The sequence below is a fragment of the Ascaphus truei genome, chromosome 1 (assembly GCF_040206685.1).
Source record: "Ascaphus truei isolate aAscTru1 chromosome 1, aAscTru1.hap1, whole genome shotgun sequence".
NCBI lineage: Eukaryota > Metazoa > Chordata > Amphibia > Anura > Ascaphidae > Ascaphus > Ascaphus truei.
Window position 1 is genome coordinate 90671934 of NC_134483.1, and position 72089 is coordinate 90744022.

A 72089-nucleotide genomic window follows, 5' to 3' on the forward strand; every position below is an offset into this window, starting at 1 on the left:
GGGATTAGGCCCGTAATATTGTGGGTGCGCGCCTGTGCGAACGCACGTGCACGTGACGCACACGTTTTGTGTGTACGGTCCATGCTGCTGTGAGCGACAGGCTTGGAAGGGTACTGAGTGTGTGTCGCTGGGTAGCTGTCTCTCTGTGTGTGTTTGTCTCTGGGAAGCATTCACTGTGTGTGTGTTACTTCAAATCTGTCAATGTGTCTGTGTGTCACTTGGCAGCTGTCCGTCTGTGTGTGTGTGTCACTGGGTAACTGTGTGTGTCACTGAAGTGCTGTGTGTGTTTGTTTGTCACTGGGTAACTGTGTGTGTCACTTTGAAGTGGTCTGTGTGTTTGTGTGTCACTGGGGAAGCTGTGTATGTGTATATGTGTGTATATTATATAATATTTACATTTTTAAAAAAAAAAAAAGACATGTGAGAATAAATTATTTATTAACATTGTGCAACATTGATAAATATATATATATATATACACACACACACACACATATATATATATATACACACACACACACACATACATACATACACACACATACATACATTACAACCTCACTCTGTGCCGCGGTAGCGGCGCAAAAACCTTATTTTCGCTGTCTTCTCCCTGATCGTCCGGCTCCACACTGTGCGCGTGCGCGGACGTAGTATATGGTGGCTGGTTATCCACAGCCAACTATATAAGTGCCACGCGCACGGTGGAGCAAGCTCGCCCACTATATTACGGGCCTAATATAAAGGTTCAAATAGTTTTTGTTAAGCCCAACCAGCCCCACCAGTTACTGAGGCTTCTAACCTTTATTCAGTGCATTTGTATTTTGTAGCTTCTTTCACTTGTGCAGTGGTTTGTGAGGCTTGCACCCACTCAGTTGCCGATTAAATAAATGTACCTGTGCACTGTTTGTGTGGGTAACATTCTCCTGTGAGGAAGTTTATTTATTTACCCACAAGCATGATGTTAAAGGGGTGAGACAATGAGGGACCACTTGGTTTATTTATTTTAATGAACTTTGAACCTTACAGCTACAATAATGTTATGTTTTGTTATTTATTTATTTTTAAAAATGTTTTAACAGGAAGTAATGCATTGAGAGTTACCTCAAGTTTTCAAGTATGTCCTGGGCACAGAGTTATGATGACAGATACATGGTTACAATTACAGCTCAACCCCGTTATAGTGCGATCCACTATAACGCGGATCCGCTTATAACGCGGTTTGAACGTGGACCTCGAATTTAAAATATAAATACATTTTTAAGTTTTTTTTTGCACACACACTGCTCACACTCACTGCACACTGCATACATTCACAGCACACTGAATACACTCACAGCACACTGCACACACTCACAGCACACTGCATGCATTCACAGCACACTGCACACACTCACAGCACATTGCACACACTCGCAGCACACTGCACACACTCACAGCACATTGCACATACACACACACACACACACACACACACACACACACACTCACAGCACACTGCACACACACACACACTGACACACACACAGCACACTGCATACACTCATAGCACACACTCTCAGCACACTGCATACATTCACAGCACACTGCATACACTCACAGCACACTGCACACACTCACAGCACACTGCACACACTCACAGCACACTGCACACTGTCTCTTTAAGGGAGCTTGCTCTCGCATGATGGAAGCAGAAGCAGGAAGCAGAGATAGGGAGAAGAGCTGCCAGATGCCGGGTAAGTGCTGTGTGCTGTTTCCGCTGCCCCACCGAGTCTGGGAATGCTGGGAGAGTTCTCAGCTTTCCCCCACTGGCTGATGCAGTACCACCACAAAAAATTTTTTTCGGCGGCCATTTTTTCCCGCGACCCCGTTTATAATGCGGTGGTCACGGGTGGCCCCCGAGGACCGCGCTATATCAGGGTTAAGCTGTACATAGTTACATTAAAGTGAGCAGGGTTATACATTATATACAAGACATTGCATGCACAGTGTGAGATAATACATATTATATAAGTGTATGTAACAGTTACAAACCATATTAAAATGTGAGACAGCTTTCGTTTTGAAAGAACTTAGACAGGTGGCGGCTGTGAGAGTCTCCGGTATGTTGTTCCAGGTGTGGGGGTTCCATGTTGTTGAAGATCTGTCTGGATGTAACCCACGTTTAGCTCCTACTTAACGATAAGTCCCTGTGCCATCCATAACGGACTTTTGACTATACAGTATGCAATTTTATGATAACACTTCATTTGTAAGTCATCACTAACATCATTTATAGTTTGGGGTTTTAAGTGTTTATTTTTCCACATGCAATAAATTTATTTTTCAGTGTTTAATATATAAATTATAAATTGCAAAAAAAAACAAAAACCCTGTGGATAGCATTTTGTGTTGTGTTTATTTATTTATTTATTTTTTACAATTTTTACCACACACATCAATGGGGATTGGCATAGATCTCAGCTGACATGGCACTATGAAACATAATATACTATTACCGTGTGCATTTACTATATGGAGTAGTGGATGTTATTTATGTTTATATAATGCAATCAGGGCAGCCAACAGCTTTCCTGGGGCTCAGGACTAGAGTTTAACCAGGACCCCCCTCCCTGTCAGCGGCAGCCCTGCGAGGCCCCCCTCTCTGTCACACCACCATGTATTTCTCTCCCTCACCTCCTCCCATTCTCTAGCTCATACACTCTCCCCCTCCTAACTCAATCCCACTCCCTCCGGAATCAGACATCTGGTCACAAGCTTTTTGCTAGCGGCGACGGGTGACGTCACCCATCGCGTCGCCGGTCGCGGGCACTATACGCGCGGCCTAAATTGACAAAACCTCCGGCGGTAAAATGCGAAACTTGCGATTTCATCAAGGCTACTAGAATAGGCGCCCTTGTCTGAGTCACCTTTGCCATTACTTTCTGCCTTACTCTCTGTTGAGGACACACTCCATAGTACTTTTGTCCAAGTTGCCTTGCATAATTAAACAAACAAACACAAAAAAAACCCAGAATGCATCATAAAATCAACAGGTCTTTTGAATACCTCACATGAACTCAAAGTATTTCTCAAATACCAACTAACAGGTGTCAAGGGTCACCTAAAGGGTCACCTAAAGGAAAAGCTTTGATGTCTGAGTTTCCTCAGCCATTTACTTAGTCTGCAAAAGTAAATAGGACAGCCACAGCAGGATCACCATGCTTTCCTGGGGTCTCATCAAGGGTGATTTCTAATGGCGATGATTCAATTACCTAAATATTGTGCTCACTAACAGTGGCAGAAATGAATGGTAGGGGCTTCTCATACATCTGACTGGTTTTTGGCAAAGTAAAAGAAATCAAGCCTTTACTTTTACAATTAATAGAACTCTTGACTTTAAAGAGGCAGTCCGAGCGGCACTTAAAGAAAAACAACATATATTTTTGTTTTAATATATGCAGCCTTTGATTACCTTTATTGAAAACTGATTACCTAAACTGCCAATCAATTAGTTCTCCCTTAATCGATCAGCAAAGATCCTGGTTCCCTGGGTTCACTAAATGGCCGCCTTACAGTTTCAATCAATCTTCAGTCGGTGTAACTCAGCAGCTACAATGTATTCTTAAATTACTAAAGTAACATTATCTATTGTTACAGTTTGCAGCTCAAAATGCTGGGAATATTGGCAACAAATTATCAAGCAGTGAAAGTGTTGCAAATATCTTGCACTGCTAGGGAAGTGTGTTGAAACCTGCTATAAAAAAAATCAAAGGATGCTTAGTATATTAAAACTAATTAATAAAGGCATTAAAAGTTGAATAAAAAAAACCCAGACTATGTAGGATATTGCATGGATTGCTCCTTTAAAGGGTGTTCTAGAATCTATTTCAGAGAATGTTTCTGTTTTTAGCACAAATCCACAGGCCAGGCAGTTGCGACACTTGGAACATCCAACATCTGCAGGTTTCTGTTCTAGCCAAAGTTGTTCATGCAGAGTCTTAGGCCGCGCTTATAGTGCCGGCGACGGCGATGTGACGTCACCTGAAAACAAATACATTGCCGCCGCCGCGTGCGCTTATAGTGAGCGCAACGGCGACAAAGTGACGGAGCGACGTCGCGGAAACTGGAGCCGACAAAATTTGATTTTTCAAGGGCTGTCGCGTCACGTGACGGCCCTTGAACAAATCAAATTGCCGGAATCCCGCGACCCCGCCGCCCGGCGAAACATAACTTTCGCCGGTGACGACGGGTGACGTCACCCGCCGTCGCCATCGACGGCACTATAGGCACGGCCTTAGGCTGCGGTTATAGTGCCGGCGATGCAACGCCACTCGAAAACAAATGCATTGTCGCGATCGCAAGCGCTTATAGTAAGCGCGACGCGACGGAGCGACGCTGGCGCCGCAAATTTTTGAAGCCGGTCAAATTTGATTTTTCAGAGGCTGTCGCCACCTGTGACAGCCTCTGAACCAATCAAAGACCTGGAGACACATACGCTCTCCTAAGCTTCGCGCTTGGGAAGACTAAGAAAATTGACTTTGAAGCGCGCTCTGCAGCAGTCAATGCGCACACACACACACACACACACACACACACACACACACACACACACACACACACACACACACACACACACACACACACACACACACACACACACACACACACACACACACACACACATTACACACACACACACACACACACATTACACACAGAAATAGACCCGATCCATGCCCCCCTGCTCGTGTTTGCAAAATTATGCAGGACAGCCTGCGCTCATGCTTGGAGAGTTGGTGACGTCACCGCTCTCAAGCAAACGGGCATTCAGCGGCACAGTGGACGCAGCCTTAGATTGGGCGACCTTCTAGCCACCATTTGGAGAAAATCACATGCTATTTCTTTTAAAACACTACCCTGTGTAAGCACATATCAGAATTGTTTCACAATATCTTTCACTGAACTCCAGTGGGAGCCAAATTCACTAACATCTACTAACATATATATTTTTTTTTATTTCGTGCCTATCACTCTCATAGAGTAAATCTTCTCTATTGCTTTCTTTTGCTCTAACATTCCCCGGCAGATATATTTTGGGAATGTCCCTAAATCTCCTAAATTGCTGCAGCATTGTCTTGGCACGAATTTGCCTCTTTAGTAGAACAGTTCCTTTTGGATTGCAGGATTGTCCATTAGGGACACCTTTAATAAGAGCTGGCATATGCAGGAGGCTGTTGGTTGCTGTAGGTTTCCGGTATGCGCCCGTCATTATCATGTCAGCCTGTTTAAGGATTAGTAAATATAAGAAGATAAGTCTAACCTGTCCTGACTGGTTGTATAAGTAAGCTTTACTTTTAAATCATTATTTAACACATCAAGACACAAAGAAAGTTAAGGGGAGTAAAAAAAAAAGTGACAAAAACCCTCCACGATACAATGTGCAGCAAATAAAAATAACACATGGGTACATTCACATGTCTCAGACTAATCTGCAACCCTGCCTTTCCCCATTATCTCTTAGCATACAATGTTGCCACTGCAGCAAGGAATGCTGGGTAATGGCATGCAAATTAGCATTCACGGTGTGTCACTTTTTGTTTCTTATCCATTTTAACATGGATCCCTATAAGCTTATGCCTGCCTTGTTACACAGTGATGTGTATTGCGGCAGACAAATGCTTACAGGGATCCATGTTAATATGGATAAGAAGCAAAAAGTGTTCACTGTTAGTGCTCATTTGCATGTCATTACCCAGAATCCCCCACTGCAGTGGAAGCATTGTATGCTAAGTGATAATGGGGAAAGGCAGATTTGTGGACCTGTCTGAGACACGTGAATGTGCTCATAAGAGGTACAGTAATTTTATTTTCATAACATATCAACAAATTCAAGCATCTCCAATGAACCGTCCAAAATCTGGGGGCTATCATCTTTATAGCGGATACATTTATTAGTACATACACTTACATTTGCAGATAAAAAATGGCATGTGTTACAGTGTCTTCATTAAAGGTTCTCCTGTGTCCCACATTGACAAAGGACATAAAGTGTGCCTATTTTCACCTGTCCATTGTTGGAGTGTTTTGGAGATGTGAAACTTGAGGGTGCTGCTTTCTACTAAGCCGCACATGTATCAAGTATGGGTTATCCCACCCGTTCAAGCATTACCTCCCATTGACTTGAGTAGGAGTTAACGCCACATTGGATGTGGTAACCCATACTGCCGGCACTTGATGGATGTGCCCCTAAGTGAGCGGGGTGGCTGTCTTTATTTTTTCTCCTTTGTGTTACAGTGGGAAAGAAGGGCAAATAATTTGGAAACCAGTAGATCTTGGAGCTAACTTTAATCCTCTCCATGGGAACCCCTGGTTGAGCTTTAGTAAAGAAAAAGGGATTTTCTTATGGTGGTTTTGCTGTTTCAAGCTTTATCTTTTATGTCTAGAGTGACATAAACCTTCCATATCACAAATTTACAACTTGCAAATAACTACTCAAATTTCTATTCATACTGATTCTCTCTTTAGCAGGGGATATTGAACGTAACCCGGGCTCTCTATTTTTAACGCTATACTATACGCCTGAGAATACCACCATCAAATTCCAAAAAGGTCTATCTGTCACCCATATAAATAACCGGAGCCTGCTGCCCAAACTGGATGAACTAAGGGCATGGTGCCTTATGCATAAACTCAAAGCCATTGTTCTCATAGAAACATGGCTAACCCCTAAAACCCCTGATGCACATATTGCCATTCAGGGATACTCCATTTCTAGGAGAGTTAGGTCAAAGAGAGGCGGAGGGGTATTATTTTATATTACAGACACCTTACAATTTACACTGTTAAATTGCCCCCCAAGACCACCCTCTTTTGAAATCCTAGTTGCCAAAATCTGCCTCTTCTTTTCTGAGCCCATCTTGATTGCTGGCATCTACCGCCCCCTTAAAGCCCCTCTACAATCCCTGACTAATATCACCCACTTTCTTGACTCAATTTCCTCTCTGACTGAGAAGAAAGAGTGAGCTGCTAGTTATTGGGGAATTCAACTACAATTGGCTGGATCCTAAAAACCACAAAATCCAGATACAACTCAAGTCACTTAACCTAACGCAACTCATTTCTCAACCCACACGGACAAACCATAACTCTCACAACCATTCCTCACTAGACTGGATTCTTTCCTCTAAACCCAGCAGAATTAAATCCTCTGGCATCCTACCTGACATTTTCAGTGACCAGGCAATAGTTTACTGTGTAAGGAAAATCAGATCACCCTAATCAAGCCCTAAAGTTCTCCTCACTAGAACATTTAGAAACTTTAACTCACAACAGTTTCTGTCTGATCTTACTAGCTGCCCATGGTACAGAATCATATTAATTCCCGACCCCGATTCTGCACTCAAATATTTCCAATCGGAGTTCTTAAAACTCTGCGATACCCATGCTCTACTGCGTAGATTAAGAGATCGCCCCCCCCCCCCTTTCGTGGGTTACAACTGACCTTATAGCACTCTACCAGTTCAGGGATGCCTTTTGGAAAAGCTACAAAGTAACTGGCGCTACCAAGGATCTTAATAACTACAGATGCCTGTGGAATATGTGCACAAGGCAAACAAGACATGCCAAAGCACAATATTACTCTGACAATCTTCACCAGAATACATCAAACCCAGCTAACTTCTGGAAGGTTATCAACAATATATTCCAACCTTCTAGCCATCAACAGCCAAGTAATATCACTGAAGGAGGATATTACTCTGACAAATCCCACTAACATTGCAAATCCATTCAATGATTACTTTGTGTGGTGTGCTACTAACTAATTAGCGAAACACAACCCAAACCACAAACATGAACCTCATTCTCAGAGTAACCCTATAGCCCCACCCTCTCCCAACACTGCTCACAATTGTCAATTTGTCCCAGTATCTGAAGAGGAGATTAAACAAGCATTTCCTCAAACTAAAACTAAGCCGCCAATGTAGACCTGATTTACTGCAATCTAAGTTCCTAAGACTTGGTGCCCCAGCCATTGCCAAACCATTTGCCCCATAGTCAACTCTATTCTGTCTGCAGGCCATATCCCTAACACCTGAAAAACTGCCAGAGTTGTCCCAATCTTTGTGGGGAAAGCGGGGAAAAAAACACTGTCTCAAACTACAGGCCAATCTCTCTTCTCCCAATACTATCCAAAGCCATGGAAACGTGTGTTCACTCCCAATTAAACTACCCTGCTAAAAGTTTCAATGAAATCCAGTGTGGAATGGAACAACTCACTGGTGCAATATTCCTAGATTTTGTAAAGGTTTTGATACTGTTGATCATGTTATCTTGCTTAACAAACTCAAGTACTCTGGGATAGGGAAACATGCTTTAAACTGGTTTCGTTCCTACCTATCAGGTAGAACCCAACATGTGTCTATCTCAGGCTCTAACTCCAACTCCTTGGATATCACCTGCGGTGTCCCGCAAAGCTCTGCTCTGGGGCCCCTACTCTTCTTGGTGTTCGTTAATGATATTCCTACAGTTTGTAAGGGAACTTATGCTGACATTATATCTACAATCTTAGGCAGATGACACAATCTTAATTGGATTTCCCAAAACAAACTGTTTTTAAACACTGACAAGACTGTAACTGGTATTTGGGACCACGGCTAAATTTTTTAAGCTTCCAAGGACTGAGCTCCAGATCAGAACCAATGCTAATACCACCCTAACTACTGTTACTAATTTTAAATACTTGGGCATATGTTTTGACTCCCATTTAACATTTGGGATGCACATTGATACCCTGACATCAAAAACCTATGCCAAACTAGGGGTACTTTACAGGAACAAATACTCCCTAAGTCTGCTGGTCAGAAAGCGTATCGAACAATAGATGCTAATGCCAATTACCGACTATGGAGACATAGTATACGGCTTGGCACCCCAAACCCACCTTAGAAAACTTGACACCCTCTACAATTCAATATGCCATTTTGTTCTCCAATGCAACTATAACACATATCACTGCGAAATGCTCAAAGAACTAGATTGGTCATCACTTGAGCCTAGGCGCAAAATTCATCTTTCCTGTCTTGCCTTCAAATACTTTCTGGGCAAGCTACCCACCTATCTGAACAAGCTCCTCACCCCTACCACATGTAGCACTTATCATCTGAGATCTGACGCCAAAAGACTCTTCATGGTCCCAAGGTTCAGCAAAGTTTCCGGCCGCTGCTCCCCGTGCACCCCTAAACTGGAACAATCTAATGGAGACTTTCACAGCCACCACCAGTCTAAGTTCTTTTAAGACTAAAGCTTTCTCACATTTTAATCTGGTCTGTAACTGTTATATACGCCTATAATATATATTATCTTTAACTGTGCATGCAATGTCTTGTATATAATGTATACCCTGTTCACTTATGTAACTATGTACTTGTAACCATGTATTATTTGTCATTATAACTCTGTGCCCAGGACATGCTTAAAAACGACAGGTAACTCTCAAAGTATCACTTCCTTGTAAAACATTTTATAAATAAATAAATATAATAATCTAACTTCCAGGTGTTTTTTACTTTCTTACAGCAACCACTTTGATCTAAGAATTTGCACACTCTTGAGATGAGAGCTTTGGACAGGGTTGAACAAAATAGGTCAGGCATTTCTAGAACCAATGTTAAGATTGTTGAGTTCCTTAATTTTCAGATTGCTGTCATTGTGGTAATGTAAGATGTTTAGAGAGTGAACAATTAGATCTGACTTGGCATGTTCAAAGTAAACACATTGGCTTCTATCTGATAAACTGAACTGAAGATAGGAACAAAGGCTCTTTGAGGATCATGTATTGGACAGTTTAAGGAAATTGAGAGGAAACAGACACATGACTCATGTTCATGGCCAGAGTATAGATGGGAAAGTGTACAGAAAAGCATGCTACAACAAAGGCCGTGTTCAAGGTGAAATCTGTTACAAACTATTTCAAAACAAAAACAAATTCTGCTGCTGTCAGAAAGTCTTTTTATGCTTTCTGCTGTGATTATGTTGTTGTACCCGTTAATATGAGGGCATTCTTTCCAGTCATAGGAAATAATGGCTTTACTTCCTAATGAATAGAAATAAATAATATTACTATTTTTATGTTATCCATTTAAAGAGAAATAAAGTAAAATATTTCAAACTAAACGCTTCATATTTTCTGAGACTTTTGAAAGCAGAACATAGTAGAGAGTAAAATACCACGCCGACTTTTCCATTCCTCCCAAGAGTAGCATATCAGATAATAAATCATTTAATCATAATCGGATATCAAATAAACGTTGCATTTATACTGGGTGCGTAGATATGTCCTCCTCTCATGGCCCGTACAATAAGGAGGAAACATCTGGCTATGCCTGGAAATGTTTTACACTCTTTTTTTACCACCAATCTAATTAACTGAAATCGGTAAGAAAAGTAAGCCGAGATTTTATTGTTTTTTTTCAGATGCAGCTGATTAATTATTTCTCTGAAAATATATTTTCTATGCTACATGTACATTTATTTTCATAGTGAGATTTTTAAGAACATTTCCCCCTTTCCTTTAGACTGTACGTTTGCATGTTTGCTGTATGGAAATAAGTGAAAACGAGCCAGGGATGGTATTGAAGTCCGGTGTCAGGGAGAAGAGAGCATAGAGCAGTGGCCCATGCCCGCAGAGTGGTTTATTTTCATCCTAGATTGCGTCCTACGTTCCATGGAGAGCCGGACGCGATATGAAGTGAAGTGGAAATGGTTGCGGAAGACTTCTCTTCGGTTTTCGGGTTAAGGGCCGCCACGATCAGGTGACCCCACCGTGCCTGAAGAAGGGTTAGTCATACCTAAAGGTGGCGTTACTCCCATCAGTGCCTGAAATATATACCTCCCGAAATACACCTATATAGAATACTTGGAGGCACAAAAAGGAACACACTTAAGATATATGCTCATTTTCATTATTTGCATATCCCAATTAGCATATTTCCCAGAGATATCAGGGGTGTTTAGTTTTGTTCACAGGTATCTCTCCACGTGTTGTATCAAAGAGTGTTTGGGGAGGTATTAAAGTCAAGTAAAATAGGACTCTCTCTTTCCTCTCTCTTTCCTCTCTCTTTCCTCTCTCTTTCCTCTCTCTTTCCTCTCTCTTTCCTCTCTCTCTCCTCTCTCTCTCCTCTCTCTCTCCTCTCTCTCTCCTCTCTCTCTCCTCTCTCTCTCCTCTCTCTTTCCTCTCTCTCTCCTCTCTCTCTCCTCTCTCTCTCCTCTCTCTCTCCTCTCTCTCTCCTCTCTCTTTCCTCTCTCTTTCCTCTCTCTTTCCTCTCACCCATAATTCAGGCACTGAGAGTAACCCCACCTTTAGGTAAGACCAGCATAACGCCATGTTATTTGAAGCTAATGCAATACAGTGCTAACTTAACATGGCATTAAGTCTATGCTAATGAGATAACCAAGGGCCATTGCTTTTGCATGTAATTAGATTTGTGGATATGCCTCATGGAAAATAATAGTCGATTTTGATAACACTATATTATGAGCCCTGAGTTTACAGACCTCTGTGGATCTGGGCCTAAGAATGTAGTGTGAGTTTGTAGAACCCCTTACAAATGTATTGTGAGTTTGCAAAGCCCCTGCCCACATATCTTATGTATGTAACAGATTATTACTGCTGCAGATAAATAAATCAACAGCTTTAACAGTATATCATATAGAATTTATAGCATCACATTATAACATTTCAAAATGATTTCTGTCATTAAAAAAAAATATAACAAAAAATAAAAGGATTAGGTCAAAGGTATAATCTCCATTATTGCCAAATATTTCTCCTTGAACTCACAGCTGCATCGTGTGCAATCCCAGGGCTCACAGAACTTTGATTCCACTAAAAACAGTTTAAATATGAAAAAAAAAAAAAACATTATAAAATAGGTAGCAAGTTCAAAACAGACCAGTCACTGCGCAAAGGGAGAGGAGATATTTCAGAAAGGTTTAGAAAATGTGTATATATTTATTTACATGACTTCAAAGTAATCTGCAGTGCTGTGCAAAACAATACAACATGGGGCACTACATACTTATTCATGCATACTAACACAAACATAATTACAGAGTGTCCTAAGATAATCCGATCCTGTAGGTGAGGTGCATGTATCTACTTGTTCACCAATGAGTTGGTCCTGAGGGCAGGAGATGGCTGTAATATTTAATAGCCAGGGCTAAATGAACTCAGCCATTTAAGGGTTAACTAACTTTGTGACCTTTTCTTCTAAGGCCATAACAGGCAACTATAAGCACTCCCAGGGATTTGGTACCAGGTATATCTTTGATAAGTGTGTTTATGATAGATATTGTTTTCGTCAAGCTGCTGCCTTACTATTTATGACACAATTGTAAGAGTATTAAATATGTGGGATTTATATGTGTAATTAATCTGTGTGCATCCTGATCAGGTACTACCGTATGTGAATACATGCATGGGCATTTCAATCCTGTTTGGTATGGCGAGTTCAATGCTTAGAAGGTTCTTAAAGTAGCAAACATGTAAAATTCTATATGTTTTTTTTTTTTTTAAATTAAAAAAAAATCCGTTCTGTAGTATTAGGTAATACTGTCTGCATTTTTTGACTCCTAATTCCATTTTTTATGTTTTTTTAAAATGTACTAATCATTCTTTGGTTGCTTTTACAACAATTTAGAAAGTCATATCCACTTCCTCTTTTGAAACAGGCTTTGACACACCTTTTGGAGCTCTGCCTTTTGGCAACAAAGTATCACAAACAGCTGTTGCTGTGTTCCAAACAGCAGACTGTCTATTACTCAGAATGCTGTAACATTAATGTGTTACACTTAGTTATACAATGTTTGATAGCACCTGCAACATTTCACAGACTGTAGCACAAAGTTACAAGGCAGCCATTTCATAAGGCACACAATCAGGATTTTTACAGATTTATAACAGAATAACAGAAGCACCAAACAATTTACAGTTTGTGTCAGAATGTAGAATTATACACTGTCACACGCTTTACATACAAAAATAAAAAATAAGGGGAAGTAGTATTGCTGCTTTAATCTATGGTCAATATTTTTCTTTCAAGCAATTAGCAGATCCCTTCTCAGAGAGTTTAGTTCATTTAAAGAGACCAGGAAACAGTGTTTTAGCTCTTATTGCTGCTAATGAGGCTTACGCCATATTACTTTCTTCAACAATTCTTGACCGGAAAAAAAAAAGAAAATGGGCACAATATGGTGCAGTACGTATTTCCACTGTGTAGTGTATGTGTGAATGTTTGTTCTTATACACGCACATTTTGTAGATATAATATCAGCCTATCCCTAAAAAGTGAATATAGTTTGAATGAGTTAAACACAGTAAGAGTCTAGATGGGTGTTAACCCCTCTATCATCCACTGTGTCCACCAGCGCTCTTACTAACAAAATTGATATATATATACATACATTTGTCGCATAAAATAGATGGGATTTACACAATAAAATAAACAATTACTACAAAAAGGAAAAATGAATACTTAAAGTTTGAAGAATTTCAAAAATCGTGTTCCCACATATAGAGTCCAGTCACGAAAATTATGGGTATGCAGCTTCTTTGCATCTGGAACCAACCTCGGAACCAGAAGAAACTAGAGACAGGGGAAACAAAAAAGAAAAAAGCGCAAGGCCCATAGAGTAGTATGATTCTGTTTATAAGCAATTTAAAACGGTTATAAACACTTACAACAATGTAGTTGGTACAGGCACTTCGGTACTGAGATTAGACCGCAGGAACAGAGGCACGTTGCTCGTCTGTTTATCAGGGTTTGTCTGAGTCCTTGCCCTCCTTCTCCTCTCGATCGGCGAACTCCTTCACTTCCGCGTCAGGTGACTTGTGACGTCAGTGTGTGTCATCGATCGGGGGTTGAGCTACGGGCGGTCATCAGCTCCCTCTCCCAACACGGAGGTCAGGAAACTCTGCAATCTGTGTCCTCCCAGCAACTTAGTGTAGGTTCCCAACACTCACTGGCAACCAGAGCAATGTCAGCCCTACGCGTTTCGAGAACTGTGTTCTTTTCGTCAGGGGCACTGTCATTGCTGGTTGCTCGCAATTGATATATATAGTAGTGCATTAATTAATTATATAACACATGAAATCAATTTAATATAATCAGTACCTATTGGTGTGTGTTTCCAGTATCCTCATAAGGATACATATTGGACAATGGACAAGAATTACTAATGGTTCTTTAATCTATTGATAATGAATAAGGAAAGGACAAAAATATATGTATAATAGAAAAATATATATATAAAGGGAAATAAAAATACTTAAAATTCATATTTTATTATATCAATTTGAAAAGAAAAATTGAAAATTGTTAAAATCTCTGCGAACACTAAAAACAAACACCATTACATCAAAGATACATTACATACTATACACATAAAATCCTACATTTAATTATAAAACTGTCTGTATTTAATTGTTTATTAATTTAGTCATAGGAATGCAGCCATATCTATCTCTTCATTAAGCCCATTGGGGGACAGGGTATGGAGCTGGTGTATCCAATAAGTGGTGTATCCAATATGTCTAGGAACACTATGTGTCATTAATCCTTTAATAATGTTATTCCTATGTTCTAAAAAACGGTTTTTGAGACTCCTCTTGGTACTACCTATGTACTGGAGGCCACACTCACACTCCAATAAATACACTATAAAAGTTGTTTTGCAATTAATTAAAGTTTTTATCGGATATAGTTTAGATGAATGTTTAGATTTAAAAGAAACAGCCCCAATGTTTATGTGCTTACAGGTAATGCACCTGCCCCCACAGGAATAACATTATTAAAGGATTAATGACACATAGTGTTCCTAGACATTTTTATTTTAAACACAACAAAGACCCAGCCAAATTAAAAGTCACAGGAATAGAATATATTGCACAAAATGAACATGGGGGGGACAGGGTGTTGAGATTGAGACAAAGAGAGACTTGTTGGATACACCAGCTCCCTACCCTGTCCCCCAATGGGCTTAATGAAGAGATACATATGTGCTCCCTTCGATTCGATTCCAATAAAGTCTTAACTTTGACACATCATGTACATTGTTTGGCCTTATAATTTGCTCCTAATATCGTTGTAGGGAGCTACGGTGGCTCAGTAAATCCAAAAATCTCTGAGGAAGCATTGGCAAAACATTAGGTTTTTGGATTTACTGAGGCACCATAGCTCCCTACAATGTGTGACGTGTGGTGAGGATTCCCCTCTGCTAAAGCTTTTGGCTGCTGGCCCTGCAGTTACTTGTATGCAAATACGAGTGTGAATGAGACAATGCTGCTGTAATATCTGCTCCCGGCACCCCTGACCGTGCGCAACGTACAGGTGAGTAGGAGAGGTGCAGTGTCCTCCCTCAAGGAAATCAGAGGTGATGGGTGAAGTGGACACACAGCAGAAGGGGACCATGGATTCTACAATATGTGAGCAACATTACCATCAAAGCAAAGAGTTACTACCACACGCTGGGAAGCTATCCAAAAACGAGAGTTGTGCGCTGTCTCATTTTTCTTTTCATGTCGGATAAGAAGTACACATGGACACTCAAAGAAATGTGTGAACTTTGCAGGCAGACAGTCTCAGGTCTGCAGTATTTTGGAAAGATTAGCTGGGCAGCTCACTGTGGCTACCTAAGCCCACAATAGGTGACCCACATTGTACATTGATTGCCACAGTAGATAAAAAGTATTACTTACCCTATCGGGATTTTCCTGCTTATCTAGAGTGCCTAAATGCCCTTTGAAGTTCCTTTGATCTCAGAATGAGGGAGAGACATCAGGAGCAAGAGCACGATTGTAACCTGTCCTGCTGACCACTTTGAGTAAGTCTGAGGAGGACGTGGGGGCAGTATGCGCCACATGGAACAGGAAAAGCAGCACCGCCGCTCTACAGGGTTGTGACTCTACAGTGGCCAGAAGGGCCACATGACACAGACTTGTTCAAATAAGTTTGACATATACATCATTACTTCCCCACCTTTAAGTCGTCTGACTATTCCCTTCCGTCTATGTTGGCAGGACCACTCTGTCTTAACTGAAGCCTCTGTGGATTCAGGAGCTGCCGTTATGTTCGGCAGGTCTTTGCCAATCGAGCCAGAATTCCACTCCTGAAGAAGCCATTGCCCATGGCTAATTCCACTATTGATGGGTGTCCACTTGGATCATTCAGCAGGAAATGTTTCAACTCAAGTCCACGGTCGGTGTTCTGCATCACAAATCTATTCAGCTGGACGTTATCCATTCCCCAACCATCACAAATCCATTCAGCTGGACGTTATCCATTCCCAAACCATCTGCTAACTGCCCATAATCCCTGGATTGACTGCAACTCAGGACGGATACTAGCATGGGGATCCTCCTGCCATTTGAGAAGTTGGGTAAAGGCTCAGAATGTTCACACCTCTACCCTGGTCAAGGCATTTTATGGTCGCCATCCTGATAAACCAGGTTCTAGTCACCAGGAAGTCACCCCTGAATCCTGTAAGGATTTTCTCTACAGCCAAGATGGCTGACAGACCAAGACGCTCTCACTCCCAACCAAGATTTACACCAAGACAGGAAGTCAGTGTAAAGATTCTTCTCGATCCGTGCAGGGTTTTGCTGCCGGTTCCGGTTTTCCAGACTGCCCTTTCTGCTCAAACTGGCCATGTTGTGTACTGGCAGCCTGCTATATAAGGCTGCAGTTCCTGGTGGGAGTCGCCGAGCAAAGTTCTGTTTGCTGTAGCTCCATTTGATCTTCACTGTCATGCATTACCCTTTCACCTATTTGGAATCCCTGTTGCTGACCCCGGACCGTGATCCCGACCTCGCTGCCTTCTACCTGCCCTGACCTTTTGCCTGTCATCTGGACTTTGCACCTCTGCCCTGACCTTTTGCCTGTCGCCAGGACTCTGCACCACTGCCGCCAGCCCTGACCTCTGCCTGCTTTCCGACTACAAATACTCTTACAGGACTCTGTACCTTGGCTCTAGTCGGTTGTTCTGCATTCCTACCTCAGCCCTGCGGGTCCGCTTCCTGATTCAAGATGAGCACCATCACAGTCAGCCTCTCTCTGACTCTAATTGTCTGCACCTGCATCAGGGCTTTAAATAGCAGCCAGTTGCTCCCAACCAGTACCTATGCAAAGTATTATTATATTGGGCGCGCTGCTTTGTCCTGTGGTTTCTCCTGTCCTTGCTATTGATCTTGTTGTTACCTCTGAACTGTAACCTGATTATCCCTGCCTTGAACTCTGCCTGCCTGGACCTCAGAACCGATCATTCTTGCCTGCCACCTACCTCGACCCCAGACATCACTACCATGCATTTCTAGGACTCTGATTATAGACCAATGTTGGTGTATAACTCCCTACCTTTGCCCTTTTGGATTTGTATCCTAACTTGCAGACAGCAATGTTACACTTCCATCCTGGGTGTCCGTCGGTGGATCCTCAACTTGTCCCAAAGTCCTGAATCCTCCATTGATAGAAGAGTAGTCTTCGGTGAGTAGTTGTTGTTTTCTTCTTTTTTTGTTAATTTCTTGAAAGCTGTCTTCTTTCTTCTTCCAGGGTGTGGACTAGTCGTTCTACGGTCAAATTAGATGTCCCAGGCATGATAGAACAGGGGGCTTTGTGCACAACAAAGCCTCCGACATCCCCACATATGTACAAGCAGTACATTTACAATACATTATTGATTAACTAAATGCAACAAATCGTTTCATTCCAAGTGAAAGACTGACATAGGAACATTTCTCTACCCATCTCTGTAGACTTTATATTCCAGATGGAAGGGTCTAAAAGATCATAGAAATGTAATCAATCAGAAGAGGGGCTGTTCGGAACAAGGGGGAATAAATGTGATGAATTTGGCAGAGATAGTTAAGGTTTGTATGCAGACAAAGAAGAGTGGAAATTGAATAAGCATGTGAAAATGATCAAATATACAAAGAGATAGTAGGACAAACATCTGTGATATTACAAACACCCTACTCAGGTTCAGACAGCCTTGTGCTCGTCTGAACACTTTGCAGACTTTAGTGAAGGAGGACCTTAGTCATGTAACTCGGGTCTGATGACTAACTGTATGATGGACTTGTGTTCTGGCTTATGTAAAAGGCTAGGCACCTGTCAGATGCATAAAAAAATCAGCCTCAGATGTGGTCCAGATGAATTTCAGCGACTGTGAAGAATATGTTCGACGCTCTTGGGAAATACAAAAATAGTTATTATGGAATTAAACCAGATAAAAGAGTTCAGAGACGTGTGTAAACTAATTAATGCGGGCAAAATTCATGCACTCATCTGTCTTCAAAGAACATAGAGAGTAACAACAAACACAATCAGGGTTGTGTCATGTTCAAAAACTGTTGTTTTCAAACTGACTTTAAAAGAGTCTTTCTGATCGTTTTCTCTTCATGTCAGTTTCCTTTGCTCCCATTTCTCTCCAGCTTACATCAGTGAGACATTTTGCCAACATAGGGCAATAGGAGAAGTTAGCGTGAGAGTTACTTAATGCATGTTAGGTGTTGGGAATTTGGGGTATATCAAATTCTGCATTACCTGTCACCAGTTCACTGCTTTTTAAATGTATTGGTAACACCTGCTGGATCAGGGGTTTCAGAGCAACCCCTAAACTATATGCAATGCCTTACTGGCAGCTAAGGGGCTAAGAAACCAAAAATCCCCTCCCTCGAAAAGCGGAAACAAAATACATATTGTGGTTTGGTTTTCATAAATATTTTAAATTTAAGTTTAATAATATATTTATTTTTTAATTTGGCAGTCATGAGTTATTGTAGAAGTAGAAATGTTCTTTTCTTCTTTATTGTATACATTCTTTTTTTAAGGGAAAAGGTCCATCCCTTTTGCGCTTGTGGGTCACTCCTACTGTGAGAGACACTTGCATGCAGCACAGTTCTGGGGGTATGCAGGAAAATACATATATAGTAGGAGTGAACTAATGTGAAGCTAATTTCATATACAGTGAGGTTCCCTTCTTTGATGGTTTGAAATTTCTCACCAAATGTCAGTGTCTGACAATTTTGTCATCTCCCATGATTTATTCCTAACCTGGATTTTCCAAGATTCCAAGAACATAAAGACTTGTTGGATGTTTCCCTGGTCTCCTTAACTGAAGCAGCAACCAAAATGTAGAAACCTAAATTTGCTTACCTGAAATACATCACATTTGTAGCCACGAATAGGGCAGAGTCAGGATCCGCCATTGCAGCCACTCCGATTCGGCAATGGCGTATCACTGAAATTGTGAAATCTCAGGTTTCATTGCCTCAAACAACATGGCTACAATTAAGGATGTCTTCCCTTTGCCTCTAGCAGGATGGCTGTCTACAAGTAGGGACCTCACTCCCACACTGACGCAACTGTGGCCATCTTGCTTCCTGGCAATCCCTGCCCTCATTCCTTGAAGTGGAAGTCAGCCTCTGTTTGCGGTGGAATTGCTCACACCTGTCTTTGCACTTTAAAAGACATTCCCACATACTCCTTGCCTGTGCAAGGTAGTCTTTACCTTGTCTTCTCTCAGAATCCTTGTCTGCATATGGTCTATACTCCTCACCTCTGCCTAGCGGGTCTGTCTTCCAGACAGCACAAAGCGACACATGCAAACGTAACTGGCAGTTGCCACTGTAGGGCTCCCCTCCATTTTCCAAAAATGAATCAAAATCATCAGGTGAGATGCAGGGCATCTTTACCACCATTCAGAAGAAGAGAGTTGGAAAAGTTATCTACACCCCCTCACATTTATGTCAATCTATACATATCTCTCTGTGTTGGTCATGTTTCGAACACTTCATTTGAATCCTCAACATCCTTATCTTTAAAGGGACCACATTCCAATGCTGGCTGGGCAACTCTAACTGGACCAGCATCTCACGCTAATACTCGGTCTCCTTCTTTGTGTCATCACACAGCCACAGAACAGATGTCTCACTGTTTATCAGTTATAATAACCTTCAGTAAGCTGTTTCATTTAAACCCTGTAATCCTTGAACCGAAGTACCTGTGCTTGCTTTAGGATAGCTCAACAAGTAAGGGCAAATTATTTATAAAGGTTGCTAATAATCTTATAGACAGTATTGCGTGACCTGAGGAAGAGAGAGAACTCTCTAAAGCTTGTCCTTCTATATCAATTGTTAATCCAAATAAAAAAGGTATCACCTAATACTGAAGTAATCATTTATAAGTATTCAGGCCCTTATGAAACATCCCAACCACAAATCTGTTTTCCTGAATAACTTTCTTGGCTATTTTCCAAATCCTTTTAACACAATTATATACATGTATGGTTTAATTTGCTCCTATGAGCATATTTGAATAACCACATATTGGCAAACTTTTCCAAAGGCCTCAACCTAATTATACCATATTTGAGATGTACACTGCCCAACTCAAAATTTGGAAAGGGCTACAAAAATCAAAGATGGCCACGGGGTCAACGATTATGAAGTTGCAACGTCCCAACTCCAGTGACTTTGAAGCACTCTATTGGCTCATTGGTATGAGGCTGACAAACTTATTTTACAAAAGAAGCCAGGTCATATATATTACAAAAAAAAAGAGGTAGATAACTCAGAACTAGAGCATCCCACAACTGGGGTATTCCAGGTTTAAAATCTCAGAAAAAATGCCTTAGGGGGGTTGGTGTATTAACTGATAATAGAATATAACAAAGGTCTGCTTACTGCCCTGTTCAAAAATAAATCTTTATTATGTTAAATTCCCTTCCTGAAAAACTTTAAACTACCTGATTTAGGGCAAAACTATGACACAGACCGGTAACGTTAGTAAATATGGATCCTAATGTCTATAATTGTAATTGTTAGTTTTGTTCACTGCATTGCATGTCTTTTAGCAATGTAACAGACATACTTGAAAATGTCTTATACAGCTCTATATATTTTAGTAGAACATATTTTCAAAAAATTATGTAGCCAGTCTGGTTTCCTTGGCTACTAAGTCTGTCCTCCCTGGCAGTAAGTCCTGGTAAGAGGAGGCCTGCCAGGGAGTAAGGGAAAAGCAAGGACTGCTTCAGGGCCCCTTGGCATGGAGTGGAGGTCCAGGGTACATCCTGAGGGTGAAGCCCCACAAAGTGAAGTATGCTGTGTATGCTGTTCCATCTGCATCTTCCATCTAAATAAAGTGATCCTGTTCAAAGATATCTTCCTGCCTGAGACTACAATCTATCAGGGGGAGGGGAAGTAAGTTCTCCTGCATGGATTGTCCCCACATCCCAGAAGGCTGTCCTGTTTTCCTCCACAACACCGCAGGAGACTCAGATCTACTGTGAGCCAGCAAGGTATGCACCACACCGTGTAGAAGTGAAAGCTCCCAGAAGGTGTGGGAAACACCGTTACAATTAAATCACCTTCATCTTGAGTGATGAAAGGTCCTGATAGTACGGATCTCGAAATTTGCATCAGAATAAATGACTCTCTAATAAAACCATCCTGACTTTCAGCAAGGAAAAACCAAACATGCAAGCACTCACGGTAAGTAGCGACACTGCTCTCACTTGGACAAACTCTTCAGTAGTTTGGCCACTGGACAGAGGTACATCTTAAGTCGCAGCCAGTGACGGATGTTAAAAATGGCGTGCTTCGGCACTTACCTTGTACCGCCCTACTCTTTCAGCGCCTCGCTGTCCCGTTGCCATGGCAACATGACGTTGTGTGACATCACATTGCCAGCCGCGCATGCTGCCTCCGAATTCTGCTGCCCCTAAATTTTGTCGCCCGGGCCCTTTCAGGCCTAATGGGAAATTCGTCACTGGTCGCGGCTATTCGAATGGCTGTAATATGAAGCTTCGAAGATCTTCATAATGTAAATGCACAGCACACACAAAGTGGTACCAGAGGGAGACTAAAAATAAAATATAATATATTTATTACAAACATGAAAACTCCATTAGGTGAAGTACCGCCCCACCGGTTTGGGCATCCTTGCTACTTTCTTGCTCCTCTATAGTCCACTTTTTTCAATTATAATAAATTAACACATGAAATGTGCAACACACCAAAATAATTTTCACCTACAATACATACAGTGAGGTTGCTATACCAACGTCTCAGTTGAAAGACACAGCATATACTGTATAACAGAAACAGATGATTGCCTAGCAATTAAATATAGGCTTCCCTTTTAATATTTGTTTTACTGCATGCTTGACATGATCTGAAAAATAAATGACCACATCCTTAAGAATAATCACATTGAATGAATACAGCTATCTCATAATGTATGAGGCGGGGAATTGGAATCACAATGATATGAAAACACTGATCCATTGAAATCCTTTGTCAATAAGAGCTGTTTTCCTAAATCCATCACTAAATCTCACGTGACAAAGGCTGCCTTTTATGTGAGGTAGGTGCTCTTTTGTTCTGCTTGTTTAATGTAATCAAACTGCAATGTAATTCAGTTTTAAAGGTTTCCTGACAACAGTTTAACTCTGTCAGGGGCATGAAAGGCGTAGCTTTGCATGGATCTTCACATTGTGTTCACACATATCGCAGGCGATCCTGGGAGTCCGAGGATTTCATGCAGTTGAGTTGTAATTATTTAGGATTGCATTTTGTGAGAGTGATTTAATCCTGATGGGTAAATAGTTGAATATCAAACAACGAAGTGGAAAGGTAAGTGCGCGCTGGTCGTCACAGATCTCCTATGGCAATCTCTCTTCAGCGCTGCTCCCCGTCTCCCGTGACCAGCGGGGCTGGAGAACACTCACAAACACATAAACAAAAGAATGGGGGCGCAAAAGAAGAAAAATGATCACTACAAAGTGCAAAAAATATCAATTTATATAGGCATATATTAAAAAAGTAGTACACACTTACAATAAAAATAGGAGAGTAGTTGGTGTAGATAGAGCACAGCTTCAGACGCCCTGCAATGTAAAGCAGGGAAAACAAAACCAGGCCACTCCGCAGTAGTATCAAAATGTGTATTAAGCCATAAAACACATACAGGGAACTAAAATAGGGCAAATAGAACGCACCTACGCGTTTCGTACAATAGTACTTTATCAAGTACTATTGTACGAAACGCGTAGGTGCGTTCTATTTGCCCTATTTTAGTTCCCTGTATGTGTTTTATGGCTTAATACACATTTTGATACTACTGCGGAGTGGCCTGGTTTTGTTTTCCCTGCTTTACATTGCAGGGCGTCTGAAGCTGTGCTCTATCTACACCAACTACTCTCCTGGATTTCTACCTGATGGATTGCACGCTACTGATCCTGAGAGTGCCCCCTGGATGAGCAGGTAAAGTGCCAATGTGCCTTATCTAAATCCTGCTACTCAATGGACATAGTTCCTTTTCATTATACTGTTAGGGTGTTTATTGTGTATATCACGGTGGCTGTCCCAACTGACTCCACTTGTCACTTCCCCTACAGTTATTACGCATTATTGCTTTATTGAGGGGCACTCCGTCATCGTCAGACCACCAAACTTATGGTCTCAATTACAAATATGCTATATGAAGTTACCGGTTTGATTTTGAGCACCACATATACCACATCTCTCTTACAATAAAAATAGAAATAGATCATGTAGATCCTAACACATCAAGCTTGTGAATTCCACGAACGCGACGTCCGCAATCAAGGCAGAAAAAATGGAGGCACTTCCTGCCTGCTGCTTGCCAGAGCGTGCGTGCACTCCTGCCTGCTCTGCCGCCGCTCCTCAACTGCAAGCCAAGGTAGGGGAGGGGAGGGAAGGGGAAGGGAGGGAGGGTTTGAAGTGCAGGGGGGGTTAATGTGAGGTGCTGGGGGGTTAATGTGAGGTACTGGGGGGTTAATGTGAGGTACTGGGGGGTTAATGTGAGGTGCTGGGGGCTTGATGTGTGGTGCTGGGGGCTTGATGTGTGGTGCTGGGGGGTTAATGTGAGGTGCTGGGGGGGTTGATGTGTGGTGCAGGGGGGCTTGATGTGTGGTGCTGGGGGGTTAATGTGTTGTGCTGGGGGGTTAATGTGTGGTGGTGGGGGTTAATGTGTGGTGCAGGGGGGTTGATGTGAGGTGCAGGGGGGTTGATGTAAGGTGCAGGGGGGAGAGTGATGTGAGTTGCAGGGGGGGGGTGGGATGTGTGTGGTGTGCACGGGTTTTTTGTGTGTTTGATGTGGAGGGGGTGTATTATGTGTGTGGGTGAGGGGGAGAGATGGGGGTACAAGAGATAGATAGGGAGTATCGCAAAGGTTGATAGTGAGGGGTTCTGGGGGAGATATATGAGGATGATGAGGATGAGGTGCTGGAGGAGATATATGAGGATGATGATGATGATGATGATGATGATGATTTTAACCCGTGCGGACCAATTTTTTTTTCCTTGGAGCAGTTTGGCCCTTCTCACGTTACGAGTTGTGCAGGCCTGCTCTAAATTGTAGATAACACAGCTGAACTTGTATGAACAATACTGACAGCATATATGCAGCATACATTAGCAGCATATATTAGCACAAATAGGAAAAAAAAAAGGGGGGGGGGAGGGAAGGAAGTATTACCATCTCAGTCAAGATCTTGACACTACTAAAATGAATATAAAGTGCAAGATCATCTCCTCAAGACTGTACAGTATACACTGACCATGATGCTAATACATATAATTTCATAAAGAAACACACATGTAATCCCCAGGTATACAATAGTTATATGAACTTAGAGTTGTTCACCATCCATTAGTCTCCATGTATATATATACCTTGGTCATGCACAAATATTATCATAATAAAAATATTAGTAATACAAATATTATAATAATAATAACAACAACAATAATAATTTAAATCACCAAAAATATAATGAAGTTCAAGTAGTAAACAAAAAATCAATACATCAGTGAACAAAAACTAATACATAGAAATTAAAATGAACCAATGAAAATTCCTTGGATCTTATATTCAAAATAATACATAAAGCACCAATATAAGCCATAATGTATTTATTTTAAGAAAGGGACCAATTCGATATGTTCGTTAAGACCACCAGGAGATTTGCTGCCTAAAGTGTAGATCCAAAATTGTTCTTTTTGGAGCAGCATGTTATCTCTATCCCCTCTCCTGGGGTCTCTAGGGACAATCTCAATACCTCTAAAGCGTAGGCCATCAGCTTTTCCTTTGTGTTTTAAGAGGAAATGATGAGCAAGATTGTGGACCTTCTTGCCTCTAGAGATATTAATCTGGGCATTCTTGATTCCACTAATATGCTCACCAATTCTAATCTTAAACTGCCTTGTAGTTTTACCGATATACCACAAATTACATGGACAAGTAATTGCGTACACCACAAAAGTTGACAAACAATTAATAAATTGTTTGATCATATGTGGTTTTCCTGTTATCGAATTGGTAATTATTTTATCTCTTGCCATATATTTACAGGCTACACATTTACCGCAGGTGTAGTTGCCTGTAGGTTTCACAAGAAAACCTCCTTTAATGTTTGTAGTGGTTTTGTTCTTTTTCAACATGCTAAGTGCAAGAATTTCTTTGATATTTTTCGCTTTTTTAAAAGCAATTTTAGGTTGGGCAGGTATAATGTTCTTTAACATGGGGTCTAGTTGGAGTACCCCCAATGGTTTTTGAGGATTTTTCTAATTATATTCTCCTGTCTACAATTCCCTGTTATAAAGAGAGGCATATCAGATCTGAGATTCTTATTATCTCTTTTAGCCTTAACTTGTAAGAGAGAATCTCTTGGGATATTTTGGCTTCTTTGAATAGATTTCTTAATCAAAAGTGGGTCATAAGCTTTATATGTGAACCGTTGAGCTAACACTCCACATTGTTGTTCACAATCTTCAGGTTTTGTACAGTTTCTTTTGACTCTTAACATTTGACCATATGGTACTTTATTTAGCCATCTGTTGGAATGGTGGCTAGTGTAGTTTAAGTAAGAATTAACATCAACATCCTTAAAGTAGGTCTTGGTTACAATAGTTCCATTCTCAACCGTAAGCACCAAGTCGAGAGATTATGGGCCTCATGCAGTAAGCGTTGATAAGGGAAATATGGCCATGTTATAGCCAAAATTGGGTTTGAGATTCAGTAAGCGCCGATAAGTGCTTCATATCGCCAGGTTTCGGAGCCGATAATTTGGTTATGGCCAGTCGCCTGCCGATAAGCCTGTTTTCGACACTGATCGCCACTTTTTTAAATCGGCTGGATTCAACAAAAAAAAACAGCTTATCGGGGCTGATCGGCACTACGAAATTGAGATGTTATGGCCGATTTCTCCCGCCAACTAAAGTTGGCAGTTTGGACGGGAGAACGATCGCTAAGGCTGCCGGAACGGCACTTAGAAAAAAAACATCTTCTGTACATCAATGGAAGTCAATGGAGCGGGGACGTATAACAGTATAGTACTGTTTACGTTTCATTGCTCACAATACAAGGGGGATTTGCATTACAGTGTGGGGGCATTCCCTGCATTGTGTCACAGCTGATGTGTCTTATTTGCATAACATTCGACTTTTACATGTTTTCAGCATTTGCGGGTCACATTACTCATCATGTGATGATGTGGCAAGGGAAAATACTATACTACACTCTTAAAGGAGAACCTCACATCATATCACACATTTTACTCAACTCAGCGACAATTATTTACATGATGTCACACATGTCACACATGTCACTCATACACAGTATATTCATCTTCCTTTACATTACACAATGCTTGTAATGTGACACGCATCTTTAAACGTTCATGTACATCTGTCTTCTCATGTTTACATATACTTTTGGGTCCTCCCTATTTTCATGACGTCACTTATTGGACGCTCAATCACATTGCATGTTTACATTGTAACCGTTGCATTACAAGCACTTCAACCTAACTTATACACACATGTACAGTAATTCAGCATTGGGACACCTTGTAAACTCATTCTATACCAACTATCCTCCTTACACAAATGCATGCATATGCACACGACTATTCATTGTTGCCAACATGTCACAATAACATGGATAATTACACATGTTACACAAAACTTTTCCCACGTCAATCTCAGCCTTTTTGTCTCATTACATGACTGACTCTTGCGTTCACAAGTGTTACATGCATTGCACATGCAACTATTTATTTGCAAGCAATCTTTGTACAAAGCTTCACGTCACATCATTGCCAAATATCATCATTCCCTGCAGAATACACACAACAAATACTTAGAACAACAAGTGCACACAGCTTGCCACAGAAGTACTTTATTATGTTAATGTAACACCTTGCATTTTACTATGTCACCTGACATCATCACATACCTATTTAAAGGACGCACATTACCTGCTCATTCACAGCTACTCATTTCAAAATGTTGCGAATGTTTAGGAGACGGAGGAACATTCTTTTCTATGACATGCTTGATGATGAAGACAATCATATAGGGCAAGGGAGGGACACACCGAGGGACAGTGACAGTGACGCGGATACGACAGGGACAGGGAGAGGGACAGGCCGAGGGACAGGTAGAGGGACAGGAGATCAGAGGAGAAGACAGAGGAGACAACTTGTGCCTCGTCCGCGTCTGTACAGGGAGAGAACCCTGTTAGATGGGATGAGTGAGGAGGAGATTGTAAGTCGCTATCGTTTGAGTTCAGCAGCAATCTTAGCTCTTTATGAGGAGATAAGGGGGGATTTAGATTTTTTCACAGCCAGAGGTCGTGCAGTCCCTGGGCTTGTTAAAATGCTGTGCTCATTACATTATCTTGCTTCCGCGTCATACCAGACAACTGTGGGCATAGTGGGCGGGGTCTCGCAATCTACATTCTCGCGGGCCTTGACCCAGTTTCTCTATGCACTCAATAGACACGCTAGGAATTATATTCATTTTCCTACAGAGGCGACAGAGTGGCTGGAAGTCAGGACTGGCTTTTATAATATAGCAGGGATACCATGTGTGCTGGGTGCAATCGATTGCACACATGTTGCTTTGATTGCACCTAGTCAGAGTGAGCATGTGTACCGCAATCGGAAGCACTACCATTCACTCAATGTACAGGTGGTATGTGATGCCACGATGAGGATAATGCATGTGGTACCCAAGTTCCCTGGTTCCAGTCACGATTCCTCTATCCTGAGGAACTCTTCAGTCTTCCATGCGTTCGAAGAGGGACATTTTGAACCTGGTTGGCTGCTGGGTGAGTACATATTTACATGTTCTAACACAAAACACATGTTGATTTAGGAATGTTGGCATTGTACAATTTGATCACTAATGTCAGCTTATGTGTGCTCCATTCATTATAGGTGACTCAGGATACGGAATTAGGCCGTGGCTCTTGACTCCGGTGCTAAACCCTCAAACTGAAGCAGAGGACAGGTACAATGCAGCCCATATATCTACAAGATCTGTTATAGAGAGGACATTTGGCCTACTCAAGACCAGGTTTAGGTGTCTGGACAGAACTGGTGGGGCTCTTCTATACAAGCCTCAAAAAGTGTCTGATATTATCCTTGCCTGTTGCATTTTGCACAATGTTGCACTCAGGCACAATGTACAGTCAGACCTAGCTGAGGCTTTGGTAGACGAGCATCCCACCCATGTAGCTGCTGAAAATGAACAAACAGCCAGTGGTGGCCAGACACGACAGAATCTCATCAATTCATTTTTTTCTTGTAAGTACAAACTCATATGTTCCTAGTACTACTTTTATAGTTTAATTATGTTATATTAACAATAATGTTTCTTTATATAACCTTCTGTTAGGACACAGATGAATATGGGTTGCACACCTTTCTTTTCTCTGCTGTGTGCACAAAGGGATGTGGCACCGGTATGTTATTGTTGCACAGGTTATATAATCCCTCTTCAATTGTACTTTAGTTGTGTGTATGTGAATACAACTTGGGTAACAAAGCAATAATATTTTAGCATTGTGTTATTCCTTATGCTAAGACAAAACACATATTATGCCCATAATCATTCATGCTTCTAGTATGCTTACATACAATGTTATTGGTGCAGTGTAACATGTACATCCATATGATGTGTACACCAGGCTGATTTACATTTTGAATGTCATGAAATATACATGGTGTTGTACATTTAACACCAAATACACACTTTGCTGTGTTGTTTACGGTACTGAAGATGGCATGTCAATGTTTGCAATTTATATATTGTTCCTTTGCATTATAGGTATATCTCCAGTATGACTGATCATGGTATGTATATTTGCTGACATCTCTCATAAGATGTGGCTACCTCAATCTTCCTATAATTATTGGAACTAAAAACCCAACATATTGGTTTAAACACAAATGTTACATATATGTACTTTCTGTATCATGTATATGCATTTAGCTACTCTTGAGCTTTCATGTGCATTGTATTACAAAATGATTACTCACATTTCATCACATTTTATGTATGTTTCCTTATAATTTCCATTAATGTAATATAGAGGTGATTGGAGAAAAGGGGATAACTGTACTTATTTGTTTACTTACGGGAGCACATTCATCACTAGCATAGACACACTTTTTAAGACAACTGTTTGTGTCTCTATCAATTGGTGTAGGATCCATGTATAACACCGACAAATGATAACACCAGCTTTATTATGGTAGCTTATATCATCATATTGACTATACTATGTATTTCTAAACGATTAATAAACACAGTAAACTATAGTTAGTTAGGTTAATGAAATATACACAGAAACGTACTTCATAACATGATGGTGATGTCATATTCAGAACATCATGCATTGGAGGGGACCATAACATCTGGCCAGTAACATTATTTGCTACAGTCCCAAACCATTTTATCTACATACCCATGTAACAAGAGATTTTAAAAATAAATGGCTACTTGGTTGTAAGTGTCCTTTACATTGGGAGAAGGAGTGGCTCAGTGAGTAAAGACACACACTGGCACTGATAGTTTGAAGCAGGGGAGTCTGGTTCAATTCCCGGTGTGGGCTCCTTGTGACCTTGGCCAAGTCACTTTATCTCCCTGTGCCTCATGCGGCAAAAAAACATTTGTACGTTCCACGGGCCAGGGACCTCAGGCTGAAACATGTGTCTGTAAATCGCTGCGTACAACTAGCAGCCCTATACATGAACATGCTCATATTATTATTATTATTGTTACATAGTTTCGACAGTCATACGTTCCATTACATATTAGAATACACAAATGTGTTAGCAGAGTGGGAATGGTTGTTATATATAAAACACACCATGTCATAAAATGTTAGTAGTCATTAAAGAACACTCAATAAAAATTCATGAGGCACTCTTTTGCAACATCATTATGTTAATTAAGTGCTTATGCAATATAGGCATAAGGGTATCACATTTTTAATTGTTTGTTAATAAGCGCTGCAAGCAATATAAAATTAGTTCCATATGTAGTATAGTAGTCGGTGGCTCCTCCTCACAATCATCTCATATAAAGGTAGACTCTTCTGAAATCATACATTGATCCGATTGTATCTTCCCCGACATCTCTGAAATACAGCAAACACATGATGGTCAAAGATGGCACCTTACTAGATATGCATCCGTGACAACGCGTTACGCAGCTCTATATGATTGTGTAGATACACACGTCACTCACTTATATGTTAGAAGTAAAACTGTTCATCAGTATGTAATGTTTCTTTAAATTTGTAGCAGGCATAACTATGTATAAGAAGTGAACGTTGCCTGTATACTGAAAGATGTGCGCGCACATCTTTGTGTGCGCACGCACTTCACGCTTGGCTCCACTAACTGTTAGCACATGCGCAAAACAAAGCGTACGTTGTGCGTTCAATACATGTTGAAAATACCAGTAAACATAACATCTTTATTTCAAATACAATGAAGACGAAACTACATTCGTTCTAAACGAGTACATCTGTATTCTTTTTAAACAGACGTGTTTGAACAGAAAGCACGGCCGATAACACAATGCGCAAATGCAATACGTGTGACGTCATGTTAAGCCAGCGTGAAACGCACGCTAACACTCCTCCCACTCAATTAACATTCGGCTAACGCCCAGGGTACGCCTACAAACACTGAGCCGCACGCATCACACACTGCAGTTACCGTTACTATAACAAAACATGACAGCCAATAGGCTTTGAGGCGCGCACGTCGCTTGGGGGCGGGACTTACATCACTAATCCTTTTTAAGGACGCCTTGGCCCATGACAAGGGTCCCACGTCATACGTGGTGGACCCGGTTTTCAATGTTGTAGATGTTGCATGATAACAAAACAGGTATGTGTTAGAGTAATGGTAAAATGTTGCTAATATGTTTAAAGGGATAGGAAAGTACGTATATTTATTCCGTCAGCAATGTGTACTACTCTTTCAGGTCCTACTATATTGTATTAGGAAACAATTTGTTTGTGATCGCTACATGTTATGCAGTCTGCAATGTTACGCTGTATCCACGCATTGAAAGTGAAAATGGTGGTTACAAAAAAAAAAAAAATTTAAACGCAGAGTCAACGCATAACGATTGTTATATTTACCATTCTTCTAGAATTAACTCTTCGCCTGGCTGCAACTGGTCGCTCCAGAAATGCAAGCCATTTTCATCCACGCTTAACCCAACCGCTGAATCCAGTATGGCACATATCTCCTCCAGGATGCGCTCATAGGAATCGCCACTGCTTTCTTCAAATAATTGGTCGGGAGGTAGGTTCATTTCTTCCGGTTCCCATTCCAATGCAATTTCAGCTGAAAGGCTTGGTACATAATCATAGTACTTTTGTTCTTGTACAATGTGGGTTTCAGGAATGGAGGCTGCAGATATTGCAGCACGTATCGATTCAAACGGATCAGTAGTAGCGGATACATTGCTATTGCCATTAGGAATAAATATGCCTTTCACGACAATATAAGTGCCGTCTTTCAGGATAAATTGTTTTTCCGGGGCAATCTTCCAGAAACCATAGGTGTGTTGTAGCTTATCCTGGTCACGTTCAAAAAAGTCATTACTTGATAAAGTGAATCTTATTGAGGAATTAAAATTCCGTGCATGCTTACGGTCTTGGTAATAAGGATATTTTGCTCGAATGAAATCATCGATTTGGCGTGTGCTTGCTTTCTGTCCGCGACTGTTCAAGATGGCTTCACAGATCATGTACTTATACCCTAAAAGGGGATTAATATTGTTAACGAATTCATCAGCCATGTCTGAGTAGCACAAAAGCTGTGTGCAGGTCTGTGTTATTTGCTCATCAAAATGAATGTGCTGAATGGCTAACAAACTCCTGTTTTTCCTTGTCAAGGTCAACAAAAGTAACTACTTTGACTCCTTATTTCAAACGCCAATTGGATTTGTTTGTCTAATTGGGTTAACAGTTGTGGTTCGTGATATGGGACTGTGGGAGAAACATTTCTCCTTCTTTTATCTCGTTTGTGAAAAACATCCCTAGACTGTGAATGCGTTCACATAGTGTTTTTTTGAAAACTAACAAAGACCAGTGTGTGAAAATATTTCTTAGCCAGGCATATCAGTAAAAACACACCTGCAAAAAGAAATGTTTTTTCCCCGCTTACATTTCTGTGTGTATGTGAAAGTCTGGTTAACTCCCTGTCTGCATGAGTTTAAATACGTGTGTGTATATATATATATATATATATATATATATATATATATATATATATATATATATATATATAAATATATCTCTTATAAAAATATATATATATTTATATATAATATTTTATTTTTTTTTATATTGCAGGAGTACACACAACATTGATGGCATTAAGTATACCTTGTATGAAACCTATTTAAATGGTGAGAAACATGATTGAATGAAGTAATAAACATTTGTTTAAGCACAATACTGTTAGAGTCTCATACTTAGGATATTTCTCAAACATTAGGCCTGTATTATTAAAATAGTGTGCTTTCACAAGGAAGCATGAAGTGTATTAGTTTGTGTATACCAGTTTATATAGTACTATATATATATATATATATATATATATATATATATATATATATATATATATACACACATATATACATATATATATACACATATATACATATATATATACACATATATACATATATATATACACATATATACATATATATATACACATATACACATATATACATATACATATACACATATATACATATATATATACACATATATACATATATATATACACATATATACATATATATATACACATATATACATATATATATATACACACTCACACACTCACACTCACACTCACTCAGTGTGTGTGTGTGTGTGTGTGTGTGTATATATATTATTATACATTCTGAGATGTTATAGAAACGAACACACAACTGATTAAAGGACAAAATTACAATGGCCAAGCAAGGCAAAGGTAAGTAATAATTTACACATAATCCTGCTGTACACGTACAAGAAAGATGTTTGCACTTACTTAGGTGTTTTAATAATTGCATGTGACTAATATGCATATGCAATTCTTACATCAATTAACACACCCAAATGCAATGTTTTGCTGCAAAGTCAATGGCAGCTTCTCTAAACTTAGCAACTGGCTCCTGGTGGACCATTACTGAACAGACGATTACAACATAAATATTTATAACACAATTAATTATGAGTGTTAACATTTCCAAAACTTCACGTGTACAAGAACATAGTTGAAAGTTTGGAAACAACACAGTCTTCAGCATACATACAATAGTAATTAGATAATGTGAAGTCAACAAAACAAGGCCAAAGACATATTTTGTGAATTATAACATTTATTTTTTTTGTTCCTTTTGCGAGCGAGTAACAGGCCTGCTTGTTGTCTCTTGAATTTTCCTTTTTCTTTTGCCACCAACTTTAGGCACAACAGAGCCACTTTGAGTGGCCTCTGGCACTTCACGGGCAGGGCTTGTGGCCAGTGACTGTTCACCTACGGGGCTTGTGGCCAGTGACTCACCTACAGGGCTTGTGGCCAGTGACTCACCTACAGGGCTTTTGGGCAGTGATTCACCTACAGGGCTTTTGGGCAGCGATTCACCTACAGGGCTTTTGGGCAGCGATTCACCTACAGGGCTTTTGGGCAGCGACTCACCTACAGGGCTTTTGGGCAGCGATTCACCTACAGGGCTTTTGGGCAGCGACTCACCTACAGGGCTTTTGGGTAGTGACTGTTCACGGACAGGGCTTGTGCCCAGTGACACATGTGAGCAAGTTGGTAGACACTGCACAAGTGATGGTTGGTCTGTTTCATGTGTGTCTTGTTTTGTTTTTGTCGCCTCCTTTGTAGGTGTCTGCTGCTGAATTTGTACAGATGGCAGCGGTAGGATGTCATCAGGAACCTGCACAGCAATGTCTGCTACTTGACCGGTAACATTTGGGCCTGGTGAATGAATATCAGATGAATGTGGTGAAAACTGACCTGCATGAACAGATCCTGGCTGGGAGGTGTTGAATTGTGGTACATTAGTCATTCTCCAGTAATTAGCTTGTGTTTGCTGAACAACTAATGCTTCGAATGAGGTGTTGATTTTTTGCAACTGTTTAGGCACTTCAATGAAGACTCTGTGGAGATGTGCCAATTGTGATACTGTTTCTTCCTGCAGTCCAATCATCCTTTCCAGCACTGTCATCATGTCTGAATGGCGACGATTTTCTGCGTCCACTATTTTTCCCTCTGAAGCTACAATTGCATCGTATGTGGAAGTTGATGGACGATTTGGCGGTACAACAGTTTCTATTGGCACCTCTTCATGGTCACATGATTGTATTTCAGTCTCTTCTGTGGCGTCATCCTCATCATACTCATCATCCTCATCACCATGATGTTCTAAAAAGAAATGTACACATTATTCAATGGCATGTTAATGTATGCTGTGTTACTATGTAATTGTACTGTGTCCTAAGTAACACCTAACATGTTAGCATACGTTTTATAACCTCATTAAAAACTACCTTGACTTACGAATAATGTTTGGACTCAGTATGAAATATGAATGAATGAAAAGTTGCTCTAAACTCAGAAGTCCTACATGATAATTAACATCACTAACACAATACATGTTGCCTTACACTTAATTTTCACTGACACTAAGTAATCCTATTTAAAGAAGATGTGCAAAACAAATAATGCACATGACAACATAACATATAGAAGAGCACATATTATATGGCCAGCAAATGATACACTCACCTTCTAGTAGTGTTGAGCTGGCTGACCCAGGTGAAGACACTTGTTCCATCTCAGGTGACACATGTCCTCCAGGGGCAACTATATATAACAATAACATAAGTTTTACATTTACATGTGTAAATATTGAACAAACACTTATTGTATGTTCTGTATTTATGATTAACTAACAACATCAGTTCCTTAACCGAAAATGTGTGTGAAAGTGAACATAAATAGTTGTAATAACACTGTACATGCCTGTGTACTTAGAATTTTTGAGTTCCCTAACATACAACATACTATGTTTCTGCAGTAATGCGTGAGGATAAATAGATTAAATGAGTACATAAAAATCATATGTTGTGTAGTGATATCAGTATCATAATGTACATAACTATCATGAGATGACCATTCACAATGGTTATCATGAAGGTGGTCATATTGCAAAAAGTGTTGTTTTTGGTAGAGGATATGTGTGGTACATTAATCGAAGATGTGGCACACCTGAATGTGGCTGTGACTCAACAAGACAACACATGCAGTGTGTGATAATGTGTCTTTGATAGTAGTTCAACTATAGATATGAGTGAACTAATGTGTGACGTACGCTTTGATAAGTAATGAGTTGTTGGGGCATTTAGTAGCTAGAGTTAAGCTTTCAAATGAGTGTGATTAACTTCAGTTGTGCTATTCAGGTTGTAAGAAAGGTATTCCCTTCCCCAAAAAGCCTAATCAGCCACACCTTTCAATGACTTGAAACAGGTGCAAATGGTGTGAACTAAGTTGACCGTGAAATGAGGCTGTAATTAGTGTGTGTGCTGAACCCCACCCCCTCTGTTGAAGTGTATGCTGTGATGAGATATTAATTGCAGCTGCTTTAACACAATGGTAGATGAGCTAAGTAGTCATCTGCAGTGTTTAAGTTATGAAAACAATGACATAACATATGATACGTGTGCCTCATTATGCTGTCTGTATATGACATAAAGCAAAAATGGACCTTTTCATAAGCAACTATAGATGTGTTAGTGCCAGTGATGTTTGTAGGCCGTTACATGCAATTTCTTTGATGCATGCTTAAAATAGGCAGTAATGTCATGTTTGTCGGAGTAAAATCAATAAAATACACAATAATATGATACATATTTCTGTTCTGTACCTGTAGCTACTAATAATTTCTCATGAACATGTGTTACACATGTGTACTACCCTGTTGTTCCCCATCTTCGCCCACCATCAATTGCTTCCACTGCAGCTATGCATTTTGGGAATTCACATGTAAATGAGCACGCAATGGCACGTGCTATATTAGTTACTGCTTTTAGTAGGACTACTACATATATGTCTATTTTGAGATATATATATACAGAATCAGACATATACATATATAGATGCAGGTATGCTTATATTGTGAAGACAGTATAAAAAGCAGTGTAAATATGCAAAATAACTGTAAGCAACGACACGCCTAGTACAGTAATATTTATCACCTGCTGGAAATTGTGACGGATAAATTCCAATGTCACGGTCACCAGCCAAGCCTTCCACGACGACGGTAAGTAATTTTGGCCGAAGCAGCTCCTCCAATGGAGTCAATATGAGACGTTGTGGTGTGGGCCCACCTCCAGTGCCAGTAGCATGCACGCGTTGGTCTTGTATTTTCTTTTTCAATTTGGACCTAATATCATCAAATCTTTTCCGACAATGATACTTGTCCCTGACACTATTCCCACAGGCATTGACACCAATGACTATTGTGTCCCACATTTCTTTTTTGCTTGCTGCACTTGTCCGCCCTTGAAAAACATATAAAAGATATGAGGTAAATTAATAATAATATAAGCACCAGTTTCCTACACTGCTAGCTGTTCCAAGAGATAGCAAACATGCTGTTTTATGTGTAATATGTGCAGCACATGAGCATTCACTACTAAACCTATACATGTAAGCAAGGTTGCATTCATATTGTATGCAGTTCTGGCAAATTGACCGCCTGTGTTTATTTGTCCTTGTAAGGCATGATAAAAAGCTGTGTTTCCACACTAATGAACATAGAAAGATATTGTGTACCCATATTTGCATATGAACAAAACTCAGATGACCTAGGATCACATGTATTTGAATAATAAATGTAAAGTTACACTTACCTACTAAATGTCCATAGAGACTGTCATAGTGCTCCAGAATGCCAGTGACAAGAGCCCTATTTTCCTGGTCATTGAAGCGAGGATTACGTGGCTTCTCCACACGTTTTTTCCGAGCAGGTTTAGGGTCAGAGCTTGGCTGGTGCTGACTGGACTCTCCTTCTTCCAATGGAAGAGCCTCCAAAAGCTGGCCACCAGCAAGCACGCCACCACCAGACACCCCATCAGCAACTGCGCCACCAGCAGCACTCCCAGCACCAGCACTCCCACTCCTAGCACCAGCACTCACACTCCTAGCACCAGCACTCACACTCCTAGCACCAGCACTCACACTCCTAGCACCAGCACTCCCAGCACCAGCACTCCCACTCACAGCAACAGCACTCCCACTCCCAACAACAGCACTCCCACTCCCAGCAACACCACTCGCAGCACCAGCACTCCCACTCCCAACAACAGCACTCCCACTCCCAGCACCAGCACTCCCACTCCCAGCAACACCACTCGGTGCACCAGCAACATCACTCCCCTGAACAGAACGTTCACTCCGACGCGTACTCGCACGAGTAGCAGTCCCACTCCCACCAGCATCACTCTTCCCACGCTTTGCGGGCATACTTCCAGCACTCACAAAAAACAGACAAGAAATGTACAGGCAATCACACGACCCACTTCCACATATAAAACAAGACAAAGATGTAAACAAAACAACAAAGGACAAAGCTCACCCAATACACAACAAGTCTCTCAGTCAATATGCAAATCTTCAATCGTCCAGCTCTGTGCGTCTCTCTCTCTCTCTCACTCCCAACAACACAGAGAATGATTAGCAGTACACGTTGCCTTTAAATATGGCGCGCAATCAAAAACATGCTTGTTTCGCCTGATTCAGCAAGATTTGTGATTGTGCAACCTAACAGCACCCCGCCACGCACGCCGATACACCTGTGTGTGATCGGCTCATCATCGTGAGAGTGGGCGGATTTGTTTTCTGGTTGATTTTGAATGTATTCGGCACTTACTGCATACGGAGAGGGAAAAACGCCAATAACATGACTAATCGATAAGCTTGCCGATTTCACATAATCGTCGCTTACTGCATGAGGCCCTATATCTCTCGGCTATCAAGTAGTGCCAAGATCTTGACTGAGATGGTAATACTTCCCCCCCCCCCTTTTTTCCTATTTGTGCTAATATATGCTGCTAATATATGCTGTCAGTATTGTTCATACAAGTTCAGCTGTGTTATCTACAATTTAGAGTTTAGAGATAATTTTATATGTATTTGAATAGTAAGTCTATGTGATTTAGCTGGAATTATTCCATCATCAATATTAACATTAATATCAATATTAATATTATTACTATAATCAATACCTATGTTATATGAGACATTTGGGTTTGTCTGCTATTTTCTCATTTTTATTAGTTTTGACTGATTATGATGTCCCTTAATGTGGTCAATATTACATGATTAATTGCTATATATCGTTTGCTATACATGGTGTGTTCTGTTTGTTTTATTCATGTTTATGTTTTGTGGTCTTCTGCCTGTTGCTTTAAATGTAAACTAATTGGAAGTCTGTGGATGTCATTTCCCAGACTAGTATGTACCGATCCTATTGGTTAGCTGGCTGTACTTAGTGAGAACTAATAGTTAGGATGGCTATCCCTGACGAAGTGTCCCACGTGACACGAAACGCGTAGGAGTGCCAGTGCATGCTGGGTAGCTACGTGACGATGCGATACGCCCAACAGCTTCACACCAGTGCAGGAACTTTCACACGGAGATGCCGGTCTGGAGAATCCCCTCAGCTTTACCAACTGCTATCCGGAGAGGGGGTTTTCTGCCTTGATTGCGGACGTCGCGTTCGTGGAATTCACTAGCTTGATGTGTTAGGATCTACATGATCTATTTCTATTTTTATTGTAAGTGTGTACTACTTTTTTAATATACTGTATGCCTATATAAATTTTTCAGTGATCATTTCTCTTCTTTTGCGCCCCCATTCTTTTGTTTTTGAATATTAAACAACTCAATAACAATTCATTTGCATGCAAATGGAGACTTGTAAAATCTGTCCATGTTTGCAAATTGTGCTCATTTGCATGTCATTACCTGTCATTTATATTATCTGTTATTTATTTGATTACCATGTGTATTACTACTGTGAAGCGCTATGTACATTAATGGCGTATATATAAATAAAGACATACAATACAATAAATATACAGTGTAAATATAGGGGTGAAAACTGCACACTCCATAGTAAAAAAAAAAAAGGAGAAATAAAAATAAAAATACAAAAATACTATAATGCTGGTGCTTAAACATACAGAGTAGACCTGCTACGGTATCTATCCAGACATATCTGAAAAGGAAAAAGCAAGGTATAAAGCACACAGACCAAAAAGCAATTACTGCTAAAGCGACATTTACTTAAGGCATATTAAGACAACAAAAGAGAGCAGGATAATAACGGTTCAGGGAAACAGCCCTTACGGAGCGAGAGCTGACGAAGAAGCTGAAATGTTATTGGCCTCCTCTCTTTTGTATTAATATTTATTAATATGCTTTAAGTAAACATCACTTTAGCAGTAATTGCTTTTTGGCCTGTGTGCTTTATACATTGCATTTTCCTTTTAGGACAAACATACAGACCCCACGACCAACCTGGAAGGACATCACTAGACCAGCCACACTAGCTACAGCCCAGCAAAGTCCTCGCCACATTATTCCCAATTAGGAAAACTGATCCATCATTCCATGTGCAATCTGATCAGTGCTACTATGACAAAGCAACAACATACAACTTTATCCTGTCACTTCCCCAACTTCAAAACAACTGTACACAAATAATATACTTACATTTTCTTTATTTTGATTTTGTAACATTTTTCAGACTCCTTCAATCTAAATCTTTATTGTTAGCCCTGAAAATGAGGAGGTCATTCACCAGGATGGGATAAGTGTGAAACGTTTATTACTGGTTGCCATTGAGTGCCAATGTGGCTATTTATGCTTCCATTGAGAGGGCCTCGGTAGCCACAGTAATAATCAATGGGATTATGTTTACAATTAATTTTTTATTTATGTTTATATATTGTATGATTAATATTTTGTATGTGTAGCCCCGGTCCCCCTTGGGCTTAGCCGGTGGCCCCTTACCTTCCGATCTGCTGCGGAAACGTGCTGGTAGCCGTGGGAGGAGTTGTGTAGCCAGGGAGATGATCGCGTCGCCGGCGGTCCCTTTTGCAGGGCGCCGCCATGTTAGAATGGGCCATGCATGCGCAGAAGGATGCTGACGGCCCGACGGCCATTACAGAAGTAAGCGCGCGTAGGAGCAGCCAATCAGAGGAGGCTCTTAGCAGGGACTACAAGTCCCATGAGCCTTACGGAGGCACCACCTGACCCACGGCAGCCAATAGCGCGACCGTATTCACCTGCTGACTCTTGGATACATTTAGAGCGCTCACCCCAGTCGGTTCTAGCACAGGATAGGGGTAGGAGGCATGTGCAGGGGTCTGTGTCTCCTGCACTAGGCCAGAATCACCCCCTTAGGCCCCAGCTAGGCCCCGACACCCCCTCAGCTTGTGGTTGCTGCAGGGACTGACCCATAGGATAGGGACATGGCCCTGTAGAACCAGCATAAGTGAGGGACACAGCCAGGATGCGGCAACATCCTGGCCCTTGGTGGTCTGGGACCAGATCATCCCTGAAGAGACTATCGTTGAGGTGGACACCTCACGTGAAGAATTTCCCCTGCAAGGATGGAGACAGCAGAGTTGTCCAGCACAGTTGGGTCCGTGAACCCCGTCATAGGACTCAGCGCGTCCGGATGTGGACACACCTGGCAGGTACCTTCCTCAAAGTACGCCAACACACACAGTACAGTGGCAGCGCTGAGCACATATAGAGGGTGGTGTTATATCCTTGTGGACACTAGGGTGGTTGAGTGCCCGATTACCTCATAAGGTACTGTGGGGACTATGGACAAGAGTGTGGGACGTTTGTGGATGGTTACGGCCGTGTGCGGCTGGCGGGTAGCTGTAACCAGTAGCCAATATATATATATATCGTAAACTGTCATTTTATGTTACCCAGAGTGTGGTTATTGGGTGAATATATATGTGTACATACATATGGGTCCTGTGATGGGCAAATCCACATCGTTGGATCCGTTACAGGTGGAGGCGCTGATGATTCTTGTTTCCAGATACACCCCAGGCTCCCTACAGCGGAGGCTCAGACCTCCTGTGAGCCACAGGTATTGCACCACACACGCACACACACGCTAATAAGACTATTGGTCATTACTCTACAGGAGGGAGTGTTGTGGGGGTAGAGGCGGGAGGTGGAGGTAGTTTCCATTTAGAGGGTGGTTAGGATGGTAGAGGTCAACTCCTTGTCTGCCTTGGCGGTTAGTGAGGCATCACAATGCAATGCTTTACTAACTGCTTAGGTAGCCAAGGGGGGGGGGGTAGTTTGATTTAAATATGAACTTCTTAGTAGCCCTTAGTGATCAGCTAGTCATGGAAACAATGACTGACTGACCACTGGGGCTACTAAGGGGAAAATATCTAGTTAAATGTGTAATAGTTTAGGTTTTATCACCTGTTCCATGTTGGTTTGGCTTATCTTGCCTATGTATATAATGGCCATTGTGTACATAGACAAGATAAGGCTGATAAATTCCGGTACTTTTTGGCATTATTTAGGTTCCGATAAATATCGGGACTTGATGACTGGCACCAAAATGAGCACATTTTTGGTATTTATTCATTTTGCTGCAGGTTTCGATATTTTTATCAGCAAAGGTAGAAAATGCGTTATTTTTTGTGTTACCAAGTTGATGACTTATACCTTAAAAATCACACATTATATTGCCTATAATACTGCATTTTTAGCCTAACGAAGTTTGATGACTCAAGGCCTTAGTGAAATCATGATGATTGGACTTTTATGTGAATGTTGACATTTTCTGATCTTTGTTGGTAATCGCAACAAACGTTTTTCCTGGTTCTCATCCTACCTCTCCCATAGCACATGTTTGGTCTCTGTTGCTAATATGTCTTCATTTCCTGTTGATCTGTCTGTTGGTGTAACTCAGGGCTCTGCTCTGGGACCTCTCCTTTTCTCTCTATGCACATGTTGACGTCATCAACTATTTTAACCCTAGGTATCATCTCTATGCAGATGATACTCTGATATATCTATCCACCTCTACCCTCATACCGGCAATCCAGTCCCAAGTCTCGGCCTCCTGGGCCTGGGCCCAGTGGCTGTGGGGGGCACATGTGGCCAGTGCTGGCGGGCCCAAACTCCCCCCCACCCTGCAGTGGCCCAACCTCTCTCTCTCTCTCCCCTCTTGTAGAAGTCTGGCCTCTCTCTCTCCCCACCTGCAGCAGCCTGGCCTCTTTCTCCCCAGCAGCGGACACCGGATCCTCCCCCCCGATGGGGGGGTATTGTGTTGGAAATATGGGGGAGTTATTGTGTTAGAAATATGGGAAGGAGAGAAGTGGGGAAAGAGAAGGAAAGCAGTGGGGGGTGAGAGAGGTGGGGGCGAGAGAGGGAGAGAAATAGAGGTGTAGACGAGAGAGAGGGAGAGAGATGGTGGGTCTCGCAAGGCCGCTGACACTGGGGGGGAGGGGGATGGCAGGGTTTGGGGGCCAGTGGAAAACTCTAGTCCTGGGCCCCAGGAAAGCTCTCTTCGGCCCTGGAAGTGACTGGTTACATTAGTAAAATCTTCCCATTTGATGCTTCATGAAAATGATTGGTAAGCATTTGTAATCAGTTTTGAAAGTCTTCAGGTACTGTACACATGGGACGCTAATGTCTCAGGGAGGTTCTTATATATCTTGTTTCTGGTCACCCCAGTAACAGAGTAATCGGATATACTTAACGTGCAATTGCACAACAACCGTAAAAGATAATGGAGACAACACAACTGCCAAGTCTCAATGTAGATTGCTTAGAAACAGTTCCAAGACATACAGTATAATAAAATAAAACTATACTTGCTGATGTTATTTCAATCAACCACCAGGATTGTACCCATTAAATAAATCTTTACAATCTGTTCATTTTGTTTCTACTTGGGACAGCACCTCAAGCAAATCCTTTTCAGCTAACGCTCAGAATCCAGAGGCACCCAAACGTCCAATGTACTATATAAAGGAATCGGATGCATGGGATAGGCATTGGAAATTACAATCTGCATTTGTTTGAATCAAACAGCCAACTGCAACCTCTGCAGCAGAAGGCCCCCAAAGCCTCTGTGAATAGCATGTAAAAGTGACTCAGCATGCCGCAAGTCAAATCCCTCTCGAGACAAGTATAGATTTCAGATCTACCCACAAATTGCTGGATATCTATTTGCTTGGGACACGTTTAATTCAAAACAAGGCACTTTTAGTGGTCAAGATCTCAATCAGAATTTGGAGGCTCCCTTGATCTTGACTGTAGGATTGTAGCAGCAATGCGACACCAGAGGTCAATATGAGTTTAACTCATATAATGTTAATATTTTGCCCCCTGCACACATCCAGCTCTTTTTTTTATTTAATATTTTTTGTTATTGTTAAGAATCATGATTTACTCCATCTCTAGCATCTAAGGCTAATATGGGAACCTAAGACTGCACTGGGCTCCTGGAAAGCTCCATTTTAACCAGCAGGGCACTTTATATTTCAAATGCTTATATCTCCTGAACAGAACTGTGGATTTTGTAAATAGAAACGGTGTCGGGAAGGGCAAGAAAAGATAAAGTAAGAAAAAAAAAAATGCAAAAAATCTTGCTATCAGTACAGACTGCTGCTTTAAACAAAAGGCAAGCAAAAAGCACTGATAAGACATGCATATTATTTGCTCTACAGAGCAGAGTTTTTTCCCCTCAACATTCTTTACATTCACTTTAAGACTCACTCTTACCTTATCTTTCAATCCAGAGCTTTAAAACTAAAATGTGGGAATGATAAAGACCAAAGTTATATATATATATATATATATATATATATATATATATATATATATATATATAGTGTATTTGTAAAACATTTTTAAAGTTTTCTTAGAAATTATTATAAACTGAGAATTATTATAAACTCCGAATTTGTTTCAAATCCCTTCACTTACGTCTCATGTTTATCTGAATTAGGGGATCATCTGACAAGGGGAGGGGCAAATGCATAAACCCTACAACATTATACTGATGGTGGGAAAAATAAGATGAACAGTAGTCCCTCCTGTATACATTTCTACCCACACAAGGAAAAAGCACTTGTAAATTGGGACGACAATTTCCTATGTCAAAAATAATATTTGTAGACAATTACCGTCAGTTTGACTACAAGGGTTAATAAGTTTTCACTTAAACATGCTATTACAAACATTTTTACACTGACTCGTTATTTCTAACAGAATAAGTCGGCCATAGTTAAATCAGTTTCTTTACCAGTGCCTGTGACAGTGCTTATCTCTGTGTGCTGTCTTGATGAGGTTCAGTTGTGTTGAAGTGACCATCTCTGAGAGCGAGTAAAGGCTCAATTTAGCCTTTGTGTCAGAAGGTCTCAACAGGGGCTATGTGCCAATTACAGGCAACAACTATGGAGCTGTTTTAGTTATGTGTAGACACCTCTCCCTAAAGAGCCGAAACCACTAATGCATTTCACATGTGTCTCTGAATGGACTCCAGAGGGTAACAGCTTGCTAATCATTTTAACCAACAATAACAGTAGTGAGGTGACTTTCTATTCCAATTGTTTCCTCGACTTCTGCTGTTATCCACGGTCCTGTCAGAGCTTCCACACTATCCCACTGGTAAATATTTAATGATCCTTTTAAGATTATTATTACAAGATTTACATCGAATGAATAGACCTCTGCATTCTCGAAATGCACAAAAAACCTTGTATGATTTATATTTTGGTCCATTAAAAGGGTATTCCAACCTACAGAGTATCTTACTCTTTCTACAACCAACATAGCTACTAGCCCGGTCGTAACTCTAGTCCTGGGCCCAGGGAAATCTGTCTGTGGCCCTGTGAGAGAAAGAAGAGAGTGAGGCCCACACAGCTTGGTAGATCAGGCACACCAGAGGCCTGAGACCATCCCAAAGGTCGGTAAGTCTGTATTTTGTATTTATTTAGGGTGGGTGTTTTTTGTGTGCATGTATAGGGGGAGGGGCGGGGGGGGCTTGTATGTATTTAGGGGTTGCTGGGGGGTATGTAGTGGGCGGGGGGTTTGTATGTATTTCTTGGGTGGAGTTTTTATGTATTTGGGGGGTGCCAGGTGGTTTGTATGTATTTTGTGGGGGAGATTGTTTGTGTGTGGCTGAGGGGGGAGGGAATGAGTGTGAGATGGGGGGGATTAAGGGAGTGGTATTGAATGAGAGTGAGGTAATTGATGGAGGGGGAGAAGAGAGAGGGTGAGGGGGGAGTGAGTGAGGAAGAGAAGGGCTAAGAGTGAGACGGCGGGGGGGAGAGAAATACATGGGATGAAGGGGGAAATAGAGAGGGGAGCTCGCGAGGTGTGAAGAGGGCATGCAAGACTGCCGACACAGAATGGGGAGGGCCCCAGTCGTGACTCTAGACCTGGGTCCTGGGAAATCTGTTGACAGCCCTGATTTTCTCTACTTTCAGGAAGTGCACTAGCACTTTGCTGTAATTGTGTAGTACACAACCAATGTCCTGGAGGATATAAATTACTGTTCTTTGTGCTTTATTTAAATGCAAACTCTGGGATGTCTTCCTATATCTTATTAACAATTATGTGCCATCGTATTTCATGTAATTCCTCCAATAACTCGTATACATTCTGTAATATACTCCAGCTACTGTCTACTGAAGTCACTTCAACTATCAAAAGAATACGCTACGCTAAACATAAACAGAACAAAAGTACGATATCATTTTACAGGACCGGTTTTACCAGTAGGCAAACTAGGCGGTCACCTAGAGTTGCAACATTTTTGGGGCAGAGGATTCAATGTAGAGCAGGGCCGCTGATAGGGGACAACTGTCCCAGGCCCAGTGAGTCTGGGGGCCCAGGCACCCTACCGGTGACCCTAACATGTGCCAGGTCCAGAGGTGCCTCCCAGAGGGGGCCTGCTGCAGGTTAGTGGAACTGACAGGCACCTCTCACGGACACACTTTACCCACAGGCCCATCCCTCCCCTCTCTGGCGCACATAACTATACACCCTCCCCCCAGTACAATCAGTATCATATTCTCTATTTTCATGTAAAATAAAAATAAATCTGCAATTATAAGTGCAGAATTTGTATTCATACTAATGCATAATATTAATTGTGTGTGGGGGTGGTGGGGTGGGGTGGGAGATGAAGGGGGGAATGCTGCAGGTTCGGCCCTGGATATAAAGCTTTATAAATACACGCTGTGAAACCATAAGTAGTAACAGAGTATTTTTGGTGTACTACATGTTAACTTGTCCCCCAGTTGAGAATGATAAAGAGACCCCTAAGAGAGATAAGAAGAGAATTCATTTTTTCACTTCCTGTCAGGGTTATTTTTTGTGAGGGGTCTCAGGAAACTGAGTTTCAGGGATTAAATAGGAACTCCATATGGTAAAACTCAGCAATTCATCTGTTCTAAATTCCTTCCTCTAAGAATAGTTGATACTGTAACTGACTTTGTTTCTATCTCGAGTGTGTGTTCAGTATGTGTGGGCCTCTGAGTCAGAGGTAGCTGGTATCCATAAGACACTGTGGATCTGACTGGAGATGCTTGTCACAGACAATACTGTGCAGCAGACAAGGCTGCACATACACTGCAGCTGGATGCAGTCAGGGATACAAGTCTTAAAGGAGCAACACAGGTTTCGTTATTTTTTGTTATTACAGAATTGAAGCAGGTTTTTTTCCGGAGTTAAACTGTGTTCATTTCAGCTCCGAGGACCCCCTGCTTTCAGAGATACTTAGCTTGGTAGGGGGTGCTGGTAACACTTCAGATTAAATGTCCGGTCACATGGTCCAATAGGAAGCTGCACATGATGATGTCACAGCTTCCTATTGGCCTGCGTGATGCAGGACATTTAAACACTGCCATTATATTAGGCACACAGTTTCTCTGACTGCAGAGATACTGACACCGCTATCTCTAGATAAGTATCTCTAGAAGCGGCGGGTCCCCAGAGCTGAAAATAACACAGTTCAGCTCCGAAGACCCGCTGCTTCAACCCTGTAATAAATTTTTTTTTAAAGTGAAACCCATCTTGCTGCTTTAAAAAGAGATATGCTCGTTATTAAAATACAGCCACTTGAACAGATCACCTAGACCGGACTGTCACTAGTTACCCAGGACCTGGGGCACGCATCTTAGCAGGGTTGTGGAGCATCAGGGTGGAACACCATGGTTAATCAGTGGAGACTTTAATGGGTCTAATTACTAATGCATTCAGGCTGCAAACCCAGGGCACAAAAAGTGCACCGTTTGCATCAAATAAATATGATTGTATTGTGTTACTTTGTGCAGAATGTTATTTACAAAAAGTGTGAAAATACATAACAAAATGGAAAAGTTTGACTGCTAGAGAAGCCAGTTATGAATTGCAAAGGCCTTCTACCCACTTCAAAGGCAGTATTATTACCACAAAGCCACTCTTTCTCCTAACCTCAATGTAGAACATTCATGTTTCTATGAAAGAGATATGATAAGTGTTATCAAAACCTGTAAAATATCTAATACCGCACAGCCCTGGGAGAAAATACCATCTTTTGCACACATTGTATTACCAGGGTAATTTGGTTTGCATGTCATTTTCTTGTTCAAGGCATCCTGTGGCTTACTGTAGCTGCAGAACATAGTTGTCTGCGACAGTACATGAGAATAAGAGTATGTTGTTGCCCTAGTTTTGCTTACAGAGGTATTATATTTTATGGCTGTTTAAATAGCCTCAGTAAGGATTGCAGGGATTTCAGAAGCAATCTGACACTGCTGTTGTGCCCTCAATCTATAGGCCAAGTCTGCTACGTTATGAGAAGCTGACACCAGTCCCACTTAGCAATGTATACTGAGAAAGCGGCTAAAGTGGAGGCACTTACTCACCATGTAACAACTCATCAGGCCTTTGAAACATTTGCTTCGCAATTTAACCGCGTTGTTGGCCGAGGTGTCTGGAAAGGATTGTAACCTCTCTGGCAATTAAATGGTTCAGCAAAGTTAAATAGCTTTTGGAGTTCAGGCCCCTCAACAGTTAAATAAAGGGAAAGTAATAATAACTTTATTTCATATAGCGCATGTCTCCCAATGAGACTCACAATGACAATATAGAGAGGGGGGCAAGGATAATTGATGCAAATATAGAGCCTCTCATTATCAATTGACAACCCTGCCTTCACGTGGCGCCTCTCGTTTCTAACAAAATGGGCTCTGTCGACCCTTGGGCCTAGCGTCCCCTTGGCTACATCCAGCTAAACAACTTCCATGGATCTTTTTAAAGTGAAGTTTTCTGTGGAAGTCGCCTGTACCCATCCGTGAGCGAAGATGCGGAAAGTAAAGTAAAAGTAACAATATAGAGTGCTGTGCGCAGCACATAGGAAATTTTGCAGACACAGTTCCTGCCCAGATGAAATTACAATCTATTTTCTAGTGCCTGAGGCACAGGGAGATAAAGTGACCTGCCCAAGGTCACAAAGGAGCTCACACCAGGATTTGAACCAGGTCCCCCTGCTTCAAACTCAGTGTCTTTACTCTGTGAAAGTGGGTAAAATAATTCAAGTCAATAATTAGAGTTCAAAATGTCAAATGAGTTTTATTGCATTCGATTGCAAAAGGAGACCGCTACCAGTAGCTGATCTGCCTTATAACCAAAAAAAGCATATATCCTTATACAATTTTCTATTACATTTGTCCCTCCCCTAAGGGGTGGGCTTACTAAGTGGAGAAATACATTTTTTTTATACAATTAGCCTAAAAACACTTGTGCAAGCTAAAAACTGAGACACTCCTTCAGGAAATAATAGGAAAATGAACAGTATCAACGTTTATAAGGTTTAGGGTTACCAAATATAGCTTGTTTTTGTGCTTTTGCATGAATTGAGCAGTGCAGAGGGGAAATAAAGTATTGCTGAGAGAGATAGGGATAGTGGGGAAAGAAGGAGATTGAGAGGTACTGTATATCGATTTATATTGCATTGGTAATGCTAAGAAACCAGTATGCCAGTTGCTTGCCACACTGACTTCTGTGATTTGCTAAGTTATGCTTCCATTTCAATATTAATGTTGTTTTGTAAACATAAAACCATGTATTTTATTATAATGCATTATATATGTAGCCCCCTTTCCCCCTGTCACTGAAGGAACTACCAGTACTGCTGCTACCTGTTTGGCTACCAGAAGGCCTGAGCCTCCACCACTGGGAGCCTGGGTTGATATCTCGATCACCTCGGTGCAGCACCTCCACCTGCGAGGGATCCCAACATGGTTGATAATCAACCTGTACCCCACAGTATATAGCCCACATACACAACCCCAACCCACCAGATGAGTGTCCCCAATGTACATTGCTTGGCACCAATATCCCTGATGTCCTTTCCCAATGTCAAGGCCCACCCAAAAGTGTGTGGAATAGCGCTATCCCGTGAACTGTTGGTGCACTTGTTGAGGTACCTGCCCCGGGGTCCTGCACCCTGGTACTGCTGAATAACAAACAGGGATCCGTCTGATCCAACGTCGTCGTCTGCCTCTACGTGGGATGAACTCCCATTGGAGGGTCTCACCTTTGAAAGTCTATTACTGTGACGGTGGTCTGGTCCCAGATCACAGGCTGCAATCATCGCGTGGCGTCTCACCGTTGCTATATCCTGACTATCAGCAGCAACTGGGGAAATGTCTCTAGCTATGTGCTTTCCCTGTAGCAGCCACAACCTACTGTGAGTCGGGGCTTATCTGGGGCCTAAGGGGGGGTATCTGGCCTAGTCTGGCATGCCACCTGCACCCAGACACTACCTTACCCCTCTGCGTCCCTTCTCCGACTGGCGTGGTCCCTCCTGAGCGCGCCAAATATAGCAAAGCTTATCCGGGATGCTATGAGCCCTATTGGCTCCTGCAGCCCATGTTGTTGCAGCCCTAGGGGCTGCTGGGACTTGTAGTCCCTTGTTTAGTTGCTGGAGTTTTCACTCCCTTTATGAAAATGAAAAGACCACCAAATCTCATGAGTCCTGTGGGGCAACTGGAAGCGGTGGTAACCCATATAATGTCGATTAAATATATGTTTAGCGATTCCAATGATACAGTAATTTCACAAGTTTGCTCATCTTAAAAAGATATATTCCGTTAAGACTTCAAACAATGTAAAAAAAATGTACAACCTAATCAATTTATGCCCAAACTATGGGACTGTGAGGCAATTTCACAGTAACCCGAGAAAGAAAAGTAAAGCTAATTTGTATTGTTAATACATTTTGGGTAAGATAGGTTCGATTTCTGCTTAAAACCTTTCATACAAAAGCAATGCATTTTAGAATATGTCCTTAATTGCATTGAGGTAGTTTATTTTTGAAAGACAGAGGCTCCTAAGTTTTGTATTGCATATTACTGTAAATTAGCTCTTTGGAAGGCCTTGCTTAGTTTGTAATTTTGGTTTGTAAAAAGAGAACTTGTCCAAGTTCTAACTATACATTTATTAACCCAGAGGCTTTTTATTGTGTGGTTTCCTAATAAATCTTTAACCGTATTTGATATCATCCCAACTTGTTCATGAGAAACCAAAAGCGTCAGGTTACTCACAGATGCTTTTGATTCAGATGTTACATTGTGGTTTATGCCGCACACCAAAATAGGGACTATTGCTTCACAGCCTGGTGTAACAGTTTCATTCCTTATTCTCCTTTTAACGCATCCGTCCCACGTAGTGATCTTTATTTCAGTCTCAAAAACAATAATATATTTAATAAAACATCAGGTTTTGAGGTTGTTATGAAAATGTGCTTCCAATATGTCATCTGATGGGTGGCTGAATGATATCTCGGACATATAACTCAACAGTGCAGAGCCGGGGGCCCTGGCACAGTGCCTTGTGCTCACAGCGGCCCCACTCTCAGCCTCAGCTTAGACCATGTCCGAACTGCGTTCGACCGGGTATGCAAGCACGCTCGTGGCGCGAACAAAAGGCCACACTTCCATGAGGCAGGCCATAGCGTGTGCGACCCTGTGCGCGGTGAAGCGTGACGGTGCGGCAGATTTTTCGCGAGACAAAGTATTTTGTGTTTGTCGCACTATGGTAGGGTCGCGTGGGTGGTTCAGCCAATGAGGACGAACCAGCCTCGTGACGTCATGGCCCTACCTCTGCCATGCCTCCCCGTCGCACGCGTCATAGAAATCCCAAAGGCCACAGCCTTGCACAGTGCTTTGTGCTCTCATGGTGCCACGCTCAGTCTCAGACCAAGCAATATCCTACATGTGTTTTTTTTTTAATATAAATCAGTTCTCTACTATGAGAGAATGTGTAGCATTTTTTTTAAACCCCACTGAATGACATTTTTGATGTATTATAATGAAACAAGCATTTTTGTTTCTGTAGCAGCCATTTACAAAGTCACATCCCCTTCCTCTTCTGAAACAGGTTGTGGCACACCCCTTTCTGGACGCTGCCCTCTCTCTATCAGCGCACCGATTGTTTCTAGTGACTGCCTCGTCACATGATCTTTCCCACAGAACTTTACAACTTTGATCCTCTTCTGCGGCACTGACAGACATTTAGTGAACCCCTGAGCTGAATCTTTGTCAATCGATCACGGGAAAACGGATCGATCGGCAACTTAGCTAATTACTAATCATTGTGTTGATTGTATTGATGAATATATTAAAAGGGGAAAAAAATTAAATAAAATTTAAAAAAAAGTCAGCTTGGACTGCTGCTTTAAAGAGTCTATTAAATATGAAATAATGTTTCACATTTACATCGAACAGCAGTAAATAAACAAACCTTTCATTCTTATTCTTGAATTGTGTCGCAATATTTTGAATTGCTCTTCTAACTATGTGTTATGAACAATAATACAGCTGTTCAGTGAAGTAAGAAGCAACCGGATCTCTGATGGAAAATCATTTTGATAAGTCTTAACTTGAGAAATGTAGACACAGCTGTATGGTAAAATGCTTCTGCTAAAGGGCCAACAAACAATATTGTTTGCTTTCAGTGAGGTCTGTCGTTCTAAAATGCACATACTGTGACGTATTATGTTTGAGTTTCTCTAACAGAATGATTAGATATCAAGAAGAAGTACCTTCTTTTGTGTAACTGTTCACAACACATAACATTACACTGGGTCTTTGTGTAAGTGAACCTTACTGTTTGATTTTTCCAATCGTATAGATAAAAAAAAACATTGCGGGCATTGATGTTGAATGCCAATAGTTTTGTAATGCAATACATTGAAAAATATTGACAATTTTGCCCTGCACTGGTACTGGCTAATTGCTGTAAACTTTCATAAAAACACTGCTTTGGCTGAGTGCCCCATCAAGAAGGATGTCTTGGCTACGCCCCTAAGCATAAAAGTTATCATTTAATTATGGATACTGTTTTTCAGTTCCTTAATAAAGGTGGTAGAAGGCAGAATTCATTATTTAAATATAAGTATTTTGGATTTACATGGTCACTGGTATGCTGGTATTGAGATAAAAGCAAATTATGTGCTTTCAATTTCAAACAGTAGGCACCAAATCCTCAAATTCACGCTTTCTTCTCCCAATGCTTCTCCCTGACATTCATTCCATTTGTTCATCATTTTCTGTCAGATTCTACAAAGCTTGATGTTATTTGTGGAGGAAAGCAAAGCTGGGGGGTATAAGGTGTAGCCGACAGTAATTCATATTACCCGTTTTTATTTTAAGTGACCTTTCTTTCAGTTTTTCTAAGACTAATTAGTCCACTGAAAAGAGCAATAAAGCTGGAAGTAAAGGATTTTCATAAAGAATAGCAGAGAAATCCTACAGCTGGTATATTTACAGCCTATTCTGGAAGAACCACAACTCGTTTTCCGTTTTGCTTGTGTAAGCAAAATTCTAGGTAGTGAGCTACCTCAGTGTGCTATTAAAATGTCCCTTAAACATGTCTCTTTGATTATCAATCGTTACAATCCTATCGATCTACATGTCAGTGATCATAAGTCATACTAAAAATACACTTGTTTAAAAAAAATCTAATCAAGCTATTAAAATGTAGCATTGCTGGTTTTAAATTAAATTCGTATTGACATATTCACTAGCGACTGCTGTAATTATCACATCATATCATCATTAGCTGCCCGCTCTGCATGCTTCTAGAAATTCCTATACTTAGAATTAACTTCAGCAGCAATCCTGCCCCAAATTGCTTTTGCTCTTTGTAACCGTAAAGCAGCAATACTCCATCCTCCTTTTTGTCTTCTTCCCTTGTTTTCTTATTTGTATACGTAAAGCATGTGACAATGTATAATTCTACATTCTTAACTAAGCTGGCAATCGTTTGGTGCTTCTGTTATAAATATGTCAAAAACCTTATGGTTTTACTAACATAATTGCTGCTTCGGGAAGTGTAACTTAACAGCTACAATGTATCCTTATATTACCAAGGTAACATTATCTATTGTTACAGTTGACAGCTCAAACTGCTGGGAATATTGGCAACAAGTTACCACCAACAGGAAAGTGTTGTAAAGATCTTGCACTGCTGGGGAGGTGGGCTAAAACCTGCTATTGAAATCAAAGGATGCTGTAAAAAAGCAATCCAAGCCTGCAATTTTTTTTTCAACTTTAAAAAAAAAAAAAAAAGATATATATATACACACAATTGAAGCAGTTCCGGAGACCCACTACTTCTAGAGATACTTGCCTCCAAAGTAGGTGCCGGTAGCTGCTTCGGCTCGGCAAGCCGGGCTTTAAAGTTTGAAGCTCCCACGTCACATGGGCCAATAGGAAGCTGCACCAATGATGTCACGGCTATTGCCCGCAGGCCGGGAAATATCTGATGAGCCGGCATATTGTGAATCCTGGCAGCCGAGGAGAGTGGCTGTAGGCACCTAATTTGCAGGTAAGTATCTCCGCAAGAAGGGGGTCGCCGGATCTGAAATTAATGAGGTTCAGCTCTGGAGACTTCCTGCTTCAAATATATATATATCCAAAAATGAATAGACGATACCGTTCTGTGGCTAACAAAATGCTTTTATTTCGTTAGCCACAGAACGGTATCGTCTATTCATTTTTGATTATTAAAGCTCGGCTAACACGGTACTGATTTTATATATATATATATATATATATATATATATATATATATATATATATATATATATAACCACACAGTTAAGTTATGGTGGGTAAAAAAAGTAACACAAACTCTCCACAGTGAAGCATATAGCAAATGGTAAGGAGACTGTATGCTCATTTGCATGTCTTAGACAGGTCTGCAAACCTGCTTTTCACCATTATCACTCAGCACACAGTGCTTCCACTTCAGCAAGGGATTCTGGGAAATTACATTCAAATGAGCACACAGTGCCACCTTTTGCTTCAAAACCATATAACATGGTCCCTTATAAGCTTATGCTTGCTGCATTTCAAAGCTTTTGGTGCACAGCCTGGGTTAAGATGCATAGCCAGTAACTTAACTTAGTGTGGTGAAACCTATCCCATGCTTCATTTTGCAAAGCCAGTATAACCAACCCCACACTGATGAGACCCATTAAGGTCGAAACGGCTGTCTGTGGGTGAGTTTACTGCCTATGAATCTTAGGCTAAGGCAATGAATTAGTTAAATACCAGTGCCATGTTAATTGTGGGTAGCGGGGGTGGGTGAAGGTGGTATTTGGTCCTTGGTGAGTGTTTAGGCCTTGCGGTTGGTTTCAGGTGGAGTTAAGCCCTTTATTACCTTTTGGATTTAATATCGCTAAGGTAATGAACGGGTTAACCACTCCCGGTACTCACCCGGTAGGTATTAACACCCACCAAGGGCCAAATACCAACTGCACCCATCCTTGCTACCCACAATAAACATTCAAAAACACAACAACACTACTACCCACCTCCTCTACCCCCAACACGACCCCCCCCCTCCCCACCACCAACATATACAGTACAGTAATGGGCAAAATAATTATTGTCCAGAAATGGATAATAGCTAATTTCAAAATAAAACATTAGCCAGCCAGCATAAACAATGTAAACAAAACTTTCTACTTACTCCTGCCATCATGAAGGGCATTCTCATCAGCATAGTGCAGGTCCATGTCCTAAGTTGCCAGCAAGAGTACATAAAAAATACAATCTAATGGCCCCTAACCATGCGCAGTAGCAAGATCAAGCGGTGGCTATTAGGAGTATAGCACAGCAGGGGTACTACACTCCCCAGATTGCTGTAGGGGATGATCACGTGATGCAGCACAGTCAATAGGGCTGAGAGATGCATTGCAGTTAGAATTCTGTTAGTTGGAGTTCTGGTAGTTATAGTGACTGGCAGTGGAGTGTCTGACTTTTGGATCCAGGACAGAGAAAGGGAAGGTAGGGTCTAGCTGTCCATGGCACCCAGATTAGGTCAGATTAACCCCCTTATGTCTAAGATAATCTCCACTCACCAAATCAGATTGTGGCTGTTCCAGGGAAACCTCTAGCTAGAGGGACATTTCCCCTGTTGCTGTGTACAGTTAGTGATAGTGCCAGTGAAGACGCCGTGCAGCGACTTGCAGACTGTGGTCTGGGGATGAACCACCACCGTACTATCATAGACTATCAAAGGTGAGACCCGCCTTCCGGAGTTCACCCCACGCAGAGGCGGAGGCTTCGTTGACATCGACGTTGCTGGATCAGTGGATCCCTTTTGCTTTTCGGCCATACCCGGGTGCTGGAGCACCTGGGCATTTACCTCACAACGTGCACCAACTATAACACTTTCAGTTACTATGGGCAGTGCTGTTTCACACATTGGTTGGGTTGGCCCTTGTGGACACCAGGGAGGTTGGGTGCCCAGGGGCATCTCAGTACTTTGGGGAAATCCCATCAGGGGTTGACACTACGGTTGGAGGGCACGGTGGAGCTACGGCCATTCGAGGCCTATATTGTGTGTGGGCTAGTGATATACATAGTTTTACCTGTGTTCAGTAAACTGTTATTAAATACAAGTGTGTGATCTTATTGCATTGGGTCCTGTGAAGGGGTTATCCGGCACTGCCAGGATCCCTCACAGGTGGAGGCGCTGTTACCAGACGGATCAGGTACACCCTGGGCTCCCAGCAGCGGATTTCAGGCCTCCTGTGAGCCACAGGTAAAGCACCACACGCTCAGTGGCCGCCACATTTCCCATAGGGTGGGGGAAACAGCAATACATTAAAATCTTCTGATCGCTGACGAGGTATGCGCAGGGAGAGGCGACTCTCTCTGTGCAGCTCTCTCTGCAGCTGGAACAAATCGCCGGGTGAGCCCTTTTGAGAGAGGCGATCATCAAGTTGATGGCTACTCGCCCATTTTGGGAATTTTGCTATCACAGGTAATCGAGGCTTTCTGAATACCGTGATAGCAACGTCCAAAAAACTGGTGCGTAACCGGCCTAGCGATTTTTGTTTGAAGCCTTGTAGAATAGGTCCCATAATGTCTAGTGTCTGAGGTCACCATGGTAACCTTCACACGGCAGTGGGCGCAAGGGAGATGTCCATTTAACCAACCGGACATCTAGAGGGACTTATTCTATATCAGCCACAGTGGCCAGGCAGCCGTTTTTGGCAGAAATTCCATATTGACTTCAGTAGAGAATTTCAGCCGAAATTAGTTTGAACAGCCGTTTTGGCAGATATAGAATAAGCCCCTTAATATTTCAAACGCATATATCTCCTCATCAAAGCATTGGATTTGAAAAATAAAAACAGAGTTGTAATGTGCAAAAAGCAAGAATGCCACAAAAAAAGCGACCAGCACCAACTACACAGTAGTAATGTTAATGGCATACAAATGTAACACAGGGTTGGTATAGGCGGTTCACAGCTCACCGTAGGGGTACAAACATGTCCAAACGCAATGAAAAAAAGGGTTGTTTATTCAGTGCATATTAAAGTGAATCTGCCACAGAGTAACTCTGACGCGTTTCGTCCACCAATAGGACTTTGTGTTACTCTGTGGCAGATTCACTTTAATATGCACTGAATAAACAACCCTTTTTTCATTACGTTTGGACATGTTTGTACCCCTATGCCCTATGGTGAGCTGTGAACCGCCTACACCAACTCTCTTTTACTTACCTGATTACTCGGCTGGAGCACGCCCTGTGGTGCACCTGATCTGCTTCCTATTTTCAGAGTTTGAAGGATTGAACTCGACGAGTCAAGACCGTGAGTACTTACTCTTCGCGGGGTTGCTTGGCTGTGTATTAGACGCCGGGATGTGTGAGGTAGTGGCGGAGATCAGCTGCAGTGGGCCAGTATATGGTTCCATGCAGGGAACATGGCTCCACCGTTAGTTTGTCTCCCTACCACATTATGGCCCCATCCTGATGTTCAGTCTCGTGTACACAGTCTTACTCCCTGGCTCATATTTCTTAGATTTAGGATATGATCAGCAGCGCTTCAATTACTTTATTATCACTTCTATTATGGACATTGTGGAATCTGTTGCACTATTTGGAGCATCGGTCGCTGGAGGTCATTCTCTGCTTGTTCTTACAAATGTAACACATATGTACTAAAATCTTTCTTATATATGTGTCAAAGCTTTATGTCAAGTTTTCCTTGTGTAAAGCCTACAAATTCAGATTACAATATTAGCGCATACTTAGAAGTCCTGGAATGGCTGTGCCACACATAAACAACAGCACTACTAATTCATTATATACCATAACAAAACGATATGTGTTCATAGTATGGCTATAATAAAATATCTTAAATTCAATTAGATATTTATTAATGGTAGTTATATAATTAAAAACATGGTTATATTGACATGATTTACACTTCTGTTGTTAATACAATTGAAGAAGTTCAGTCTATCCCCTCCGCACTCACAAACAACTTGGGTAGTATCGTCAATATTAAACCTGACGAAGGGATTACCCCAGAAACGTAGTGTCGCTGTAAACCTGGTATTAAAGCTACTAGAAGATTTTGATACTACGCTTGCATTGGAAAGTTTGTGAGTGCGGAGGGGATACACTGAATTTCTTCAATGTTACATGGAACAGCAGGTCACTGCTTTTCTCCTCTTTGCACCACTTGATGTTTGTTCCAGAGAACGGATACTTGAAGACGGATCTAGTGAGTGCAGATTGTGCCTGAAAAACACGTGTTTGTGATTGTTAATACAATTGTTAAGAAGATTAAATAATACGATTCTAAATGCGTGATGACAAAAACAATGAAACATTTTGATTATAAAGAATATGATTTCTTTTGATTTAAATAGTATGTGTCCATTGTAAAGGAGACATTACTTTAAAATGCATTCAAATGTAAATAACAACAAACATGATTAAATGAACACTTGTTTCACTAACGAAAACACTATTTTAATTGAGACCTTGTGACAATGTTCGATTTCAAATTAACTATGTATCAAGCGTCATTTGAGACAATGAACTATGGGGAAAATGCACTAAGCCTTGTTAACCAGGGAATGTGACGTTACCTAAAACAGGAATGGACATTATGTTAACTGAGTTAGCACTGTATCTACAAAGCTCATTAAGTGCAAAAACAACATCCTTATTGCATTTCATTAGAATAGTGTTTTTGTAGGATAATGTTGTGTTATCTTCAAATAACGTTACATTATGTAAGTCTTGGCATTACTCCTATTCAGACACTGAAATAGGGCTTCTGATGAAATGTATAGAGAGTGGCGAGGGAAATAATGCTATGGTTTTTAAATCATGCCTAACAAGTTTAGCGCCGACATAAATAATGTAATGTTACGTCTCCGCGTTAACAGACTTTTGTGAATAGGAGATTGCATCTCATCACTAGTGTCCGTTAGGCTGGGGCCATGGTACCGCAGACCGTGCAGAGGCGTCCGCACGCTGAGCAAACAGACTGCCTTAAGGCAGTGGTCGCGTCCATGCGGCGTGCGGGCGCGTGCGGGTGGAAGCAGGAGGGGGCGTGCGTTGCGCAAGAAATCAGTTCAAACTCATATTTTGGCGCGACAGGCCGGTCACGTGAGCGGTTCGCCCAATGAGAGCGAACCAGCTTTGTGATGCCCCAGGGCACCCTCCCAGGCACGTCCCCCCACGGCCCGTCCACCATGGCCAGGTAAGCCCTTGCTCACTGACCAGCCTCCGCACGCCTCCGCTCTTTACAGGGGAAAACCTGGCTTAACATTACATTACTGTCCTTTGTGGATTCAGTGTTATTATTGTGACTTTAACATAAGCAGCCTAAAGGAGACTAATGCATCCCCCCTAAACACAAGTGTAAGTGTAACAAGTCTCATAACCTTGAAGTACCACCAAATTTTTATTTAGATTACTACTAAATGTTATCACTATATTTTGGTTGCAAAAAAAAAGAATGACAAAGATCGTGGACCTCACAGTTATATCAGACAACAGGGAGTGGGCAGAGAAAATGAAACTCTTCCTAAATCTCAGCTCACCATGTTTATAAAGTAACTTAAAAAAAAAAAACGTATGGATGTCAGATTTGTGTAGAAAAGGCATCAATCACCCAGATGTAATCCCTTAAACATGTCACTGCCATTAGTACACTTTGGTCCCGGGAGGGATTGCACCTTTAAGAGGGCAGCAATTACCAGCTCTTGAGCAAATGATTGATGACAGCTGAAGTCCAATATTTGCCAGTTTCACAAAGGTTTTACACAACTCTTCTGTCTTTAACAATGGTTCTACGCTACTTAGATGACCTGTGTTCGTCCTTTGAATCCTTAAAGCAGCTTCCCTCCCCACATTGTAATTTACAGGGAGGGGGGGTCAGCTAAGCTGATTGATGTTTCTCCCATAATACATACCATCTAACTGTACCTATTTAGAAGATTCTGTACCAGGGTTTTATGCGTTTGTAGCACTGCTTCCCTCCCCTTCTGGAGATCTTGCCTAGGCTACAGGTCCGTGTGGTACTGGTTACCTGTGAGGGTCCAGGAGAGATGAGCTTCTGCGATGTTATGGGGAACAGGACAGGCTTTTGGTGCATCCTCAAGTTCTCTTCATCAGTGTCAGCGCCTCCAGTCACAGTAGGCTCCAGCAGAGCTGGAGGCAGTCCCCGCCATGACAGTCTTTTCTCCCACACATCTGCCTAATAGACCGCTACTCAGGCAGTAGTATATAAAAAGGATCTTTATTGGTGCAGCCACTGCAGCTGTTATCTGTAACGCTTGCGCTGCCCACGATCAAGACAGGACCACGGTACTGAGGTGGGGAAGTATAGAACCACGCACCCACAGCAGCGGAAGCGTGTCTGGCAGGCGGATTGTCAACGTAGCCGGGTCTGGGTTGGAGAGAGTGGGTTAGTCCTGATACATGCCAAGGTCTTGGGATGGAGAGGTCAGAATTGTCAAAGTCCGTTAAGCCGTGGTCTGGGGTTGGAGAGGTCAGAATCGTAGAAGTCCGTATAGCTGTGGTCTGGGTTGGAGAGTTACACAGAGTCGAGGGAAAGCCGGGGTCAAAGTCCAAAGGGGTTCAGAAGTCAAGCCGGGTCGGTACACGTAGAAGCCAAACTGCAAGAGAGACAAGACAGGAGCAAGGCACAACAACCGCAGGAGCACAAGGCTACAACTAGTTATGCTCAGCGAAGCTTGGAAGTGAGAGCAGGGGTATATAACAGGAACAGGAACCAATAGCCAGGGAGGCAGAGCGGAGTCGAGGCCTCTACGTAGGCTAAGATGAGCTGCAGGAGACAAGTGGGCGTAAGACAATCTTGCCATGCAGCTGGGGAGTGGTTTACGCATCACGTGAGTGCGCGGCGTGCGAGAAAAGCGCAGCAAGTCTGAGGGGGTGGAGCCAAGCTCCGTGGCAGCATAGAAGAGCTGCGCGTGGGTGCGCGCTCTGTAAGCAGAGCGGGGGTGCGTGCACGCGCTAGGCCAGAGTGGAGGTCTGTGCGGCGACAGGTAAGGAGGGAACACGTTGCAAAGGACGTGTTCCCTGATTTCATACATTATCACAGCGTTTGCATCATAGTGGGGGATGGGTTCCAGACCCCTGGATGGTGCGGGCCAGCAAATAATGTTGAGGCCTAGTGCTCTGCAAAGCTCTGGATCTCACTCAGCCTCAGGAGGGGCAGAGGTGAACTCCTTTCTCTTCCCCAGCTGGGGAGGACTCTCTCTATAATTTGGAATACATGCTCCCTAATGCAGAAAGGGGAGGGCACAGGGTCTGCACCATGGTTGGCTGCAACACAGACCCAGTGTCACCTCCTCTCCTGCCACTCATGGAGTCTGCGTGAGGGGGGATAAACACCACAGGATAGCCTGTCACTGTCTGTATCTATTAGAACTTACGTGACAGGAAGGCAGAAAGATAGTCTGGACCAGCCATGGCTATACTGTTCATTGAACTATTAAATTGAGCTGTACATTTTGTACCTATTTTCAGAGCAGACCCTCCAGCATTTCCATCATGGAATTTTATTTGTTTCATCCGAGCATGATTGAGGAGCTTCCAAGTAAGTAAGTGAGTGCACTTTACTATATGCAAAACGCATATTACTAATACATTTTGTATCTTTGGATCCTTTGCCTAATATATATATATATATGGCCTTATCTCATCTACAGAAGTTGATAAAGATATGGTTGTTGACACTAGTATAGATATAAAAAAACAACTTTTTTAAGTTAGAGAAACTTCTGAAAGATGAGATGCGTCACTGGTGGGATGCATATTCCCTTCAGGACTATGTAGATAGGAAAATAATCCCAAAGGGATTAAGGATTACAAAGGCCCCTACGTTTGAAACCAATTTAGAGTTTACCAAAGATTGGAACGAGACATTAGATAAATGTTCCTTCTCATTAATGGAAGCTTTTGATTCAATTTAGAGATACAAAAGTAAAAGAATTAGAGTCTGAAATTGATATACTACAAGCTTTATTAAAACCATATTCGGATACTAGTGAATTTAAAGAATTAGATGAGATCACTAGCAAAAGGGTAATTACCTTTGAGAAGGAGGTAGCAGAAAGAAAGGATCACAAATTGAATCGTGAGAAAGACGATTACGCCACTGACAAAGTGAGGATTTGGAAAAGGGCCAATAGTTTTAATAGAGAAAGGGGCGATTTCATTCAAGCTCTTGCACACGGGAGGGTAGGACTCACCCTCATACCCCCAGGGATGAGGTGGGCCCTACCACCACCCATCAGGCTCAACATCTGGGCTCTCAAGTCACCACTGGGGGTCCTCATTGTACATCAGCCTCGGGCAGTAGATATTCGGTCCTAGAGGTGGACAAGCTCTCTGAGGACACGGGTGGTGTTGATAGCCCTGATGGTCAGGGCAAGCCTGAGATCAATGCTGATCTTGATAAAGGTGCGAGATCCAAGGATTCGAAATTAACACAAAGGTCCCCTTATTTTTTAGACAGGACTCCGAGACAGGAGAAGATGAGGGAGAAGGAAAGAGAAAAGGAAAAAGACAAACATTGTCCTCTATGGGACCGCGAGGCCCCAAACAAATTACATGGTTAGGGAAAAAGAGGAGCAGAGGAACTAGAGCAGGGAGAGTCTTGCAAAGGAAGAAGGAGAACTGAGGAAGATTAGTCACATCTAAGGCTAGTAGTATATTTAACCTTTCTTCTCTTCCATTGTCCATTTATGACATATCTTTGTTAGATAGAGGCCTGTCTTTTGCTCCAAATACAGGCCTCGATGCTTTTCAATTATTTATAGATTTGAATAACTTTGTAAGAAAAATCACTCTTAAGAGATACTTCAAGAGACAAATAAGAAATTGGCTGATCCCACTATTGTTGATAGCACATAAGAACAAATATGTATTGAGGCTCTTACTTCTCTTTTGATGGAGTCTGGAACAGCCTCTAATTTATCACAAGAACCAATTGAAAATCTTGAATGGACTATTCATGCTTCGGATACTGTTGAGTTGGGTTTGGAGGATAATTTGGATATTATTCATTCACCCTTCAGACCTAGGTCTGTTTTCTTCCCATATCAATTTAAGGGGGGATTTGTGGATGCTTTTTACAATCTTGTACTTAAAGATTTTGAGGTATTATGCTCCAAACAAGTCAAAATGAATAATAACCTTTCAAAAAGTGAACTGGACGCATTGAACACATTAAAAAACAATCACAACATTGTCATTAGACAGGCTGACAAGGGAGGGGGCATAGTCATCCAGGACTTATCTGCGTATCTCACTTAGGCGCGCAGACTCCTGGATGACTCAGCCTCCTATTCCATTCTGGAATCTGACCCGGTCGCCTGCTATCAAAATTGAGTTGAGTTCAAATTTTTATTTAATTTACACCCACGCACTCCTATACTATACCATCTTCCCAAGGTACACAAGTCCTAACTCAATCCGCCTGGCAGGCCTATCATATCCGGGGTGGAGTCCATGACGTCGGGCCTATCCCCTATATGTAGATTACTATCTCCAACCCTTTGTAGCTCAGCTCAGGTCACATATTAGGGATACGCTCTACGTCATTGACTCATCTCGGATGTGAAGTGGAAATCCACTTATCTTTGGGCCACATGTGATGTGGCCTCCCTTTACACCTGTATAGACCATGCCAGGGGGATTGAAACTTTAAGATACTGGCTCGATAAGGACTTGTCCATTCCTGATAGTCACAAGAATTTTATTTTGGATAGTGTCAAATTCATTTTAACTCATAATTATTTTTTGTTTGAGGATATATATTATTTGCAGATCTGTGGAACGGCCATGGGCCCGAGGTTCGCCCCCAGCTATGCAAATCTCTTCATTGGATTTTGGGAGGAGAGATTTGTGTGGCAAAATATGGCTCTTGGGGCGGGCTTCGTGTACTATGGCCGTTTCATAGATTAACTTATTATCATTTGGAATGGAGAGGAGGCTGATTAAACTAATATTTTAAGTTCTTTTGATAATAATCCTTTGGCACTGAAATTTACATTTAGTATTGACGCTGTGTCTATGTTTTTTTTTAATCTAATACTCACTTCAGATTTAGAATCCAATATTATAATCTCCCCTCATTTCAAACCAGTTTCTGTAAACAATTGTGTTCGTGCGTCCAGCAATCACCATCAACAGTGGCTCAGAAACATCCCTCTGGGGCAGTTTCACCAACTTAAAAGAAACTGCACCAGAGAGAGTGATTTTCTACTCCAGTCAGACACACTTTACCAAAAAATTATAGATAAAGGTTATGATACTAAATGGATCTCTGACTGTTTCACCAAAGTAAAGTCTCTGGATAGAGCTGTTATTCTCAAAACTTCTAAGAATAAGAGGGTTTCACGTTTGAGTTATGATGCTCCAAAAGTGATGGGAAGTATAGGATCTTCAGCTGTACGGTTTATTACCACCTATAACCAGTCATATAGAATTATAAATAACATTCTTAATGATCATTGGAGCATCCTCAAGTGCGATCCGCATTTGAAAACTATTCTTCCAGAGAGAGCTTCTATCATATACAGGAAAGCCAGGAGTATTAAGAGTATTCTAGCTCCCACCAAACTCAAATCAACAGGTCTGTCTACCTCATCCACCCCTGTGAGTCCCAAGGGTAATCACAGATGTGGACGAGGTCGCTGTATTATGTGCAAACATTTGGTTCTTAAATCTCAGTTCAGATCCTTCATTAGGGGTACCAATCATCTTGTCAGGGGATCTGTAAATTGTTTAAGCTCTTTGGTAGTTTATTTGATTCAGTGTGGTTGTGGCCAACAGTATGTTGGCCGCACCACGCGTCCACTTCATGTTCGCTTCCTAGAGCACAAGAGAAATATTATAAAAGGGATTAACACGCATAGTATTCCACCTTCACTTCAAAACAGCACACAATCAGGACTCCAAATCCATGACCATTATGGGGTTGGAACATATTTCTCCTTGTGCTCTAGGTGGTGACAGATTCAAGACCCTCTGCCAACAGGAGACCTTTTGGATCCACCAGTTGGGCACACTTGCCCCTGGTGGACTGAACGAATGTCTAGATGTTAGCACTCTGGTTTAGTTTCCTTCCTCCTTTGCGGGCTGCCCCCACTCTGTCTATTGATTTCCAGATGTATATATTGTTTTCAATATTAGGTTCATCACACATCAATTTGTGGTTGATCCTATCCATTCCTCTTTATTCCCAAGATTACACACATAGAAGTGTTCTATTCATAATCTCAGTATTTATTATTATTATAGTTAATACAATTATTATACTAATTTATATGCACAATTTGCATTTAGGCACTGATAAGGGTTTCTCTACATGCAGTACCCCATCTCTGTCTGGTATCCTCTTTAATTAATTCATTTTAATTTCATTTTAATTTTCATTTCATTTCATTACAAAAATTTGTATATTTCATTTATTCACATATATCTTATTCATTATGTTCTTAATTTTCAATATTAACAATTATATATATTTTCATCTAATATTTATATAGTTCATTTTATATTTTGCTTGTGGTATATAATTGTTATTATTGCAATTGGTTCAGAGGATATAACATATTAAGTTTACAAGTTTATTGATTCATTCAGTTAGTTTTGGCTTCCATTTCATTATTAGTTTTATATTGTGATTTTATATGTTCCATTTTTATTATATGTTCATTCCCATCAATCTCATGTATTTATGTCCTTTTTATTCTTTAATTATTATGCATTGTTTATTCCCAACCTATTGGACAATCACTCACGTTTGCTAACTAATAAGATGGCAGAAACGGGTTGCCTAGGCAATCTTGAGGACTTAAATACACAAGCAACGAGGATGTAGAGGAGCACAGCAGCGTTTCTTGGCAGCATACCAGCTAGTGGATCGCCAAAATGAGGGTAACTCCAAACAGGGATGAATATTAAAAGGGTACTTTAATGATCAGTGCAAAAAAACAATGGTAGTTTACAGAGAGTGAACACAGGATACTTAGGAGTAGCAGCAGACAACAGTTGAGAGGTGCGGGTGGCCATTTGTCCCATTATTTGCATGCGGTGTGAGTTGCAGTGCAGAGGACTGAGACACCACTCCCACAGCCCACCGGAGGAACTCTCGCGAGAGGGAGTGACGTCATCGCGTCGTCACGTGTCACGGAACGTCCCCAGGAGACGCGGGCAACCAGAGGAGCAGTGAGGATTCTTCGTGGGAAGCAAGAAGCATCCAGATTAAGGAGAAAAACGGACAGTATCCACCTCTAAGTACCATTGTATTTGCTGTGGATGACCAGCTGTTCCAGATTCGTCGTAATTTGTTCCAGATCCCAGAGTGGATACAAGGCTTGATTTTATCCTATACGTTGTGAGTGCATATCATACCTTCTGGTGGTTTAATTGTTAGAACGTACTACCCTATGTTTGTTTTTCTTGTCTCCACTTGCGCCTAGGTCATTCTCTTTGGATATATATATATATATAATATATATATATATATATATATATATATATATATATATATATATATATATATATAACATAGACAAGCGGCGCAAAAATAGATAATAGAGGAAATTAGAGTACAAATGTACAAATAGGTTGATAGAGTCCTTGTTTTGTAAATAAATCCCAATGAAGTATGGTCCTGTAAATAACAGCAAAAAAACCCACATATGGTGAAGTACGGATATAAAAAGTATATTCAGACTACTTACAGTGTAGCAGAGTAAAATCAGCAGTGTGGGTGTTTGCCACCACACGGGCAATCAGACGGACATATACAGAGACACAGCGTATTTCTCTCTCCTCCGATGTGTTTCGGAAAGCTGTTAGATTCCTTCAGCCCAGATCTCGCCGTCTTTCCTCGTTTCCATGACGTCAGGCGGCGGTGGACAATTCCATCAGCTGATAAACGTCCCATGGCTGAATAGTACAATATTTCCAATACACTGTTGTAATAGCACTGGCAGATGCTCGATATACATGCTGGTCTATTATATTATATATTATATGGATTACAATGCATCACATCACTCAAACTACAGTTGAATGAAGTGCCTATTTGCCTCTAATATTATATATAAGGGTTGCCGTGGTTACCAGTCATTCGGTCCCCATCATCATCGTGATGTGACGACCCCGGGGAGTGTCTCTAGCATGAGCACCTTACCAACAGATGCCAGCGTTGAGCTGTGGAAGTGAGGACTGCATACCGTATCTGTGTTTATGGATGTAGCACTGAGCTCTGTCTGTGTTTCATGTTCTGTCTCTGGTTTTAAATACCAAGTGACTATATGCGGTACATTGAATAGGGGCAGCTAGCAAACACCCTGTCTCCTACTCAGGCGTACATATGTATGTGTATCTATATTTATATAGTGCCAAAAGTGTACTCAGCGCTTCAAAAAAGAATACAGTACAGGGAATTATAATATTGCAATAAGCGCAGCAGAATCAGACATTAGAAGGTTTCTTGACCAACCTATTATCATTAGTTCTGTCTTGTCAGGGTTGAGCGTCAGCCAATTCATCTTCAATGCCGCCACCTCGTTTAAGCAAGCCGTCAGTGCAACAGCCATCCCTGGGCTGCCCTGGAAGAAACATAGATCTGTCATCAGCATACTGTTGGCACTTCAGAGCATGCTTCTGGATGATCTTGCCCAGCGGTATTACATACAAGTTGAACAGGAGTGGTGACAGCACGACTCTTGAGTGATCCCAAAGGGGACAGGCCCTACTGGTGACACATGGGACCCCATAGCCAGCTGCTTGGTTCGGCCCTGCTGGAATGAGGTAACCCATTGTAGTGTGGTCCCACTGATATCAGCTAAGTCCTCAAGCGGTGCAGGAGCACCCCATGATCAATCGTGTCGAAGGTCGCTGAGAGGTCCAACATGACAAGGGCAGAAATACAGCCATTGTCCATGATCATCAATAAATCATTCACCACACAGACCATGGCCGACTCAGTTCCATATCCGGCTCTAAAGCCATACTGTATGGAATCAATATTGGAGTGACTACATCTGAAAGCTGAGACACAAAATTATCAATGTTCCCAGGCGGCCTATACACCAGGGGGAAATACAAAGCTTCATTATATGTATGGAACAGAGAATGGTCATATACTCAAAAGATTTGACCCTGGGCCCAGGGTGGAAGGTGCAGATAACATTGGATTGAAATATCACGGCTACTCATCCGCCTTTCTCCTTAACCTACCTAGGAACAGAACTGAAGAAAAATTGAGTATAAGCTCCAGGAGAACAGACAATGAATATATTGAAAAATATATAAAATAAAACAGAGCCTGTAAATGGGTTGTGGAGGGGGTAATAAACCCTGAAGGGTGAGATTATGATGGAGGGTAGGAGGAGACACAGAGGTGGGGTTTGTAAGAATATAATAGGATGTACAGTAGTATGCCTGTGCAGGGTATGTATAACCTCACAAGGACATGCGGCTCTTATTCAGCCCCTGTGTCTCCAGTATGCCCGTTGTGGAGTAACTGATACTCACGATGAGTCACCGCCCTACTCCTACTAGTGTAGAATAGTGGGCTCACTAAAAGCTGTCCAGTAATATGAATCTGCAGATAAAGTTGTTGGAAGGTCCAGAAAGACATCCACCTCTTGTCTAGCTCCTGTATAACTCTATCAATCTCTTATAAATGTTCCCTTTGAAATGAGCCCACTTGAAAGGCTATGCTAACCCCCTAGCTATGCTTCCCCCATGCCATCTGTACACTAATACTCCTAAAGGTAGCGCAGACCCCTCCTGGCACCTTTACTGTTAATTATCTCAGAGACTGGGGGTCCGCATAGCTGATAATAGCCCTGTTTAGCTCAGTGGGACCCCCTGGTTTTAAATATGTAAAAAATATAGATATTGCGCAAACAAAATCCCCCAGGTAGAATTCCTGCTTAGATACGTAACTTTATCTTGCTGTACCTAATGCGGTATAATTACATTGTAAGCGCTTTGTACAATACTTGCCTATCTGTGCTATATAAAAAGAAAGTATAGTAGTTCATTTCAGAATTGCACTACCATGTGTGTGACTGGTGTCACAGTGCAGCAGCTATTTATCTGTGCATGCTGAGAATGTCACACTAAGATTACTTTGTTCTAAAAAGGGGGACAAACTCCCTTTTCCCGTTCTCTTCTTCTTTCACTAAATGGTTTGTAATTAGGGTAAACAAAGGTTTTAAACTGAGCTTCCCAACACAGGGGAAAAAAGGCACAAAATCTCTCTGAGATGTTTGCATGTGGTACGTTCCAGTTGACTCCCCTGCTCTTTAATTAGGTTAGGCAATGTTTAGTTTTAAATGCCATGAAACTCCTTTATTTGCATGAAATCCCAGTTTCAGTTGAATCCAGCCTCAGGGAAAACAGCAGGGGGGTCATCCAGAATAAGAGATCTTTCAGCACTGCCTTCTTCAGCTGTTTCAACTTGAAACTCAGTTGTCATGAGACTACCAGGCTCTACTAATTCTTTTTATTGAACATATAAATTAAAGGGCTCACTTTGAACCTGTTAGCAGCTGAAGGGTTAATGCCCCTCTTTGGCATTATTTATATCTATTTGAACTTCTAAGCATTTCAAATGTACAACACATGCTTGAAGTCACAGGGTCTCCGGCCCTTTCCTCAAATAAGGAGAGGGTATACTGGAGGGGCTGATGCATTAACACCTTGTGAAGAGAGAGAGAGGAGAGAGGAGAGAGGAGAGAGGAGAGAGGAGAGAGGAGAGAGGAGAGAGGAGAGAGGAGAGAGAATCTTCCTTTCTCTCTCTATCTAATTTCTTCATTCTGTGCATCTCAGTGGAGATGTGCAACTCATTCACACGGGTTCGTGCAACTTTTTCACCAACATTTTGAGAGTTTTTCACCATACACAAATATTTGGCCAGGAAATGACAACTCATTAAGCATTAGAAAGTGACCTAACAAATTGAGCACTCAGTAACTTTGAAAATGGAGCCATGGAGCAGCAATATAGCGTAAGGTCTACCCTACGTGCCACCCTCCTCGCTGCACCCTTGACCACAGACATATAGGGACAATTCCGTAAAAATAAAAAAAAACCCAGCACCATATGTATCAAAGAAAATATTACACTGTTTTCATAACTATTTTTTTTATTTGAAACATATTGTACAGTTTCCCCCCTCTCCCCCCCCCTGGAATTGCTTCACTTTTCCCTTAATACATATGCCCCGAGCAGGTGAGAGGGACTAAATTGTAGGACATTAGACTACCAACGGCACAATGCTATTAAATTAATCTAGGCCCCCTGTAACATGGATGGGAATGTTTTAATGCATGACATATTTGTGATGTATGTCAATTAATGGAGCATTCTTCCCATCTGCCACCCCCATCCCCCTTTTAAATGGATGGGAAGCAGGGGGTCCTCAAAGCTGAACCACGTTAATTTCAGCTCCAGGGATACATGGGTTCCCAAAATACATACAATAAAAGGTGTCACTACTTGTATTGTATTGTATATCTTTATTTATATAGCGCCATTAATGTACATAGCGTTTCCCAGTAGTAATACATGTGGTAATTAAATAAATAACAGATAATATAAATAACAGATCATGGGAATAAGTGCGTTAAACATAAAAGTAACATTAAGGAAAAGGAGTCGCTGCCCCGAGGAGCTTACAATCTAATTGGTAGGTAGGGAGAACGTACAGAAACAGTAAGAGGGAGTTCTGGTAAGTGCGTCTGCAGGGGACCAACCTTTATGTATCATGTGCTCAGAATATCCACAGTGCTATTCATATGCTTCTTTAAGCAAGTGTGTCTTAAGGTGGGTCTTAAAGGTGGATAGAGAGGGTGCTAGTCGGGTACTGAGGGGAAGGGCATTCCAGAGGTGTGGGGCAGTCAGTGAAAAAGGTTTAAGGCGGGAGAGGGCTTTAGATACAAAGGGGGTAGAAAGAAGACATCCTTGAGAAGAACGCAAGAGTCGGGATGGTGCATAACGGAAAATTAGGGCTGAGATGTAAGGAGGGGCAGAAGAGTGTAAAGCTTTAAAAGTGAGGAGAAGAATGGAGTGTAAGATGCGGGATTTGATTGGAAGTCATGAGAGGGATTTCATGAGGGGAGATGCTGAGACAGATCTAGGAAAGAGTAGAGTGATTCTGGCACCAGCGTTTAGGATAGATTGTAGGGGAGACAGGTGAGAGGCAGGAAGGCCGGACAGCAGGAGGTTACAGTAATCAAGATGGGAGAGAATGAGGGCCTGAGTCAGAGTTTTAGCAGTCGAGCAACAGAGGAAAGGGCGTATCTTTGTTATATTGCGGAGGAAAAAGCGACAGGTTTTAGATATGTTTTGAATGTGAGGGGCGAATGTGAGAGAGGAGTCGAGTGTGACCCCTAGGCAGCGTGCTTGGGCTACTGGGTGAATGATCATAGTTCCAACAGTAATGTTGAAGGAGGTAGTAGGGCCAGGTTTGGGAGGAAGTATGAGGAGCTCTGTTTTAGCCATGTTGAGTTTAAGGCGGCGGAGGGCCATCCAGGATGATATAGCAGAGAGACATTCAGAAACTTTGGTCTGTACAGCAGGTGTAAGGTCAGGGGTTGAAAGGTAAATTTGAGTGTCGTCAGCATAGAGGTGATATTTAAACCCAAAAGATGTTATTAGGTCACCTAGAGAGAGTGTGTACAGAAAAAAGAGAAGAGGTCCCAGTACAGAGCCCTGGGGTACCCCCACAGAGAGATGAGAGATCAGTAGAGGAGGAGGAGGTGTTAGCAGAAGAGACAATG

The 72089-nt window shown here is 41.6% G+C and overlaps 1 protein-coding gene and 1 long non-coding RNA gene across 2 annotated transcripts; one reads left to right on the forward strand and one right to left on the reverse strand.

Moving 5' to 3' along the window:
* The first annotated feature begins 31518 nt into the window (after positions 1-31518).
* LOC142469260 (uncharacterized) lies at positions 31519-34442 on the forward strand. The gene is made up of 3 exons (XR_012789007.1): positions 31519-31668; positions 32724-32779; positions 34258-34442. It is a non-coding gene; the product is annotated as an uncharacterized LOC142469260 (long non-coding RNA).
* LOC142469247 (uncharacterized) lies at positions 33735-35234 on the reverse strand. The gene is made up of 2 exons (XM_075576200.1): positions 35161-35234; positions 33735-34797 (listed from the first exon to the last, which is right to left on the reverse strand). The coding sequence occupies exons 1-2, from the start codon at positions 35207-35209 to the stop codon at positions 33746-33748; spliced, it is 1101 nt and encodes a 366-aa protein (XP_075432315.1). The 5' UTR covers positions 35210-35234; the 3' UTR covers positions 33735-33745.
* Positions 35235-72089: the final 36855 nt, after the last annotated feature.

Coding starts and splice junctions, on each gene's coding strand:
- LOC142469247 (XM_075576200.1), bottom strand. CDS start 35,209: ATGGAACAAGTGTCTTCACCTGGGTCAGCCAGCTCAACACTACTAGAA. Junction 34,798..35,160: donor CAGCTCAACACTACTAGAAG/GTGAGTGTATCA, acceptor ATTTCTTTTTAG/AACATCATGGTGATGAGGAT.